Source organism: Vicia villosa, linkage group LG4, assembly GCF_029867415.1.
Source record: "Vicia villosa cultivar HV-30 ecotype Madison, WI linkage group LG4, Vvil1.0, whole genome shotgun sequence".
NCBI classification, from domain to species: Eukaryota; Viridiplantae; Streptophyta; class Magnoliopsida; order Fabales; family Fabaceae; genus Vicia; species Vicia villosa.
This window is the reverse complement of record NC_081183.1, coordinates 121,025,013-121,097,101: the sequence shown is the minus strand read 5'-3', so window position 1 is coordinate 121,097,101 and position 72,089 is coordinate 121,025,013. Positions and strand designations below refer to the sequence as shown.

Here is a 72,089-nt window from a genome sequence, read left to right as displayed (position 1 = left end):
GGTGGATAATGGAGCACGAACATTATAGAGTCGCAAAAATTGGTAGATTATTTGAAGTTTTTCGTAGAACTACATCAGAAGCCATACAACATCAGTTGGGTAAGGAATGATTCCCAAGTTCAAGTAACACTAGACTACACAGTTCCTATCTCCATCCGAAAGCATTACAGAGAAAAAGATACTTTGTGATGTTTTTTATATGGATGTTTGTCATATTTTACATGGTAGGCTTGAAAGTTTTATAATGATGTCTCTTATCAAAGATGGGATAATGTGATGATGATTATATCGAGCACACATAAAATAGCACTGTCTCTTTTTTTCCACTATGATAAGAATCTAGGAGAAAAGAAGTCTAGTTTTTTGGGATGACACATAGTGAAAAGGAGTTTGATGAGCCTGTTAAGAAAACATACTTTTTATGTCCAGTGGTGATTAAAGAGTTGATGAGTATTGTAAATGAAGAAACAAAATTTCCAAAATAATTGCTAGGGATCCTTGATGATTTCAACGAGTCGACCATATATGAGCGGCCAAATGATTTGTCTTCTATGTGAGATAAATGTAGAAGAAGTCACACGTCAGAAAGTTTCGGTAGAATATGCGCAAGTTATGTGTCTGATTAAAGAATGACTCTAATTAAGCCATCCATGTTCGTTTTAGAGCCGAAATTAATATTTTAATATTTTCCACATTAGAATGACTCTTGTTAAGCGATCCGAGTTCTTTTCAATATCAAAATACTTTTGGGACATGGATGTCAATTATCTTTTATCATAATAAAATTCGAGAATTTTCTTTTCTAGATAGATTTAAAAGTTTTATCCCACATGTCGCTTGCAAACTTGTATTTCATTCTAGACTAAACGCTTATTAATGATTCCGACTGCCTCACCTCATCACTCTTTTTAAGTTAATATATTTTGAAATAATGTCAAATAACTACTTTACATGTTTTAGCCTGAGTTTCATTTACTTATGACAAATAAACACTAATGTTTGAATTGGTACGGGAAATAAATTCTAATGTTTTAAACAAAAATAATTATGTGTAGTTAAAATTGTCCATAAAATATAAAACAAATTAGTCACATTATGATATATAATTTTTACATATAGTAAGTAACGTTCTTTCATTATCAGATGATTTTTTAAAACCAAACTTTTCAGAGTTACATCTTCGATTCATAATGTGTGTAATTTAGCTTGTATTATTAGTTAACAATTTCAATAAAATTAAATATTATGTATTGTTTATATTATTCCACCTATCATACCAAAGAAACATACTTTCTTTTCCACAATAAATATTAATCTTATTGAACACCATACATTAAGCTCATGGTGCTCACCGGTGGAAACAATATATCTCCGCGGCACTTGTATTCAGTACAAAGCAACAGAGCCACAATAGCACTTGCACATACCATTTTCTCTTATTCTTCTTTATCTAATAAGCCAAAATAATTATTTCCTGTTATCTAATCTTAGCATCCTTTTCATATAGTTTCTTCTACCAAGCTTCTTCAAGTGTGTGCATGCCCTGAGCGCTTCAGCAACAAAACTCCATCTTCAAGTGTGTGCATGCCCTGAACGTTTGACAATTATTATTCTATTTTTGTGAAAAGTATTGTTTTAAAGTTATTTAAAGGGGGTTTAAAACCCCCGCAATATATCTCTTTTTCTTTAGGGTTAACTTTAACTGACGTGGCGTGACACATGGCAGACCACGTAAGCCTCCGTTAGTGGAATCTAACGGGAGGGACCAAAAGTTGAGACGGAAAATTTTGCGAGGACCATTGTTTGAAGAAAAATTTTGTAGGGACTAAAATTGAAAGTTGGCATATTTATAGGGACCCCTAACATATTTAACCCAAAAATTTATTATAAATATCCAGTTGTTCACACCCATTATGTTTTTATAATTATATGTTTCCGAAAAATATATATGACTGATTTTTAATAGAAAGTGTTGCCTCATAATATTTTATCAGAAAGAAAAGAACTGCATTAAAAAAAATTAGTTAATTGACTAGTAATTGTATCATAATTAGTCCTTTTTTTTACTCAATTGAGTATTACACGTTGGGCTAAAATAATGAAACTAGTTGACTAGTATTTGTATTATAACTAGTCCTTTTTTTATTCAATTATAATTAGTCATTGAATATTACACATTGTACTGAAATAAATAAACAAAATGACCAGTAATTGTATTATAATTAGTCATTTTTTAAACTCAATTATAACTAGTCATTGAATATTACGTTATTGACTTTCTTGTATTTATTTTTTATTTTTTTATAAGAACGTTCTTGTATTTTAGAGTAATATATTTGTGTTATGTTAGCACAAAGACTACAAGATTGATTTATTTGCATTAGTTAATTGGATCCGTTGTGTTATAAAAGGGAAACAAGAGTTGGTTATTAATTCAAACCACAACACAAAAGCCAATTAATCTCATATCCTCCTCTTTTCAAATTGTAACAATGACTAAATTTATCTTTCGTGAATACATTGGTGTGAAGCCATCGTCAACAAGTTTACGTGATTTTCCAAATGATATCATCAACTCAAATAGATTTGAATTCCAATTCATTTTGGGCTTTGCAAGTGAGGAGTATGACCAAGATGGAAAAGGCAACGGAAATTTCAAAGAAACTTGGGATGTGGAATACTTCGGTCCAGATAAAGTGAAAGAGTTCAAAAAAAATAATCCAAATATAAAGGTGGTGATAAGCATCGGAGGTCGTGCTGTTGAAACTCCATTCCGTCCTGCTGAGGAAACTGTATGGGCTAGGCAGGCTGTAAATTCACTCAAAGTGCTCGTCGGAAAATACAGCAGTGAAAGCGGCAACATAATTGATGGCATTGACATTAATTATGAAACTATCAAAACTAGTAATGAGCTATTTGTTAACTGCATAGGCGAAGTTATAACAAAACTCAAGAATGATGATGACCTGAATATTGATGTGGTGTCCATTGCTCCATCTGAGAAAAACGAACTTCACTACCGTGATTTGTTCTATGCAAACAGTGCCAATATCAATTGGATTGATTATCAATTCTACAATCAAAAAAATTATGTATCCACAGTTAAGGACTTTCTAGGGATCTTTGACAATCTAATAAAAGGCTACCCTCCTCAAAAAGTTCTTCCCGGAATTAGTACCGACCCGAATGACAATAAGGATAGTAAGATATCTGTGAGATATTGGATCGAACTCTAGTATGGTCGAAGGGTAGCTTCTTGGTTCGACAGAATTAAGCATGAAGTCGAAGGTTGTTCACATGCTTGTGTCGAAGATGCTAGGGTTGTTAGCATGTTAAATTAGGTTTTAGTGTTTAAACCCTAATTTGTTAAGTTAGCTTGTTTATTAAGTTGGCTTGTATAATGGGTCTTGTGGAAAAAAACCCATTAGTTAGTATGTTAGGTTTTATTATAAATAACATACTAGTCTCTCATCATTGCTAAGCTGCAAATCCTAATTTAGGGTGAGAGAGGTTATTTGTTATTCTTGTAAACTTGTAATCTTGTTTTAAGAGAAAGTAAAAGAATAGCAGTTATAACCAATTCTTGTGTTCCTCTTCTTCCTTGTCCTTTATTCTTCCTTGTTTTATACTTTGTTCTTGGCATTGAATTCACAACAAATTGGTGCGGTGAGCGTGGAGAAGATGCCGTCAACAAAGTATGAGATTGAAAAATTCACCGGAGTGAATGATTTCGGTCAGTGGCGCTTGAAGATGAAAGCCCTACTGGTTCAGCAGGGTTGTTTGGAAGCGTTGAAGGGAGAGGCAGCCATGAATGCTGCATTAACGGCAGCGGAGAAGACAACTATGATCGAGAAAGCACACAGCGCAATTTTGTTGAGCCTTGGTGATAAGGTTCTCCGACAGGTATCAAAGGAGACGACGGCATCAGGGTTATGGGTGAAACTTGAAAGTTTGTATATGACCAAATCGCTGGTAAATCGACTCTACCTGAAGCAAGCTTTGTATTCATTCAAGATGATTGAAGACAAAGTATTGGCTGAGCAGTTGGATATGTTCAACAAGCTGATTCTTGATCTTGAAAATATTGATGTGAAGATCGATGATGAAGATCAAGCGCTGTTACTATTGTGTTCTTTGCCTCGATCACATGCTCACTTCAAAGAAACTCTCTTGTATGGAAGGGAGTCCCTGACGTTTGAAGAAGTTCAATCAGCCTTGTACTCTAAGGACTTGAATGAACGAAAGGAGCATAAACCTTCGACTGTTGGCGAAGGTTTGGCCGTTAAAGGAAAACTCTTACGAAAGGATGGTAAGTTTGACAAGAAGAAAGGCAAAAGCCAGTCGAAGTCTTACGGTGGCGAAGCATCTGGCATTCGATGCTACCATTGTAAGAAGGAGGGTCACACAAGAAAGGTGTGCCCTGAACGCCTGAAATATCATGGAAGTAAGGATAATGGCAACGCTGCCATTGTTCAAGATGATTTCGAATCATCTGATGTTCTTGTGGTTTCAAGCAGTGACTCTAAGAAGGAGTGGATTATGGATTCAGGTTGCACCTGGCACATGACTCCAAACAAAGACTTGTTCGAGGAATTATGTCATCAAGATGGTGGATCAGTATTGCTGGGAAACAACAAGGCTTGCAAGATTGCAGGTGTTGGATCTGTGAGATTCAAGCTCCATGATGAGTCAATAAGGTTGTTGACTGAAGTCAGGTATGTTCCTGATTTGAAGAGAAATTTGCTTTCTCTTGGTGAATTCGACAAGAAAGGATATGTTTTCCAAGGAGAGAAAAGTATCCTAAGAGTCATGAAGGGGTCGAAGGAAGTCTTGAGAGGCGTGAAGAAACAAGGCTTATATACCCTTGAGGCTGAAGTTGTAAGTGGTTCGACAAATGTTGTATCCACGAAACCTTTGTCGAAGACAGAAATCTGGCACATGAGATTGGGCCATGTCAGTGAAAGGGGTCTGGTCGAATTAGGGAAACAAAATCTGCTTGGTGGAGACAAAGTCGAAAAGCTGAAGTTTTGTGAACCCTGTGTACTTGGAAAATCTTGCAGAGTGAAGTTCAACAAAGGCAAACAAAGAACACATGGATCCCTTGACTACATCCATGCTGATCTTTGGGGGCCTGCAAGGTGTGCATCACATTCTGGGGCAAGGTATTTCCTATCCATAGTAGATGATTATTCCAGAAAATTATGGGTATTCATCCAGAAGACTAAGGATGAAACTTTTGAGAATTTCAAAAGTTGGAAGACTCTGGTTGAAAATCAGACTGGCAGAAAGGTCAAGAGGTTGAGAACCGACAATGGCCTTGAATTTTGCAATGAGGCATTCGACAGTTTTTGTGCTGCCTCTGGTATTGCAAGGCATAGAACTACTGCAGGTACTCCACAGCAAAATGGTTTGGCTGAAAGGTTTAATCGAACTATTTTGGAGAGAGTCAGATGCATGTTGACTAGTGCGGGGTTAACAAAGGTGTTCTGGGCTGAGGCTGTTTCGACAGCAACATATCTGATAAACAGATGTCCTTCGACAGCGTTAGATATGAAGACACCTGAAGAAGTTTGGTCGGGACATCCACCAGATCTCGACAAACTGAGAGTATTTGGCTGCGTAGCCTATGCTCACATTAGGCAAGACAAGGTCGAACCTAGAGCTCTGAAATGCATGTTCATGGGATACCCTGAAGGAGTCAAAGCTTATAGGCTATGGTACCTAGAGCCAGGTCACAGGAGGTGTATCACCAGTCGAGATGTAGTTTTCAATGAAGCTGAAATGGCTTTTAAGAAAACTAATGATGTTGGTCGAAGTACAGAAACATCTGATGAAGAGCTGGAACAGGTAGAGATTCCTGTTGAGGTGGAGCATGTTGATGCTGAATTGCATATCCCAGATGAAGTCGAAGAAGAAGCAGAAGATGCTGAAGTTGAGGAAACTGACGATGACTACCTATTGTCGAGAGATAGGTCGAGAAGAGTCATCAAGCCACCTCAGAGACTTGGATATGCAGATCTTATAGCTTATGCCTTAATCTCTGCAAGTGAGGTTCTAGACGAAGAACCTAGAGACTATAAGGAAGTTATGAGGAGTCGAAATAAGACTGAATGGCTGAAGGCCATGGATGATGAGATGAAATCTCTTCATGATAATCATACTTGGGAACTGATCAAGAAACCTGTTGGGGCAAGGTTAGTCAGCTGTAAATGGATTTTCAAAGTTAAGGAAGGAATTGAAGGAGTGACGTCGAAAAGATACAAGGCAAGGTTAGTTGCAAGGGGTTTCACTCAGAAAGAAGGTGTCGACTTCAATGATGTGTTTTCTCCTGTTGTGAAGCATAGGTCCATTCGAATGTTGCTTGCCATGGTGGCACAGTTCGATCTTGAACTGGAACAGATGGATGTGAAGACTGCGTTCTTGTATGGTGATCTAGATGAAACGATCCTGATGAGGCAACCTGAAGGGTATGTCGAAAAGGGAAAGGAAGATTATGTGTGCAAGCTAAAAAGATCTTTGTATGGGCTGAAACAATCTCCTCGACAGTGGAATAGGAGATTCGACAAGTTCATGACACACATAAGTTTCATTAGAAGTCAGTTCGACCACTGTGTTTACTTCAGATTTCGACCTGGTAATTCATTTGTTATTTTGTTGCTTTATGTTGATGATATTCTCATAGCAAGCAACAGTGTCGAAGATGTGATGAGGGTGAAGGCTGAACTCAATAAGGAGTTCGATATGAAGGATCTGGGAGCTGCTTCCAGGATTCTTGGAATTGACATTCGAAGAGATAGAAAGAAGTCGAAGTTATGCCTATCTCAAGAGGCATATCTACGGAAGATTCTTGAAAAGTTTGGTATGTCGAATTCGAAGCCAGTTGTGACTCCAACAAACCCTCAATTCAAGCTGAGTATTGATCAGTGTCCCAGTACTGATGTGGAAAGAGCCTATATGAATAGCATCCCATATGCTAATATAGTTGGTTCTTTGATGTATGCTATGGTTTGTACTAGACCCGACATAGCATACGCAGTAAGTCTTGTAAGCAGGTACATGGCAAATCCTGGAAAGGCTCACTGGCAAGCATTGAAGTGGATTTTAAGGTACATAAATGGGTCTCTGAATAGAGTCCTAATTTATGGTGGAGCCTTGGGTGAAGATGGTAAAGCAGTAATCGAAGGATATGTCGACTCTGATTATGCAGGTTGTATGGATTCCAGGAAATCTATTTCTGGATATGTTTTCACTATGTTTGGCACAGCAATTAGTTGGAAAGCAACACTTCAGAAGGTTGTTGCTCTATCAACCACTGAAGCGGAGTACATTGCATTAACTGAAGCTGTGAAAGAAGCATTGTGGCTTGAAGGTTTTGCGAAGGAGCTGAAACTTCAAGGTCGAGGTATCACTGTTAAATGTGATAGTCAAAGTGCAATACACCTGTCGAAGAATTCAGCCTATCATGAGCGAACTAAGCACATTGATGTGAGGCTGCATTTCGTCAGAGGAGTAATCGAGCGTGGAGAAGTCCAAGTGCTGAAGGTTTCGACTGAAGACAATGCTGCTGATATGATCACCAAGACATTGTCAAGTTGCAAGTTTTTCCACTGTATGCAGTTGATAAAGCTGCATGAAGATAGCTAGTTTGTTCCCTTGATATTGTAGAGTTAGGTCCAAGGTGGAGATTTGTGAGATATTGGATCGAACTCTAGTATGGTCGAAGGGTAGCTTCTTGGTTCGACAGAATTAAGCATGAAGTCGAAGGTTGTTCACATGCTTGTGTCGAAGATGCTAGGGTTGTTAGCATGTTAAATTAGGTTTTAGTGTTTAAACCCTAATTTGTTAAGTTAGCTTGTTTATTAAGTTGGCTTGTATAATGGGTCTTGTGGAAAAAAACCCATTAGTTAGTATGTTAGGTTTTATTATAAATAGCATACTAGTCTCTCATCATTGCTAAGCTGCAAATCCTAATTTAGGGTGAGAGAGGTTATTTGTTATTCTTGTAAACTTGTAATCTTGTTTTAAGAGAAAGTAAAAGAATAGCAGTTATAACCAATTATTGTGTTCCTCTTCTTCCTTGTCCTTTATTCTTCCTTGTTTTATACTTTGTTCTTGGCATTGAATTCACAACAATATCACGAGAGACTTTTATTGCTGGCTGCATACAACTCAAAAAACACTCAAAACTCAATGGTGTTTTTCTTTGGAACGCTAATGACTCCGCACATCCCCCTCCTGGTCAGCACGAACCTTATGTAGTAGAGCATAGCTTGCAAGACATTCTCACTACACCAATTGAGAAGTTACTCGATCGCTAGCTATATCTAAGCCAGCAATTAATCTTTCATATTATAGGTCAAGCATTACAGACTATAATATAGAGCTAGATCCTACGTACTATGCTCTATATGTTTTAGTCTTTTAGATATGTTAAATAAGACCTATGTGTGCTACTTATTTCATGTGTGTTTATGTATTATGTTGCGAGTGTGGAGAATTTTACTTCTCTTATATTAATTTATGTGCCTGTAATACAACTTAATAGCTACAACTATGAACTTCTCAACATGCTTATTACTTTCCACCTTCTCAATTACTCCATATTAATCCACTCACAAATGTTGTTCCATACAGAGATAGAAAAAGGCAAGAAAACATAAGATGTTGCAAATTTTCCTTTTATTCAAAATAGAAAACAAACACAAGATCATGATTGGAATTAATCACTCCCCTATTTGCGAATTCATTTCTAGTTTATAGCTTTCCAACAAAAAAAATGCACCTTTGAAGGCATTTTATAGCTTTCCATATTCTATGCAACAATTTATGATCCTCTGAGTCTAAGTTTCCCGAGTCTTCATTATGAACTAACCATCTGTAGCAGCACTTCACAGAAAAAATTATGGTTTCTTCTTCTAACCAAAAAAAACATGATTTTCATATCAACAATTTCTTCTCTCATCTATTCTAAATGAGCAGCCACATAGTCGTCGTTACTAGTCCACACTTCATTAATCTAGCACACCATGTCTACAACTATGGTCATTTGCTCCACCAAAAAATCATCTCATTCCCTTTCCCAACTTTCACTACAAAATAATAAATGATTTGTAAGTCTTTTGAGGCTTAATCCCTTATATAACAAGTTTATGCATAGAACATGGACTTCAAACACTGGTATTAACCGCAACAAATATAGGGTATGTTTGTTTCTGATTTTAAAAAATAGATTTTTTCTTTGTATTTTCAAAATAGATTTTTCAAAATCGTTTTTTAAAATATTACAAGTTTTTTTATATTCTTATTTTTTAAAATGAAACACTAATTTTGACATCTTATAATATAAACATACATTATTGAAGACTAAAACTTAGTCAAAATCGCTATTTTTTCAAAATGATTTTTATAAAAATCTATTTGAAATAGCTTCAAAAATAAGTGATTTTATGAAATTTTGATATCCAAATTTTTTTCTCATAAATTGATGAAATACCTAAAATCACATTTTAAGAATAACTTTTCAAATAAATTTTTAATTTGAAGCTTTTTAAAAAAGTTTCTTTGTAATTTTTTTTTTTACAAAATTATGTAACACTATAAAAAGCATTTTAAAAAAAAGGCAAAACAAACATACCCATAACAGCATGTCATGGCTCATACATAAAAGAAAAGAGACCTTAAAACCTTTGAATTCTTCTATAGAATGCACCAATGTTCCAATATGGAATTCGCACTTGACCTTTGGGTGTGGTCCTCTTTAAAGACTAAGCTTTTGTTGTCGACCAGGTTTGAACTTTGGCCTTGAATACCCTACAATATTTGAAAAAATGTCCCACTGATCTAGCATGATATCCCCATTTAACATTTGGGTCACACATATACGAGGATGATGGTGGCAAAGTCTTGAGAGGTTTGGGAATCACTAGTGAATTTTGAATCAAATATGCCAGAAGCATTCATCCTTTCCAAATTATTCTAGGGTCTAAACTTGCTATGAGCCTGGGTCTGCTAAATCTGATTATGAACTCGAAGAAAAATAGATAGAAGCTGTCGATGTGGAAACCAAGAAGGTGTTAATTGACGATAGTGAACTAGCGATATGGGTGACTGCCCCCTACTAGGCTTGAAATCTCTTTTCCACTTGGGGGTGGGGTGGGGGGTCCCAATTCTTCCTTGAGTTTTCTTGAAGTAGCCACTTAATAATTATGAGTCAAGCCATTGATCCCTAAGACATCACTAACGATGGTCCCTAGAATTTCGACACCTTTTTGGTAGGCAGGGATTTCAAGGGGTTTTAGGGATCCTTTAATTTTGTCATTGTCTGATCTTGTGACCAAAATGTCTATGTTTGGGCTGTTTTCCTCAAAAGTTAACAACTTGTTGTCAACCAGCTCTTGGACTTTGAACTTAAAAGCTTTGCAGTCTTCAATCAAGTGCCCCACTGATTCAACATGATATCCACATTTAGCATTACTGTCATATCCTTTTGAATATGTTAGAGGTCTAAGGGGTTTGTTGTCCAACATTGACTTCTGGTTTAAATTATATAGCAATTGGCCATCACGGTGGGTATTTCGTTTCAACGATGAACCCGTAGTTGGATAGCTTTTCCACCTCTTCATCAATGGTGGCCCTCTTTTCCTTGCTTACCTTTTGTTTTCTTTTGGCCACGTGTTTGGTGGAGGGATGGATAGCAAGAAGATGGCATACAACATTGTTGTCTATATCTGGCATGTCTCAAGGGGATCAGTCGAATAGTTAACCATTATTTTCATGCCGGTCGATTAACTCCCGCTTCTCCCATGCAGACAAGGAAGTACTTATCTTCGTAACTTGATGGGCATGAGGGCCTATTTGAACTTACATTAAGTATTCCATAGGCATTAATTGTTCCGCCTCTGCGCCCAATCTAGGGTCTCATCCCTCTAAATAAGTATTTGGAACTTCAAAATGATGGGCATCAACAAAGGCAATTTATTCTGTGACTATCTCCAAACTACTCAAATACCATTCACGACCCACTTGTTGATCTCCTTGGATGGTTCCAACTCTGCCATCTAGAAGCAGATATTTTAGGGTTAAATATTGGTTCGATACGGCCGTCCTTAGGACGTTTATGGTCGGGTTCACCAGGATGATGATGAAAGGTGACATGGATCCCACAATGATGTAGCTGACATCAATGGTCTTCATGTTTGATCGCTCGTAACAGGTGGTTTCTAAGGTCATAAAGCCCTCTATTTGTACTCGTTCGAATGATAATCCGGCTAGAGGGCCATTGAACCTCTGTATGTTGTCCAATTTACTTGTAACCTTTGGAAGACATCCTAAAATAGGACATCAACAGAGTGCCTGGATCTATCAGGAGGCGTCTGATATCCCAACTGCCATGCTGAGTAGTGATGACCAAGGGATCATTATCGTGAAGGTCAATGCTCAATCACCCTCTTTAGAAAGTTAGGGGATATGACTTTCTTCGTAAACACTTACTATGATTGTCTTGGGTTCCCTCGGAAAAGGCCACCACCCACTTAGTCAAATAGTTGACAGTTGATTGCCTATTTCCAAGGGAGAAGTGAGTGAGTTATGATGTTCAATTTATCTTCATCCTAGACACTTATTATCCCACATTTTTTCTTCATGGGAGAGAAAGACTTAAGGGTGAGGCGATACCTCCCACTAGTCGACCTTATGTCATCGCCTCCTCCTAGGATGGTCATGGAGAATCGCCTTAGGCAATGCCTTGTACAAATATAACACTACATGTAGAAATAAAAATCATGTAACATTTTCCACAAGATATGTATAAAAACATCATCTAAACATTATGTAACACTACATAAACATATAAACATCATCTATCGCATCTAATCGCACCTCTATTTGAGTTTCTAAACTCAAGTTATGTATTTTAGAATATTCCCTAACAAGCAATAGATTACACTGCGATTCTGTTTGAGTTTTCACAACTTCTAAAAGGGTGTCTATTAATTTCACTTTTAGTGTAATCGATTGTGCAACTGTTCTACCATACTATTTATCATTGTTATAAAGGTTCCAATTGATTGTTCTTTTGGTGCAATCAATTACACTGTACAAATTTTTTTCTCGCATCTGTAATCACAACTAACTCAATCTAAACTCAAGAATCATCTTAGGCACAAAATAAGCGAACATCATGCATTATAGCTTCATCCAAACTTCAATTTGAACATAAAATCAATCCATTTTAACACATCTCCATCAAAGAAAACTTGAATTCAACAATTATACAAATAATAATGAACAAACATGCAAATTCATACAAACACCCTAAAGATCGATCTTTCAAGAGGCAAACCTCAATCTAGTGTTAAAAATAAATCATGTCTTATGGGAATTTTCACAACGATTTAGGCCGAAGGCGGGGTTCATGGGAAACCTGACTACCCTGAACACTAAAATGTACATTATAGAACAATCTCATCCCCAACCTTGCCTTCTTATTATAGAATTTTCTCCGTGAAACTCTCAACATTGCATCAACCTTCCTCATACAAATGGTATTGCGGCCATTTTGGTGAATTGAATTTTTCTCTCTTAGATTTTGGGAGAAAGAGTTTTTCTTTCCAATAGGAGGGTGGCTAGGTTTTTCTCTCTTTTTCTCTGATAATATGTGTTTTTATCCTCTTCATTTCTTTCTCTATTTCCCTTTTTTTTAATTTAAAAAACGGATCTTTATTCTCTATTTTTCTCTATTTTGTGTATATTTTTTACTTTTAATTTACTAATAATAATGATAATAATGAAAAAAATTTATTTTTATTCACACAATCCCTAGATTTTTTGTCTTATCAACTCGTTTCCCCGTTATTTTCCATTAACAAATTATATATTTCTCTTTTTAAATAATAATAATACATGGAATAATACTAACTTCAATATAATTATACAAATACTATAAAACTGAAACAAAAATTCAAGAAATAGAAATAACAACAATAATTATTATTATTATTATTATAATAATAATAATAATAATAATTATTATTATTATTATAATAATAATTATTATTATCTAATTATTTTGTGTGTGTTATAACTCTCACATTTATTAAATTTTCATCCTCGAAAGTTACATAAAATTAACAAGTATGGAAAAGACTCCTTCATTTGGCTTTCTATCTCCCAAGTCATGTTACCGTCAACAGTTCCGCCCCATACTACTGAACTAACTGAGTTTCTTTTCCTCTCAAATATTTTACTTTCGATATTCAATTTGAAAGCGTGGTGTTTCATAAATTAAGTTATCTCTTATTTGCACATCATTCGATTGAATCAAATGCGACATATTTGAAATATACTTACGAATTTGAGAGACATGAAAGACATTGTGGAGATTTGAAAAATTTAGTGTCGCAGCAGAAAAATCGGAGAACAAGCTATCGAATTAACTTGACTCGCAAAAAGAAGCATGGGTCTCTGCCTAATTTTATTGTTCCCCAAAAAGAAGGAAAGGAAAAATATTGATAAAACTATACAAAAAGAAAGATCTAGGTACGGAGGTTGGTTATGCAGGGGGGATTTTAGCACCCCTCACATCTGTGGTACTCCATAGGAACCTTTTAAAATATCTATGTTTTTTAGGCTAAAGGGTTTGTTTCAAAAGAATGAGGAGATGGGAAAGGAAGTTATTTTTATATTTGTATGCTCGGCAAGACATCGCATCTTGTGCCTACACACCTCTTTTGTGCAACAGGGAAGTCATAGCATTTGTAGTTCTTCCTATAAAGAAAACACAGAAGTTTATTTTGTTTGTTTTTATTGAGAAAGGTTTAAAAGGAAAAAGAGTGAAAGTGCACAAAAGAGTTTGATGAGTTTGATTCTTTTAGGTTTTATGAAAAGGTTTGAATATTCTTTAGATATCTTAGCATTTATTTGAGATCACTTGACAAAGGTTAAGGTTTATTATGAAAATAGTTTGAAGTTTTGAAAAAGCAAGGTTCATGGCGATGCACAAGGCGATCGACTTACAAAGAGTGGGTTAGGGTTTGGTATATGGGCCAAGAATGCGGGAGTTTACAATTTATTTATGCAAACAGGGAAGCAAATAAAGCTAAAGGAAAGAAAGTAAAAATGATTAAACTACACGTGTACTAGCAAAGTAGGATAGCATTCTAGACGACTAATTGGATGCCATTAATTGAATAGGCCTCACTGAAAGAAAGTCCAAGATCAAGTTGTGAATATGTACAAGTGTGGTTAATGGAGATGCTTAATAAGCGATCAAATTATGGTAGAAAATAACTTGATATGAGATCAATCATTAGTTTTAAAGATGTTTTTGGTGTGTAAGTGAATGATTGACAAGTAAAGGAAATAATCAATACAAACAACAGAAAAACGATAAAGTTATTACATCGCGATGGGGGATGGGGTACAAATTGATGAAATAGGGATTGAAATGAAGTAAATCAAATAACAAGTGAATTAACAACAAGGATTCAACGTAAGAAAACCCAAAAGAAAAGTCACGGGACCAGAAAAGCAACCGAGATTGGGACTCGAATTTAGTGCTATGTTAAGCAATCGTAAGGCGATTTATGTAGGAATCAACCCTATCTGAGGCCGGACAAAAAATATATGCATCCATGCTTATTCAAGAGATAAATCAAAATTAACTCTTAAAACCGCAATGCAATAAAAAAAACAACAACATAGTTGAAGTTATTTACAAAAATAGAAACTAAAATTCAACCATACAATTATTGACATATATTAAATAAATAAAGACAAATAAATAATTAAAAAACTATAGAAATAAATGATTCTAAATTATTGACATATAACTAATGTACTATATAGTAAAAAGAAACAAATACCAAAGCTATATAAAATACTACAATAAATTCAACCAAATTCTTCAAAAGAAACAAATACCAAGATTTAAAATGAATCTAAGAATTAAAGAGAAAAAAAAAATACGAAGGAATAAATGGTGAGAGATGTTTTTTTAGTTCCTTGAAGGTTTGGGAATGAAGAATGATGATGGAAGTTTATGAAGTATGCTATGGAAGGAGAGTGAAAGTTGATGGAAATTGGTGGAAAAGTTTGAATCTTTAATTTGGGAGCATATCATTCCCTTTTTCTTCCTCTCTCTTTGATTTGAAATGTTGTATTTTATTTATTGTGAGAATGATGTAAAAATTTGAATGAAAAGTGTGATAGAAAATGAAATCTTGGAAGTAAATTTTTTTAAGTGAAAAGAAAAATTGGAGTTGAGAGGGAATTATGTATCAATCTATGTGAATGTGTTTTAGTACAATGTGGATCATAAATTAAATCAAATCAAATGACTGGTGAGGATGGAAAGTTGTGATGAGATTTGGTTTGTGAAGTTTGGTGATTCGTCACATGTGATGTTGTAAGAACAAATGTGGACCTTTGATTAATTCAAATGAATGGTGTAGATTAGAAGTTAGTTTGAATCATGTAGCCTTTTCATGTGATCCCAAGAATGTCATTTTTCTTTTCTATTTCGAACAAATAACAAATAATAATACTAATAATAATAAAATGAAATGAAAAAGGTTACTATAATGATAAAAATAATAAAACTAAAAGAAAAAAATAGAATAAAAATAATTTAAAATTTTCAGAATAAAAAAACGAGATCGGAAATAACAAAAAATCATAAAAAATAGACACTTAATTAATCGAGAAAAAGAAAATGAACACATTGAAATATACTACACGCAACAAAGATTAATAAAAAAATTGCAAATGATCAAAACCGAAAAATCAAAATACCCGCTTAAACAGGCATTCACGGTAAAAAATGCGACTATAAACAGCACTGAAAATATAAAGCGAGCACACCAACATGATCTACGCGAAACGTAGATTCATAAATTGTTAGTAAATGTTCAAAACTAGATATATTTTCTCTTAAATTTTTTTTCACAGTAACGAATTGCTTTTTTCGGTTTGCCTGTAGAATCAAAAGTTTAATTTTATTGGATTTTCATTAACTTTGCGCAATAAAAATGCATGAAATGAGATTTCTGGTACTTTTTTACTTTAAAAATTATGCTAATACATTAAATGAATAACCCTGGGGCCAAATTGGGGTATGACATATAGGGGTAAAGCAATTTGGTAGACGACTTTGCCGAATCTTTTAATAGTTTGATAAGGACCAATAAAATGAGGAGTACGCTTTCATGACTTCAATGCACGACCAACCCCGGACACTGGAGTGAATCCCTTTCATGACTTTAATGCATGATCGTTTCCTAAAATTCGAGGGCTTTTCTCCGTTTATCATGATAACTTTTATGACTACTTTGTGATGCCCTCATCTTTTATTTTGAATCATTTTAACATTCTCAATAGTCTACTGAACTACTTAGGTCGTAATATGAAGCTTTCACCGGATTCATACCAATACAAGGGTATGAATAACCTTGGGGCCAAATTGGGGTATGACATATAGGGGTAAAGCAATTTGGTAGACGACTTTGCCGAATCTTTTAATAGTTTAATAAGGATCAATAAAATGAGGAGTACGCTTTCATGACTTCAATGCACGACCAACCCCAAAAACTGGAGTGAATCCCTTTCATGACTCTAATGCATGATCGTTTTCCTAAAATTCGAGGGCTTTTCTCCATTTATCATGATAACTTTTATGACTACTTTGTGATGTCCTCGTCTTTTTTTTGAATCATTTTAACATTCTCAACAGTCTACTGAACTACTTTAGGTCATAATATGAAGCTTTCACCGGATTCATACCAATACAAAGGTGTTTTACACCTTCTACCAAATAACACTTTAAAAGGTTTCATTCCAATTATAGAATGAAAATTGATGTTATAGGTAAATTCAATCTATGTTAAATAGCTATCCCAACTACCTCCTTGTTCTAAAACACACACTCTTAAAAGATCTTTTAATGATTGTATAGCTCTTTGCGTTTGACAGTCTATCTATGGTTGATAGGTAGAACTCAATATTAACTTGTTTCTCATTGCTTTTTGCAGACTTTCCCAAAATATCGACGTTAATATAGGATTTCTATTTGATACAATGCTAGATGGAATCCCATGTGATCTCACTATTTAACTTTCATAAATCTCATATAACTTCTTCAATGGGTAAGCAATATTGATTGGAATAAATTTAGCTAATTCTGTAAACATATCCACTATAACCCAGATCAAATCATACCCTTTAGAGGTTCTAGGAAAACCCACCAAGAAATCAATAGAGATATCATACTACTTCCACTCGGCGACATCAAAGATAGATCAGAGGATGTCGTCTATCTAATCACTTGTTCAAAAATTGAGAATGAAAGAATCAAAATGGATATATTTGATATGAAGGATTGAAAACTGTGTAGAAATCAAACCATTGGGGTGAACAAACACGATGTCAAAATGAATGTCTTAACATCATTCTATAAACATCAGATTACAAAGGAGCAAGAGTCAAAACATCCAAACGAACTTTTAAAAGAAGATCGTTGTGAGGAAATATGTTTCAACCAATCAAAGAGGCACACCGTTTTAGGAACATCACTGCATTTCTTATATAATCCTTTCAAAATAACTTCATATCATTACTTACCGCATTCTCATAAAAAAGAAAAAACATCCTATCCAGACTTGTGTTCCCTCATTCTCATCAATCAACAGCCAAGATGTCAAGCGACTTTTCCTCCCGCGTTGACTCCTTTGAAGAAATCCAAAATACTGCTCCTTTAAACTATATTCCTCCTGATGTTCCAATCAAGATTAGGACCAAAACTACTACAGTCAGATTGGGGGAAACCTCTAGTATAAGCAAATTCCCTTCATCTGTATTCACTCATAAAGAAACTGCTGAAGTTAAATCTCATTATATCGTTAACATAGGACCTAATGATGATTCCAATATTGATACCCCCTTAATGGAGAGATCTATTGAAAAACCTAAGAGTAACCCTAATATAACTGATCCTGTTTCGGTTGATCAATCCATACAAAGAATAGTTTCAGATATCATGGGAACTAATTCAAATGATGTGTCAGATGTTGCAACATCCCTAACACAAATTGGTAGCCCATTAAGAAGGAAAACATGACCGATCTCTCTGAAACCTCATAGCAACCCCTAGAATATAAAACTGTAGAAGACACTGAAGATAACATGGATGTGGAAAGAGATAAGACTTTGGATAATCATAAGAGTCCTAGTGAAAACAAAGGTCAAAATACTGAGGTTGTCCTTATGAATGACTCAGAGACTGATGATGAACCTATTGTTCATACTCTGATCCATAGAATAGCAAAAAGATTGCAAGATAGAAAAAGCAAAGCTGTTGAACTCACAAGCAAATCTCATCAAACTCCAAAAAAAAAAGAGACTTGGTGCTGCTCCAGGAAAGAAGTGGAGCAAGGTAGAAATTTCTACTACTCAGAAAAATTCTGTGAAAAGGAAAATGGCATCTCTCATTGACTCTGAGTATGATGAGGATGATGAACCACATGTTCAAGACATCATACCATCATCCAGAAAGATAATTTCTGGAAAGCAGATTCCCGATAATATTCCAGAAGTTACATCTAACAACATTTATTTTCACTCTTCTTATAATGTCATAAAATGGAAGTTTGTATGCCATAGAAGGGTATCCCTAAAAAGAGACTTGGGGTAAATAAGCTCTTAATTGCAAAGAAGTCATCAACCTCATTAAGTAAGCAGGTTTGATGAAGATTGTCTGTGGATTGGGAGAATGCTATGTAACTCTTGTAAAAGAGTTCATAGTTAATATTCCAACTGAATGTGATGACAGAAAAAGTCAAGACTATAGGAAGGATTTTGTTATAGGAAAATGTGTGAAGTTTTCTCCCAAAACAATTAACAAGTATCTAGGAAGATGTGAAGCTGAGCAAAGTGAAGGAGAGGTCACTGACAATGATATCTGTTAGGAAATTAGAAGGTCAAGTGACTCAACAGCCAATTGGATAGGAGCTGTGAGTTGGATGACTATAAAGTATGTTCTAATAAATAGGATAAGAGCTGCCAATAAGGTTCCCACAAATCACGCCTCCTCCATAGCTATAGGGCTAGGAAAGTTCATTTATACTGTTGGGACTAATATCTAGTTTGATTATGGTATCGACTTTTTTGAACAAACTATCAAGCATGCTCATTCCTTTGCTGTGATAATTCCAATTTCTTTTCCCTCTCTCATCTATGGAATTATCCTTAACCAATATCCTAGGATTCTGAACAACTCAGATACTATTAGCAAGAGAGAATCTCCCTTATCCTTGCACTACAAACTGTTCATAGAGACACATGTCCCAGACATTATTACAACATCTGGGAGAAAGATAGCCAGTAAATCTTCAAAAGAAAGTATCATTGACGAGCTTCAATAAACCTGTGATGAATTGGATGCAACCATCAAGAGAAGCACTGAAAGAAAGATGAAGTTGGAATCCCTGATTAAGTTCGTGAAAGTTGACAAATGAGTGACACGTAGAGATGAAGACATTGAATAAGATGAGGAAGAACATCTTGAAAGTAAAGAGACCCATGGAAAAGGAGAATCAACTAGAAACTCTAAGTCTTGATCAAATGCGCTTTGTATTTTTTCTATTTCGTGGTTATATGTTTTGAAAAACATTTTGTACGGGCTTCTGTCCCATGGTTCTTTGTATGCACTTATGTGCATTTTAGTTTTAATGTTTTTTACTCTTAAACAATTTGCTTCCATGAATATTATTTGTGTGGTTCCATCTGTGCTAGTGTATATATTTCCAATTATTTGTGTGCTTCCAACTGTATATATGTGTTGCATGTGTGCAATATTTTTGTGTTTTCGTTTGTTTACATTTACTCCATTGTTGTCATTTTTTGGTCAAAAGGGGGGAGTAAAGTGTTAGTGTGTTTAATTGTTCAGATGTTACAACAATGGTTAAAACATGCTGGTTGGTACACATCTTGATTATGCTACTGCTAAAGAGGGTAGTTTTTGTTGTTTCCTACTGCAACGATTTAGGGGGAGCGTGAAAAATATGTCATGTTGCTTGATTGTGCTGCTCTGACCTGAAGACTAGAGATTGAAGAATGTGTGCAAGATGTTCTGACATCCAATTGAATGTGAGGATGTTTAAATAATATTCTGCTACATACGCCTCTAATGTGTGAACTTGAGTATTTCATGTTTGTTTTGGTATCCCTTTGAGGAGGAGTACTAGTTATGGGTGATAGGGGGAGTAATGGACCTGTCTGTTTGTACAAGCTCCAAAAAGCTTTCGTGTAACTGTTGTTCATCTTTGATATTTTTGTGTAGTTTGTGTTTAAATTTACATTCTATCATGTAAATGAGTTTTATCTCCAAGACTTAATTGTGCATTGGTGGTTTTAGCCAAAATTTTCCAAAGGGGGAGATTGTTAGTTCCATGGTTTTTGTATTGGCATAATTTTGCTAAAACATGGTTCTTAACTGATGTTGAACAAGAAGTTGTAACATCCTGTTCTGCTGTCATAATAGGTTTTGTTGTTATGACTTTTGACAGATGTTGTGACATTCTACACCAGAACATCGTGACAGTTCAGATTGGTTTTTAAACCTTGAAAGTTGTTATTAAAAAATATGAGAATCTGGAATATTTAGATAATCATTACAGCCACAGGCAATCAAGGATTATTGGGACAAATGCAGATTAGTCTATGTTTTTAGAAAAAGAATCTTTGTGAATTCTTTTGGAAAACTAAGATTTGATTAGATTTTAATTATATCTAATTTGTGAAAAGATCTGGGAGGTGTTTTCAGAAAATAAGAGATTTGACTCAGATTGAAGTCCAAGCCCATTCAACAAGTATCTATAAAAAGGAACTTGGGGAACCTAGTTCGAAAAGAATTCACACAAGGGAAACCTTGGGTGCAATAAGGATTGTTATTTTAGGAGTTTCTTAAGTTTTTCGTGTTTTTTGTTTTCTTGTGTCACTCATGTATCTTATGATACATTGAGGTGGACGTATGTTCTCACTCTTAAAGCTCTTAAGAAGATCAAGTATTTTTCTTAGTTAGGGTGATTAACTAAGTATTTTGTTTATTGGAAAGTGTGATCTTTCTACTTTAGTTCCTTTGGTCGCAACGTGTGTGTGACTATATTTTACCACCATGGTGATTGGAAGTGGGATAACGATTTCTCAGGTTTAGACGTGAGCTTCTAGGTAGCAGTAGCGCTGGGTAGTGATTAGACGATAAATTGTAAATGGGGGTGTTTAACTTTGAACTAATACTACTAATAATGGACTTCCTTCCTGGCATGGTAGCCTGGGATTAGGTGTTTTTTACACTGAACTAATTTAACAATTTATTGTGTTATTTATCATTATGTCATTTACTTTCAGTTTTGATACGTGTGTTGTAAGTTTGCAGATGTTATAACATCTGTCTTGACATTGTGTGTTGTTAGAACATCTGTCTTGACATCTGTTGTAAGTGCTGGAATTTCATTTCTCATGAAATAAGACACCCGAAAATTATCTTGTTCTCCTCCCTTCTTTGTTCCTAAGCAATATCTATTTGAGATTCTCGCTAGTTCTTGAGTTCCTAGTTACTACAACCAGAAGGTGATGTTTAATCCTGTGGAATGTTTAGGATAATACCTGAATAAAACTCTCAAGGATAGTGATTCTAATTCACGACTCAGCTCGATTATTTTCCTTAATTTAATTTGTGATTTCGTTGTTGTCAAACTTGTCGTTGTTTTTGCTCTCTAAATCCAACATCCATGTCTTATAGTGTTGGAAATCTTATCATGAATTACGACAAAATTCAATATCAATTTGTGAGGCAAAGAATAGTAGCAACCAAAATAAATGGTCTACAGCTATAATAATTCGTACACATATAATATAACAGAATAAGACGAGAAAAAGACGAAAGTTTGTTTATGCAATTTGATTAAACGATTTACTTTGGGGGAGATAGCACCTCAACAAATCACTATACTCAGAAAGTTGTTACAAGAGATTACAAATGAGTTACAAGAAAATAGCCTTCTCCTTCACGTTCCCAAGAACAACCCTGAAGGCGCCCAAGAACAACCCTATTTTCTAACCAAGTGTTTGCTCTCTATTTCAACTCTCAATATATGAATAACTCAAACCCAAGGTGTAAACAAGTGTTTCTCAATTCCCTTGGATAACTCCAAAGATTTCCTAAAACCCTTGCCTTTCTAAGGTTTCCCTTGAGAATAGCCAAAACCATATGCTATATCTTTTAACCCTTACTCTCCCGTATTGTTGTAAACTCTAAGATTATCACACCTGCAAGCATATGAGAAATACATATTTATAAGAACAAATACGCAACAACTAGAGCCTAAAATCATGATCTAATCAGACTTGGATCGATGAACCAAACCGAAAGAGCCCAAAACACTCAAATCGAGAATTTTCCAAAAAAGCCCAAAAAAACTCAAAATCATTATTCATCCTCTGTACGGTTCACTATTCATCATCTGTAAGGCCGCTATACATCGTTCGTGCAGGTCATTATCTGTACGGTCACTATTCAACTTCCATACAATATACTATTCACTGTCTGTAGGACCGTACATTTTTCCGTAATTTCTATTTTTTTCGACTGACTTTCTGAAACTTCTGATTTTTGTGGTGTATGAAATCTACAAAATATGTTTTGTTTCTCTTCATCAAGAAAGGTTTTAAGGCACATTATAACATATAGCATATGTGAATAAAACTTATATATGCTTAATTACTAAAGTTGATCATCCAAAGTTTGTTAGCCAATTCTGTTTTACTTCCTTGTGCAATATAGTTTACAAGGTGGTTAGTAAAGTTATTGTAGAAAGCACTACGCCAAAAGTGATATTTTGTATCCCCTAATTTAATAGCACTTTTAAAGAAAGTGCTATTGAAAATGAAAAAAATACACCTATAATAGCACTTTATGATCTCGCGCTATTATAAAAGACATACAATATGCTCATAACTATCAGCATCTGATGCCTACCAATTACGTACACTTTGGATGTTTATTTGAAGAAGGTGGTTACCAATGATGCGCTTTTGAGTAATCTTCCAATAACCCTAAACCAGAGAAGAAGAGGCTCGGAGGAAACACCATCAATTCACAACCGTCGGCCATCGATTATCCCTCGTCAGCCATCGATTCTCCACTGTTTCAACGAAAAGAAAGAATGAAACCAACAACACACTCTTCTCCATTCGTCGGCCCAAAACTCACGTACTCTTTGCCATGATTCATTGATTCACCACCGGAAAGAGGAAACTACCTGAGACCGTACTGGAGTTGAAGTCTTCGTCGGAATCTTTGAAGGTAGGTATACAGATTCTTCCTTATTTTTAGTTTTTTTCACTTACTTATTTATTCTGTTTGAATTGAAAGTTTAGAAACATAGGGATTTTTTTCTTAGATTTCTTCGATCCGTGCGATTGAGGTGGTTTTGATTAAATCTGATTAAATCTGATATATTTGTGTGGATGGAAGAATTGTTATCCAATACCAATATGTATGGATTGCAAGAGGTTTAGAGTTGAGTGATTTAAATTTGAATATCCATGAGCACATGTAGGAAATCAAGGTAGCTTAAGTCGTGGATGAATTGGGGGGTTGACATTGGAATTTGCTAGCAAATTGGTTATAGTATGGAAGGTGAGCATGCAATATTTTCTATCTCTAATATTATAATTTTTAATAAATAAAATCAAATATTAGGGGGGTGTGAGTAGCTTAGATGGGTGAGAGAAGAAATCGAAACTTTTAGGGTTAAATAAACAGTTAACTTGAGGGGCTCTTGGGAGATACATGCAAAAGTTTAGAATTGGAAAAAGAGTGAGATCGTGAATTTGGGAGATAAAGCAAAGCTTGCCAATATAAATGGATAGAGTTTATATTTGTGCAGCTGATATAGCCATATTGCAGCCAATTGCTTCCCAATATTTCTACACCAGAGATTGCTTCCCAATAAACATCCAAAAAAAATATAATCTATATATATTTGAATCAAGCAAAATGAGCTCCAAGTGTTAGTTGTTGGAGGAACTTGTCACAGTCCACGTAAGTATACAACGAACAACAATCTTCCAAAAATTCTTTGAGTCGTTGATGTCCTTCACAGCTTCAATCAGTCGCGCCATAGATGTTAATCTTTAGCCCTGTTACAAAAACTTTATTAAACTGGACACAGAGAATGAAAATGTGGTGATGAAGAATATGGGAAGCTAAATACCTAACCTGATAAAAACTCTCTGGAGAATGAAGATTGAGGGAGTGAAAGAGTAAGGGTTTAGAATGGTTTTATATATTGTGGAGAATGGATATTGGAAGTTGTGATACGTGAATATCAAAAAGTCTATTCCAATTCTTATGAGATGCATTTAATAGTGTAGGAGAATGGAAATGGGAAATTGTGATATGTGAATATTAAAAGAGTCTATTGTAAGAGAATGGATATGGGAAGTTGTGATATGTGAATATCAAAAGAGTCTATTCATATTGAAATTCTTATGAGATGCATTTAATCGTGTAGTGTAGTGGAGCAGTGTGGGTATTTTAAAATTCTGCGTTGAATAATATACCAAATTAGTTTGGCCATAAAAGAGTCTATTTCAATTCTTTCTCCATGCATGAATCGTGAATAATCAATAAATATAAAAAAAATCAAATAATCAAATCAAATAAATCAAATATAAACCAAATATCAAATAAATCAAATAAAAAAATAATGTATCAAATTGTGATGGATTGACAAGTCAGCAAAATTAAATGCCAAATGAATATGGTAACATCATAACATTGATTAGTCTCTTTTACCCTTGGAATGAGAAAAGTTATATCATTTAATCAGAAGGTTAGACTTAGAATTTTCAAGTACATTAATTTTAATAGATTGATAATAGATAATAGATGAGTTGGACTGGCAAGTGTGGGTTCGTTGTATTTTATTTTTTTCACTAAGCAATTTGGATTTATTAATGCTTATTGGGAAGTAAAATTTGGAGCCCAAATACTTTAACCAATAACTAGTAGGAAACCCGTGCTATCGCACGGGTCTGGTCGGGATCATATTACATGAATCAGTCTATCACTTGTAATGTTCCCTTATATAAATTAACGACATATATTTAGCCAAAGTGTTTTCCAAGTTTTAGTAAATATTCATAAATGTTAAACACATGATACACAACGGTAAAACAATGAAAAAGCTATTAATACATTCAATTTTTTATGTCTTCAAATAAAAACAATAAACATATTTGCAGGTATAAATATCAGATGCTATCTTCTTGTATGATTGCAACCAGCCAACAACATGCATCGTATACCTACATTATAAAATGTATAAAACAATATATGATTAAGAATAAAATTTAAGGCATATAAATATTGTGTGTTTCATATACAGTTACAAAGATGGAAAAGAAGAATAAGCTTACCATCTAACAAAGTGATTGGAAAACCTCCTTGTATACAACATTTGTGGTAGTGGAGCACGGAACATTCTCTTTGTCGTGTATTAAGATTTTAAGACCACTTTTTGTAGTAACTCTTGAGATTGCAACATAAAGTTGTCCATGACTAAACACGGGAGAAGGCAAATACAAACCAACACTATCAAGAGACTGGCCTTGAGACTTATTAATTGTCATTGCGTAAGAGACAATAATTGGAAATTGTCTCCTAATTAACTTAAATGGCCACGGTGACTCTGAAGGTGGCATAGACATTCGAGGAATGTAAAAAAGGTTACCTATGTTCTTGCCAGAAATAATTTTTGCCTCAATGACATGATTAGCCAATCTTGTGACAATCAATCTTGTTCCATTACACAATCCATCTGATTGGTCCAAATTTCTCATAAGCATAATGGGAGTACCAACTTTCAATTTGATTCTATGATTTGGTAAACCTGATGTTCTTAATTTGCTAAGAAATTCTGGAGTTAGCACTTCATAAGCTTCGGTATAACTCGTATCAGTTCTATCAATTGAATCGTAACTAAGATACTCTTTCTCTTCACCTAAAAAAAATCAACAGAAAGATACGAACATTAGTAAATTCAAAATCATAGGCTGCATATTCTTTTTCCCATGCACCAAAAAAAGAATAAATAATTATTACCTGGTATAAGGTCCAATACATAATGATTGATCTTATCCACAACTTCAATGGTTGAGGCAAGAATTGCTTTTCCTTGTAGATATGCAACATCTTGGAATACATTAACCAAATTGGGATATGTATTTTCAACAATAGCTTTGATAGGATCTTCATAATTTGTAATCAATAAATCTTGAGGAATCTCTATGTCCACCAATCCATCATTTGGTTCAGATATCTTACCATCACCGACATTTAAAATCCATTTTGAGAACTCCGCTAATTCCTTAGAACTTGTATTATCACTTCCCTGCTGAAGTCTCATGTTTTTTGTCAGTGTTAGAACCTGGCAATAGTCCCAGATATAAGAGGAGCATATGGATGCATGAACAATATCAGAATGCCCTGCTCTCGGAACAACTGGAAGAATCTATCTGAAGTCTCCTCCAAAAACAACAACTTTGCCGCCGAAGATTTTATTCCCAAGCTATCACACGGGGCCGTTTGGGTTTAATATTATGTGGATAAGATATGTCTTATGAATGTATTCCGTATATATTTAAACAATACACATATTAATTGGATGAATATCTGTAATAAATTTAAACATGTAGTATGTTAAATAAGATACAACAATAAAATATATATACAAATATATTGTTTAAAATTATAAGTTTAACGTGTATGATCAATTTGGTCATTAAAAACAATGCATATAAGAATAATAGTAATTGTTAAATAAATAAAAAAGACCTTTTAATTATTGAAAAAAAAGTTATGGGATATAAGCAATAGATTACAAAGTTATTTTATAACACCTATGTATTTTCTATAGATTACAAAGTTATCATATATGGATTTGGTATTTCAAAACAATGCATATAACAATAATAATATAAAGGGGTGGTAATATAAGTTCAATATATGGCTTTGTTATGATAAACTATTAACAATTATAAGATATTTATAATCATAAGATGTTTGTAATAAATAAATTGATAGATAGGGGTGGTAGTTATTTTTTAAATAAAATAGGAAACATATAAGAAATCCTTGTTACTAAAAATTTAGTTAAAGATAACATTTATTTTTAAAAAAACATAATTTAGAAATAAAATTTTGATACAATCAATTAACTATTGTTGATATACTTTGAATAACATATCAATAAAATAATAAAAAGATTATATTACATTATTTAATTAATAGTCATAAGTCAATATTTTATATAGTTAGTCAATTAATAAATTCAATTAAACATTAACAAAAAATGGTGGGAGATTATATTAATATATTAATACAAACTAAGTTTGAAGTGTTATTTAAATACTGTTTGTATATTTTTTAAACATGGTTGAATATATTTAGGAGATCTCAACAGTTGCACGTTTACCTGATATGTCACTGGTTTTGGAAAAGTGGTGTCAATTAATAACCAATGCAATTATGAAGACGAAGCTGAACGGGTTCCAAGGAACAAATACATCATGTTTGCAGAAGTTGTATCACTGGGATAAGTGTTGTAGCTCACAGATATATACTCCACAGTGCTTTTCGATAGACAGTAGCGACAACATCCAAACTTGGCCATCTGAAAATGTCACGCTTATCCCAAATAGCCAAAGCATGCAGGTGAAAATTTTGTCTTCCATCAGCAATCTTATTTTTTCTGTTTTTTCTTCAATAATTTTATTTTGATTTAGACCTCTTTCTATCTATGTAGGAGTCTAAAATTCATTGTGGTTGATGATCGGTGGGAGAGATTTGCCGTCAAAAGGAAGATGAGACGATTGTCTCAGGATCTCCGTAGGTCCTTGAGATGGAAGAAAGGTCAGGTGACCAAGTTGTGCGTGAGTTTGGTTTAAGGGTATCGTACAGCGATGCATGCATATGGGAAAGGGAGAAGAAGCTAAGGAATATCGCAGGTGTGTGGCAACGAAAGATGACTGAAATCGAGTGAAGGGGAAAACATGAGGCAAAGAAGCTTGGTCTAGGGTTTGCTGTAGTTGAAGATGTTCAATCTTTGGCAGATGTAATGATCAGCGCGGGGCTTGATGTGAATCACAGAGTCGTGGATGTGTGCGAGGGACTGTCTATCGTGTATATCGATTTAGAAGATGAAAGGTATGCCATTATTTTAATTAGATATACTAATATTTACATTTGTTCTTAGATTTCGTTCTTCTATATTCATGTTGTAATCAACTTTGTATGTTGTATGATAGTGAATGGAAGGTCTGGTCAGAATTGGTTGCCAACATGTAAAATTGGTATGTGATATAATGCATGACAAAACATCATATTTGAATTGGTTTTGCTTTTAATTGTGAGCTTAGAAAGCATAACAATAAATTGTTTGTATCAAATTAAGTTTTTTATATTGTTTCATTGCATCAGAATAATTATTCTCTTGATGATCATCTCTTTGTCATTATATTTCATCATATTACTTCAAAATTGTGGATATCACAATTGTGCACTACTTGATTTTCTCAATGTCATTGTTTTTCCTCATAAATCTTACAAATTGTAGGCAATAGGGACAACCTTGATAACTCTGCTCCCTTTATATGTATCCATCAAGGTGATTAATTTCTCATTATCTTTATGCTCTTTGTAAGGATTTTCAGTCCCATATCATAGCTAATTAATAAGATGCATGATATTGAAAGCCTGTGTATGCAGTGATACCATGCTTGGTGGCCTGCACAAACACATTGCATGGGAAAAAAGAAATAACTAAAACAGGAAAAAAAAGGCATTCAAGTTATGGTATATTTAAGAAATTAGTTCATGTGCTACAAAGAAAAAATACTTCTATCTTTTTTTATCCATCTTGAAAAGTTTATTATAGAATGAGTCTTCACACAATAAGCATAATGAAACTAATATATATATATATATATATATATATATATATATATATATATATATATATATATATATATATATATATATATATATATGTCAACATTAAACCAATTTATAAATAGACAATAATTTTCAAACAGCTCAAAAAATAGAATTTTATAAAGAAAATACCACATAAACATAGTTCGCGCCGAAATTAGAAGGAAATACAATAGCTTAAAATTAAACACTTAATTTGTCCCATAATATAAGAATCACAGAAAATAAAGCAAAATAAAATCTTCAACCAAAAGAAAATATCCTACAAAGCTGGGTACAACACAATTTAAAAAATAAGCCTTCAGCTATTCCTCCTTCTTGATATCTTTGATTAACTTTGTCGACGAAAGCTGGACACCTTCAATTTCCTCAACAGCATCACTTAAAATTACCTTAGCAGGTGTCAGATTAGTATTTGAGACAGAAGGGTCATAATCGGCTGAGACAGATAGAGGTTCCTGAAGTTATGCGCATGGAAAAAACATTCAAATCAAGATAAACTTTTACGGACAATAACAATTAGCTATAATCAGAGTGTGCATTATGCAAAACTTACCGAAACACTTGGGAAATCGTCCGGCGATGAAGGTTCCATTATGCGAAGCCTAGATGTAGGCTACATGAGAAATAACAATGATTTAGTATTTAACACTTTAATTAAATGTCCAGATATAAAATACAAAAAACGACATTTACCTCTTCTGCTCTAATGTACCATTTTTAGTCCAATTTATCATCTCAGCAGCGGATTTGCCAACAAATTAAACACAATCGACGTCCCAAAAAATAAACTTTGCCTTGCATTTACCGTCAACTGCCAATATTTCGAGTTTAAACCGACAGCAGTTATAATCTCATAAGCCATGATAAAATATACAAAACAAATAACAACTACAGCAAAATGTTTAACAATACCTGGGCACGGGACGTGGACTTATGTGTTTTGCATAGCACTCAAGCTTTCCATCCCTCGGAGTCACACATTTTGTGCATTCAACACATACATCGTAATACCATCCAGCTTGGCCAACATCAAATTTATACAGAGTCGCAACAGTTACACATGTAGTTTCCTAACAAATAAAACCAATATAGATTTACTGATGAGCGGTACAATATTAATAATATACGATTAAAGTATGTGATCTCTTGCCTGTTGCAAAATCCCTATTTCTGCAAGACTTGATATATCAGCTATCCATACAAATTTATCAAAGTCTGAGTAGTATGACTTTTGGGATGCAGTAACTTGCACACTTGAATTTGACAACTTTGGAAAATCACCTTTAAAACTGCATCAATAATGTGATAATGCAATTTAGAATTATATCTTCTATCAAGCGGTTAATAAGATAAAGGATAATGCACGAAAATCATTCTTTCAAAGTGCATAATGCAAAATGGTTTAAGTTACACTGGCTTGTCAAGAATGAACTCACAATTTTTGATTTAGAAACCTAATCTGTAACACACAATCCCAAGGGTCAGCCAATATATATTTAATGATGACACTTATAGTTTTCCAAAAACTGTTACAATCTTGTTGTAAGGTTTCACCTAAACCTCTACAGAGTTTTTCATAACTGTTATCCCCATATATGTTAGTAACATTGATTTACATTGTTACACATCATATGGGCATTTTCAATTTAACAATGTCAGGATTTCTAAATGACAAAGTTTATGTTTTTTTAATATGGGGATAGTTAGGCTTGTTTAGATAGTGTGTTTTTTAATTAGAGTGTTTGTTTTTTACTTGGAATATAAACCATGCCATCAACTATCAGTTGAAAACCATATACAAACGCATACTGTAGAAACCTGCCCTAAAAATTAACCTTTTAGAGTCGCCACCTATTCTACCAGGGTGAATAGGAAACCCTACCAAGTTGAGAGGTTCGGGGTAAGATTGTTATAATCAGGTCAAGGGAAGGTGTTAGGCACCCTTAACCCTTTCCTAAGGTTTGCATTTAAAGGTGAAGGTTTATGGAAAAATTATAAAGAAAGGTGACAGAAAGTAATAAGGTTAAAGGCAAATTATTTGAACATGATTAGAGTTTTGAGGAGGGGGACTCGCCTTGTTACCAAGTGCCTACGTATCTCCTTATGGAGAATGAGAGTCAACGTAGTTCGGGCACAGGGTTGTACGCCTTTGAGTTTGATTTGATATGGTTTGAAGGTATTTTGAGTTACCTTGTCGTAGTTTCTGAAATGCGAAGTTCGAAGGTATTTTGAATTACCTTATCGTAGATTTGAAAATCGCAGTATTGAAAAGATGAAAATCTGTAGTTTCGTGGTTTAGTGTGTTTTAAGATTTGGGTGTACAACCCTGATTTGATATGTCACCGTTAGATGCGATGATCAATAGATTTGATCATTATAGTTAACGAAATAAATAATGTATTGCTGGTTACTCTGACCGATAGATTCGATCGTCACGAGCAGCAAATAAAATGTATTTTAAATTTTGTAATTAAATTATGGGTTTTATCATTGCCTCTCATAACCAATAGAGTTGGTTATTACATGACAACGAATTCAATTATTTACGTTTTATTATTTTATCTCTCGTCATTGTGACTAATAGATTTAGTCGGGTCGAGGAGAGAATTAATGTTAATGTTTTCGCCAAATGGGCAGTAGGATTGGGCAAACCCTAATGTATTGGTAACTCTTATAGGGTTTTTGTTATTATTTTTTATGGTTTAAATCGATTAAATAAATTAAATCGGAGTAGCCGAACAATCGAGGAAATAATTCTAAGCCTAATCCTAATTTAATTATATTTATCCTAATTAAATAAATTAATTAATTCACAATATAATTGATTAAACCTAAATATAAATAATTAAATAAATAATAAAAAAAGAATATAAGGAACCTGGCTTCAATCCTGTGTGGTTGCCTTGTGGAGGTGCATGGTGAACCTTAGCTTTGTGTACGTTAGATATGGATCAGAGGAGATCTGATGGTGGTTAACTGAGGGCGCTTTGTGCTCCTAATGGACCTGCGTGCATGGGACCTGCGTGTAGAATTTAATTGAAAAAAATTGCTGCAGGGACCGGGGATCGATCTCTGTACCCCTAGGTTACCAATAACACACCACTGAACCAAATGTCGTTAGTTGTACATAAGATTCCTCGAAAAAAACAAATACAAAACAATGACACCAATGAGAAAAGTCAAAGCAAATACAACGTGGGCCCCAGTTGCATATCCTGACCAATTGTATGGAGAGAGAGAGAGAGAGGCAAGTTTGTTGACCCCCCAATCCACTTCTCGCGCGCGTAAACAGAGTTTGACTGGACAAATCCCTGTGCGACATGCTGCGGCCACCTGAAACAAAAACCAGAGACGCTGGAACAGTGCACTCAGTCACCTTCTCTGACGGCTTCCAAAAAGCTGCGATCTGCAAAACAAACAGAAAAAGGAAAAAAAAACCACCCAGATCCACTAAAAATCACCCCCTGAGTTCAAATATGGCTTTAGCTTCGCTTGAAAACGCCTAAAACACCCGATACTAAGCCAAGCTTCCTTCAAGCCCTAGCTATGGCGTTATGCCGTTCTCGTGTTAAAGCTCGTCAACGACAGGTCTAAAACGTTCCACACACCATTACAAGCAATTATATACACTGGGAATTGATTAACCATGCATGAATTATAAGTTTTAGTTCCAAGAAGGATAAGCAAACCGGTGGAGATCAGAGCTCGTGTTCTGACGCGTTACAGGCTCCAAAACCGATTGGTACAAGCTCCTTAGACCTTCAGCAACTCCATGGAACGATTCAAAGTGGCTGCAACTCCCTGTGGGAGAATTTTTACCATGCCCTAGATTCTTGAATTTTTGAAAGTTTTATAATCCTATTTTTTCTCCTCCTTCCGTCCCCCCTTTCCCCTTATTGTTAAGCATTTATATGACCTGGATTAGGGTTAGGTTTTGGGCTTAGATGTTTGAGTCATGAGTTGGAAATTTGAAAAAAAATATATATTATTTCCTTCTAAATTTGGAAAGTCTTCCTCATAGACCATGCAAACGAATTTTTACTATTTTATGAAGTTATATGGGCCTTTAAAGGACTAGTAACCAAGCCATGAAAATTGATCCATTTATTTTAGCATTTTACTTAATTTATTTAGCTTTTATTTGAATAAAACCTAAATAAATACGAATAAAAAACACAAAAATGTGAGGATGTCCTTAAAGGTCCTTGTTAGGCTTAGGATCATGTTTGAGATCAAAATCTTAGGCCCATTAGTCCAAAAATCCAATATTGGCCACTTTGTGTTTTATGCATTTCCTCAAAATCGTCCAACTTCAACCATGCGCATCTCTCTCAATTTTAACCCTATGGAGGTTTTCTTGATCAATTTAGAAAGCTTAGAGTGTCCTCTAAATGATCCTTTTGGTTTCATCTCAATTGAAGCTTCCATGTTCATGTATGCTTCATTGGAAAAAGATGACTTCTAATTGACTTTCAAAAGGACCTGTAATATTTTTGTCCATATCTCCTAAATGGTACATTTCTTGATTTTGGGCCCAACATTTCTTGATTTTGGACAATTTCTGACAAACCATTTGAGAGTTATGACCAGTCAAAGTTAAGCTGACTTTTTTAGTTAAAAAAACCCTGATTTGAACCTTTGATTAGGAGAGAGTGACTTGATTTTAACCATTGAGCCTTGAACCCTTGAAGATGAAATAAGACAGGCAAATTTTGGGGTATGACACATACCAATACAACATGACAGTGGTAAAGATAAAACTTTCTAACTTTTTTCAGAATTCGATCAATTGAAATCTTAAATAATATATGACAGCAAGGGTATATCATTTAAGCAATTCAATTTTAAATTCATTAGTAACAATGCACATCATGATAAACTCAAATCCAGGAAACCCCTGTCTATATCATAACTAAATGGAGCAATTCAAATTGCGAATAACTCTGTCTTTATAAAACCTCAATTTCAGCAATAGAAATAAACTCAGTTTCATAACAAAACAAAACAACATTCAACAACTTAAATAAAGTAATTGTCTTGATCATAAGGCAATGTAAATTTAAAACTTAGCAAATTTGAAGCTAACTATTTCTCCTGTTTAATATCTCTGGCCATCTTGGTTGATGATTGTTGTACACTATCATTATCTTCTATTGCATCATTTATAAGTCTCTTACATGGAGTGAGTCCTGAATTTTCAATGGTCAGGTCATTTTTTGCAGATGCAGATAAAGGTTCCTATCATGAATTAAGAAAGGCAACCATAAGATTTATAATTATGTCACAGTTGTTATGGTGCTCAGCAAAAAAAGTATATCACATGTAAAAAATACATACAGAAATGCTATTCATATCATCCTGGGACAGAGGTTCTGGTGCTCGAAGTTTTGAGGTCTGGCAACCCATAACAAACAGTTAGTGTACAACCTAAGAAAACTAAGCATGCATTAAACGAAGATTACAAAGGTTACCCTTCAAATTTGAAACTGTCCTTAATTTTATTACGCACATCTTCATCAGTTTTGAAGCCAATGACTGAAAGTCGTCCATTTTTAGACTGATAAACAACTCTAATTGCCTATTCAATTTTTAGTATTGAGTCAAGTTCGTAAGGGAATTCAAGTGGATCGTAATCACCAGACTATGAGAATAAAAAGTATTAGACACCTTAAAAAAATTGATTCAAATATTGTTGTATGCAACATTTTCATACCTGAGTTAAATCCATCTTCATTTGAAGAGCAGACTTCCCAATCAACTTCACGTAGTCTGTGTCCCAAAAGACGAACTTTGCCTTCGAACTGCTGTCAACAGATGTTATATCAAGCTTATACCTAAATGATTCATGGCACATAGGAGAACACATCAATCTTCACTGTTTGCAAGAAAATATAAACATTACCAGTTGGAAATGGAAGATGAATATAAAGTATACCGTGGCACAGGTTATGGGCTAATATGCTCCTTAAAACACTTCAGCTTTCCATCCTTGGCGGTCACACTCCTTGTGCATTCCACACATCCATCATAGTACCATCCCATCTGCCCAACATCAAACTTATCGAGGGTAGCAACGGTAACACAGGTTGTTTCCTACAAAGTTGGCCAATATAAATTACCGTTCTATGAGGCTTTAAGAACGATAACAGTATAAGGAAACAGTCAATCTTTCTTACATGTTGCAGATTTGTTATTTCAGAGAGACTCATTATTTCAGCCTTCCAAACAAATTTGTCATAGTCAGAATAAAATGAGTTTTGTGTTGCCTCAACTTGTACACTTGAAGATGATAACAAAGGCAAATCAACACCAAGTCTGAAAAATGTAAACACAATATTTAATTCAATTCAGATCAACATCAAGTTAAATAAATCATTGTGCAAGACAGTTAAGAAGAAGATCAATAAGCATTCCAAACCATATAATAAAGAAACAAACACATGCTTTAGTACCTTTCTTTTAGACTCCTGACTTCCTCAATAGCAAGGTCATTAATCAACAATTTCGTTCCATTCCATGTGTTGAAAACACTAACTGGAAATCCTCCTGAATCACAAGAAATTGAAGAAACACTTACAACTGTTGGATATAAAAGAAAATAGGCAGTTACATTTAAACTATTGTATCATGCATGAGTACCTTGAGCCTCTTTAACCCTTGCATTGATTAGCACAATAACAATATCAGAGGATTGCTTATTATTCTTATAATACTCATATAGTTGAACTGCAAGTTACCCCCAAAGAGTACATTGTACAACTGTTTTGCTGGCATCTACAATTGAAAAAACTATTATGTTCTTGTTGTTGTCACCGTTAACTTGTGTTTGAGTGATATTAGTGATTCCTCCAATCAAATCTAAGAAAAAAAATGGATTGGTTAAAGTTTTTCAACAAAAATAAATTATAACACATGAAATTAGGGTTTAGGGAACTTACCAACCAAAACATTTGATTGAAACCTTCCTTCAACTATGGAATTCAAACCAATTATGTTAAGGTAGTTATGAGAGATGTCAGGAAATTCTGCTTTCTTAACAGAAGTTAACCCACAAAAAACTAATTTGTATGTATGATTTGTCGACTTAAAAGCAAAATCATTCTTCCCAAATTTAAAATTTTGCATGATATAAGAGTTTCCTGTTTCAATTTCAGATTTGAATTTCGAAAGCAAATAAGCAGGGGCAACAGCCTGAATCATACCACGCTGCAAGAAATAAACATTTCATCATCAGTGGTTAATCAACACAAAACATATTATAAGTAATCAGTGGGGAACCATATCTTGCTACACTACCTTAGAATCAACCAAAACCATCTCCATGTGTTCTTTGTTTGAAGAACTTGTGACAGTCCATAGATGTTTGCATCTAACAGCGGTCTTCCACAAATCTCTTGAATCATTGATCTCTTTAAATGGCTCAATTGGGCGAGACATGATTCACATACAAACACTGCAAGAAGAGTAGAGATATCAGTTAATTATCAAAGATGAATCAAATGGAGATGAATGCAAACAGTGTTTAACAGAAGTTAGAGACGGAGGTGATGGAGACGAAGGTAGTGTCTTGAGATGAAGGAGGAGTGAAAATCGCGGCGGAGGTGATGGAGACGAAGGATTTGTCTTGAGATGGAAGAGGAGCGAAAATTGCAGGGTATTGAGGTGCAGCAGAATTGACATGGTTATGCATTTGTTCATGTTTTATGCAGCCTATGGAACACAAAAGGTTTATTGAACAATGAAAGGTTGCAGTAATTGAAGTAATGGAGTTCTGTGTTTTCCAAGCCAGATATTGTGGCTTTTTTTTCTTTCATTCACGTGGCCAGGGATTTAATGTGTAGGGGAGTAATTATGGGTTGGCTTAGATATTTAAACCCAATTATATTCTCAATGTAGCTTTTGACATTATTTCACCTATAATATAAAATAATATAACATAAAATAGATTAAAAAAAGGAAAAACCAAATAAATAAAAATGAAATCAACCAATCAAAAAGTAACACAATAGATAGCATTTAATGTCAAATGAATATGGTGGCTTTATTTTTCAGAAGGACAAATTTACCCATGGAATTTGAACGGTTATAGTTATTTAATCAGAGGGCTTAAAGTGTAATTATCAGGTACTTTACTTTTTATATATTATAATAGATATTAGGCGTAACATAAATAATGGATGTGTTTATTTTAATATTAGGGCTTAGGCCTTCTATTTCATAAATAAAAAATATTCCACTATGACATTTTTTTCAAACAAAATAAACTAATTGACTAGTAATTGTATTATAATTAGTCCTTTTTTTACTCTATTATAATTAGTGATTAAATATTACACCATTGATTCTCTACTAAAATAAATGAACTAGTTGACTATTAATTGTATTATAATGAGTCCTATTTTTTACTCAATTATAATTAGTCATTGAATATTAATTCCACTATTGACTAATAATTGTATTATAATTGATCCTTTTTTAATTGGGTTATACAAGTGTTGGTGATTAATTCAGAACCGTAGTCTTATAAAAGGTATACAAGAGTTGGTGATTAATTCAAACCACAACACAACCAATCAAACCCACAAAAGCCAATTAATCTCAAATTGTGGAAATGTCTAAGCTTATCTTTCGAGAATACATTGGTGTGAACCAATCTTCAACAAGTTTAAGTGATTTTCCAACCGAAATAATCGACACTGAAAACTTTGAATTCCACTTCATTTTGGGTTTTGCCAGTGAGCAGTATGACAAAAATGGAAAAGGCATAGGAGTTTTCACAGAAACTTGGGATGTGGATTACTTTGGTCCAGATAAAGTGGAAGATTTCAAGAAAAACAATCCAAATGTAAAGGTGGTAATAAGTATTGGAGGTCGTGATGTTGAAACTCCATTTGATCCTGTTGAGGAATATTCATGGATTAAAAAGGCTGTAAAATCACTCAAAGAGCTCATCGGAAAATACAAGAATACTAGCGGTATCATAATTGATGGCATTGACATTAATTATCAAACTATCAAAACTAGTAACGACCTATTTGTTAAGTGCATAGGTCGAGTTATAACACAACTCAAGAACGATCTTGACCTAAATATTAAGCTTGTATCCATTGCTCCATCTGAGAAAAATGAACCCTACTACCGCGATTTGTTTAAGGCAAACAAAGATGATATCAATTGGGTTGACTACCAATTCTACAATCAAGAAAAAATCATATCCACAACTGAGGCCTTTGTAGAGATATATAACAATTTAATAAAAGACTACGGTTCTGATAAAGTCCTTCCTGGAATTAGCACCGACCCAATTGACACTAAGAATGTTAAGATTACACAACATAATTTCATTGATGGCTGCGTAAAACTCCTACAAACCTCAAAACTCCCTGGTGTTTTTCTCTGGAACGCTAATAACTCTGCAAATCCCTCTGAAGGTGAGAACGAACCTTATGCCCTAGAGCATACCTTGCAAGACGCCCTCACCATATCAGCCAGTAAGTATTAAGTAATCATTCATATTATGGTTCAAGTATCATAGACTATAATATAGAGCTAGTTCCTACGTTCCAAGCTCTATATGCTTTAGTCTTTTATATATATGTTAAATAAGAACCTTATTTCATGTGTGTTTTTGGTATTATGTTGTAAGTGTGGAGAATTATTTCTCATATATTAATATATGTGCTTGTAATATGGTTAAATAATAAGAGGTCCTTGTTTTTCTTTTCTTACATAATTTATATATATCATATCAATAATTACATATTTTTTATTTTTATGTTTTAAATTTATAAAAATTGAACTATTAGGTGAGTGAAAGAATTGAAAAATACAAGTTTAGAGCTTTGGATTAAAATATCTACGTTTTATTGTTTGTGGAGGAAAAATAAAATTTTCTTTGTTCTCTTAGAAAAAAATATCATGCTTTTGTTGGCGTTTTAATTTTTGTCATGAATTTAAGTGGAGTCTTCTATAGAACCTTTTTTGGCCGCATGTCCTTCCCTCCACTTATGGTATTTCTTAGGATGTGTTCTGATTCATTAGAGTCGCTTTCTTATCAAATTGCGACTTGTAAGCTTGTAGACATGCTTAGGTATTTGAATTTTAGGTGGCTTGGATGCTATGGCATCTTGCTTTGTGTTTTTTAGATTTTTACTTCGTTGGGGGCATGTCTAAGATTATAGGTTGTCTAATTATGATTTGGCATTTGGTGCTTTATCTATTTAGAAATCTATTTTTGATGCATTTTTTATTGAAATTCTATACACATGCATTATTTAAATTATAAGAGTATTTTCACTTCTAGGAAATTATATCTTAGTAGATTTGTGGGCTTCATCATTAGTTTCTAAGGTATGAGCCACATGTGATTCTCCATAATAAAAGAGTGAGTGTTTGATAGAGTGTTAAAAAAATGTTGTTTTAGACAGATTGCACGCCCAATAATGCGTAGATAAAATTTTCACCCATTAAATATAACTCACCGCGTGAACGCTCAATGACTTGTCTTTAGAGTGCTAATTTTGTAGGTTCATTCATACAACCACATCAAAGCAGCTTGTACCACCATATTAAGAATTATCATTATCAATTTTGGTTCCTAAACGGAACAATGACACTGCCTATTGGAATCAACTTTTGATTCTTGCGAATTTCGACCACCAAATCTCTTCTATTTCAATCAGATATTTGTTGATTCAATCATATCTCCTTCAATTCAAGCCTCGACCACTTTGATATGTTAAGAAGGTAGCAACTTCGAATTTCATTTTCAAAGATTTTTCAAAATCCCTCGAATCAAGATAATCTTCATTCTTCTATAGAGACACAATCGGTGGGGATCTATTCCAACAAGAAGAATCTCAACCACAAGGTTCTCTTAAATCAACTTCCTCTTTTACAAGTTCTTGTGCTCAAGAGACTGTGTATTGATATATTTGGAGAGGACCCACAACTGCTCGTTTGTTAACTTAGTATTTAGGTGGACTTGTTAGATTGTTTCAAGACCTTCGTATGATTAGACACGGCTAAAGACTACTTGTTAGCATTTGAAATTTTGATGTTATGGTTTCATATGTTTAGATATACAATTTATGTTTTTATTTGTAAATGTTTAAAATATTTTATCTTAGAATTGAATAATTTTAGATGTAAGAATTTTGTATTTTTAAATAGATAATGTCTTAATGATAATAGATTTATTCAATTATTTATGTTAATGTTATTTATGATTATCCAAGAATAAATATAAAATGTTATTAAAAAATGGTAAAACAACATTACTAGAAGCACAAAATAAAAAATTTAGAATAATAATAACTAAATACCTAGTATAAAAAGAGTAATTTACGTTTGTTATTTATACAATTTACATCCGATATTTTAGGATGCAAATTCAACGAGTGGGAAATATTTAATGAATTTACATTTGTTTTAAAACGAGTCTAAATACATGGTATATATGTTATACCATTTTTAATAGAAAACGAATGTAAATTTTTACATATATACATTTAAATCAAACAAATTTATACCCCATTTGATAAAAATCGGATGTAAAATATATAATGCTTAATATGAATATCAACAAATTTACACCCTATTTTCCTTAAATAAGGTGTAAAAATATGGTATAATACACCCTATTTTAGTCATCCCGGATGTAAAACATGATTATTATATTTTATTTAATTTCAATTACACCTTATTTTATTCAACCAAATATTTGTGTAAACCGCTGAATCTAGACATTCAATAAACAAATACCTTATAACGTGTGTAAAAGAACTCTATTTATTTTTTAATAATATTTAAAAAAATCATTAAACTAAATAATTTTATATAAAAATCATTCATAAACCAAATGTACAACCAAATCAAATACATTCTACCATCATCATATATAAGTCTTACATCAAAATCATATTATCTAATACCAAAAAAGTCATACATCAAAATCATATTATCTTGTACTAAGAAGTCATAATATTTCTTCATGCAACAAAAACAAAATATTCAACCACAAGTCATAATATTTCATGTATAATTTTTCTTCCTTCACTTTTATTTTGACAACATTTATTTGTTTTCTTGGTGCTTATGCTCTTCAACCATTCTCATTTGGTGTTGTTGTAGATTTTGCTTTTCAACCATTTGCAAAAAAAAAAAAAAAAACTTAAAGCCCAACGTTGTTGAATATGGTCAATTGTCTCTTTTTCATATGATGAGGTGTCTTTTTTTTAAGCAAGGAATATATTAATCAGAGAACCAGAGTTCTCGAAACAAGATACAAAAAAAGACCCGACTAAAAAGCACAAGAAGGAAAATTAAACGCCAATTGCCTCTTACGACAAATAGTAAAACAGTAACCTACTAAACTCGTAAAAATTACAATTGGGCTGTATAATTTTCCCCACAAAAGCCCATCGCTAAACTAACGCTTTTATCCCCCAAACTATATCAGATATGTTCCAGGTATCTCCCCTAAAGATGATTCTGTTCCTAACCGTCCAAAGAGACCAAACAACCGCCAATTATACCACTCCCTCCTTACCCTTTCCAACTTTATCCTTTTTTCCATAAAAGTACCAATTCAAGAAACTCTCCTTCATATCTGTTGCCTTGTACTTATCAAAACTAATCCATTATGCAATACTCCTCCATACTAATTCCTAATTATGACACGTTAAAAACAAATGAGCCAAAGACTCCTCCCTTATGCAACAAAAAACACAAGAAGAGTTGGATTGAGATATAATACCTCTTTTTGATAAAGCTCCTCTCGGGGGAAGTCTATATATGAAACTCCTCCAACTAAAAGCTCTAATCTTCATATGAACATCCGTCTTCCAAACAAAAGAAAAAGCCTTATCAAATTCGCCCATAGGACCATACAGAATATGGTTACATTGATCAGATTATAACAAGATTTAACCGAAAAGATTCCCTCTGGTTCAGCCTGCCAGAACACCATATCATCCTTATTAATGTCCAATTTAATCGAAGAAACCAACTGCTGCAGCCGCAGTAGGTCTTCAAGCAAACTGTTGCTGCAAAAAGGCTCGGCACCAGGCGCTAAGGGCGAATCCATTGCTGCTACGGAGGAAACTCGTGATGTGACGGTAGCAAGACCAGAAATGTTCCATTGATTTTGAGAATATGTTGCAACAGAAGGCACAACGGCTGGGCCTGCAGCAAGAACGGTGATGTTCCAGAGAATTGGAGGGAAAATTCTTTCTATATGAGATCAAGTATCTATGGAATTTGGTGGCAAAGTGGTGAACCAAGTGAATGCATTTTTTGTTAGTGAACTAGGAAAATATTTGATTCTTAAATTTTTGCTATTTGCTAAATCTCCTGCCTCAGTTAAGTATCGGGCTATGTGTTCTACAGTAGATTCACTAGTATCCCCTGAAAATTTCGTAAACTTAGGCACTTTAGAGCCTCTTGGTAGTTCTTTTTGCAGGATAAAATCTACTACAGGGGAGGTATAATTGGGACGTCGAAGTCCAGTGTTGAGGTTGTTATTAGCCATAATCCTCTCTATTAGGGTTGTTAAGTTATTTTTCATCGTCTTGTTATTTTTCCTAACCCTGTTAATCACTTCGTCTGCAATTTGCTCCCTATTAACCACAACTACCCTAGGCTGTTCTTCAAGAATTTCTTGTCGAATAGCGTCAGTTCTCTGGGTTTGTCGTTCTTTCCCTGCCCCCGGGATCCTTTCACCAGGCCTTTGTCTAGGTGGTCGAACTTGTTCTATAATTGGTTTCTTCCTCCTGGATTACAACCTGGTTGGTCCTGCGTCGAGTAGAAGTTTGAGGGGCTCCTAGGAAATATGCTATATGCCCCAGTTTTGCAGACAATCGTTGGTATGTTTGGACATTATCTTGGTTAGTCCTATTAAGATTTGTTATTAAGGGAGAAAAAATTGAGCCCATCTCTCGAGTAAGTACACCAACCATATCGTGGTTGCTTGCATCCATTTCTTGCCTAAATGCCGCTTGATTGTTGGTTGTCAGTGTAGGCATTTGGCTCGACGGAACCTGATTTTGTACACTTCGTCCAACCGAACCTGCATTTGGCGAAAAAGTCGCCGTAACGGGTTGTGTGTACGTAGGTGCGCCACCTTGAAAACCTATCATATAAGATGATGACATTCCATAAGGATGCTCCCTCCAAGGTCGATAACCTTCAAATCCTGTTGGTCAGGGGGTGAATGGTGGCACCTTACCTGTAAAATTTGTCGAAAACGACGGGATTTCTGTTGTACTCGTAAAGGGAGGTGTCGTGGTCGAACTAAATATTGGTATTTTTCCTGTGGATATTGTCATCGACGCAGATTCGGGCATGGCCATAGAACTATTTACGGCCGCAGACCCTATCATGTAGGTATCGCCTGTGATTCTGGCGCAGAAGTCAAGACATTCGTTGCACTTGCAGCAACTGTGCCTGACCCTTGTGGGGGATCTTGTGCTCCCCGTTCGCTGGTTGAATTAACCTGAATTAACCGTTTTATTTTTGTATTTACGTTTAGGAATTGGTTGTGAATTATTTTTAGATTTACCACTCCTAAGGTTCATACAAGGTTTTAATATACTCTAAACCTATAAGACAAACCAAAAAACACTTAAATGACAACTTTTGACACAGTCCCACCGGGTGTGCCAATTTGTTTACCGTGATTTTCGGTAAACAACCGCTAGTCCTCCAAACTATGAATATACTTTGGTTACTCGCAGGATCGACTAGATTGATCCTAGGACATGTGTCTAAAAGTTATCCTTTATGATGATATGATTCATATTTTCATAGTTTTTAGACTTTTAACGAAATAATCCTAATCTATGACTGGTTATAAAGTAAAACTAAATACAATGCAACGAAAGAAATTGCAAAGAGTAAATCGAAATGACTAAACGATAAACATAAATGACTCGACAAGAAATATAAAGAAATTAGACGGTAAATGTAAATGGTTCGACAAGAAAATAAAGGAATTTAAATGACTTTGTTCTTATAAAAGAAAGACAAATATTGAACAGGTAATGGTGTTACACGTACATTTCTCAGCGAAAACTCTTTCTCTAACACTTGGTACTTGAGTGATTTGTGAGTAATTTGTACAAAATGAACACCCCTGGATCCTACCACTAAGACCCTTATTTATATTAATTCAACCCTAACGGTCCTACTCTAACGAAATGCCACGTTGCTAGCTTGCATGCACTTCGAATTCCTAGGGCTCCACATGTCCTCTTTGATTCAAACGAAACCCTTTGAATTTCAAATCTTCGCGCTCGAACACTCTTCGACGCGCATCAACGTGTCTTTTGTAAAAACATATCAAAATATCCTAAGTCTTTTCAACACTCAGGTTTCGAAGATAACCCATTCACATTTTAGCTTCGATTTAGGAAACCTTCATGATATGTAACTGTCATGCACTCGTTTTTTTCTATCTCGTGAGAGATACGAACTGACTCTTCTTTTGTTTTTGAGTTTTGAAAATCAGAGAGTCGCCACCGACTTTTATTTTATCCAATTAAGGAAAGGTTTATAAAAGAAACAGAAAAAGACCTTTAAGAGATTTTGGGTAAGGGGGTAGGTTATACAAAGGGAAGGTATTAGCACCCCTTTGTATCCATGGTTATCCATGGGCTCTTAAATGCTTAGCTCACTTGTTTTGAATCATTTGTCTTGCCTTGAAATGCTTGTATGTGGTTTTAAAATACCTTTGTAAATTGGCTTTGTAATGATCCTTGTGCGGATGTATACAAAGTGTTTTATCTTTCGAAAGATGTTTTGAAAAAAGAGCTTTAACTTCGTAATGATCCTTGTTTGGATATATACCAAGTATTGTCTTTTTTGAAAGTTTTATTTTGAAAAACAATGATATATGAGACATTTGTTTGTTTTGATTTGAGCAAGCAATTAGGAGATCTACCCTAAGTTTACAAGGTCCTTTCCTATTTCTTTTAGAAAATTCTCCTTTTACCGGATGTAAACAAAAGTTTAGATTTGTATTTGAAACAGTAGAATTTGGATTTTGAAAAGAGTAACAGAGGGATTACCCTAAGAGGTGCAAGTGTGATTGTGTTCTGGTTCAGATATTTTTATCTTTGAAGTTAGTGATCTAACGCTTCGGTTTTTATCTTTGACATACATGCAGTTTTATATGTACTGGAATTAAAATGCGGGAATGTAAAATGCGGAAAGTAAATCTACGCTATTACATCGATTGTGCGAGAAATGTAAACTACGCTATTTACATGAATTTGACAACCTATACACTTATCTAGGAATTTAAATTGCAATAAGATAAAAGAAATATTTTTGGATTTTTTGTATGATTGATTTTAATTAGAATTAATGCAAAATTAATTTAATTAAAATGCTATGCATTAGAAATAAAATTTAAACCTAAAAAATTAAGTCTAAAATATGTTCATATTGCTTGTTAATTAATTTTAAAATAAAAACTATTTTTTTTTTTTGATTTTTTGAAGTTGTTTTGAAAATCATTAAGTTAAATTAACATATAATTATGCAAATAATTATACAAATAATTAAAACTTAAAGAGAAAAATATTCTAAATATGTACAAAATTAGTCTATAATATATAAACCTAATTTAATAAAAAGAACAATTTTTTTTTGAATTTTTTGATTGGTTGAAATAATTAAAAAGCAAATATATAAATATATACTAATTAATTAGACAAAATATTTTAATTATTAAGAAAAATAAAATATTTTTATGTCAAAAATTAATAGATTATTTTATAAACCTAAAAGTGAAATTAAAATTATTTTTGGATTTTTGAAGGTATTTTTAATCAATTATGCAAGAAAAAAACAACTTAATTAAGAAAATACTAATTTATATGATTCAGTGTGACAAACCCTTAGGGTCTATGGTGAACCTGCAAGACAAGGAGCGTTAGATGAGAGAATCAGAATGATCTGATGGTCATAGATGCGTGGCACATGGAAATAGCCTAGTCAGCGAAGCACCAGATCTGGGGATAAAACAAAACGCGCATTTTTCAAACTGGCCAATCAAATGGCGCCATGCAGTCACCTTCAACCTCCAGCCCGTCGCCTTAGGTCTGTAACTTTAGGTAAAGGTTTTACCTACAGTTTTTGTCCGTCGCTACAAACCTGCAACCTATCAAAGCTCCATACAAGCATAAAAAATTCATTATGAAACCATGGTTGAGTTCGTATGGACCTCACGAACTCATTAGAACCCTTATTTTTCTGGAATTTTGCTTAAAACGAAGACCCCTCTTTTAAAACTTGAAAACCCTAAAATGGTATCTACTTCGTTTTGCACTTAAACTTTAATTAAACCACCCAGAAAGCATCCATACTTCATCATTAGTACAAATACAAGGTTAAATTCAATTAAAATAACATGTAAGTATGTGTTAGAACTTGATTTAGTTCTTGACAAACCGTGGCTTATATAGCTCGATTTGTGAGGCTCTGAGGCTTGCAATTGATATGAATATGTTCAATGATGTTCAGGGATGATGTTTGAATGTTTAGTTTAGATTGAAACTTGCTTGAACTCAAAATTCGAATTTTAATTTTCTTGGAAAATTTCAAGTTCATACAAGCATGATACAAGTATATGATAGGCTCTGAATTCGTGTCTCTTTTGCTACTGAAATGTTCTACTCCATTTATAAGACATGAAGGGACTTAAATCTTAAGCTAACAAGCATTAAGTGCCTTTGAATTTTTGACTTTTTTAATAATATATAGCTTTGAATTCAAGCAACCATGGCTTGATTTTTCTTCACTCTCTTGCCCTAGGCCTGCTGTACCTTCATGCTGCAGAGCTTTGAATGATTCTTGGTGACTCATGCTTAAGAACAAAGCTACATAACATTATCCTTCACCATTTCTTTTTCAATTTAATTTTAAATGAAATAAAATTAAACCAAAAAAAGAAATAAAATTTTATGGGCCTTAGGTTGGTCGTGGGAGGCCCTTAGCAACATTAGAATCATGTTTGGATCATGAAAACTTGGCCCCTTTTGGAAAAAAAAACATTTTTGATCAATGTTGGTTTCATGCATTTTCCCAAAAAATAGCCAACTTCAACAAGGCATAAATCCCTCAATTTTTATCATATGAAGGAGTTCTTGTACTTTTTAGAAACCTCAAGATGTCCTCTACAAGCCACTTTGGAAACTTTTTTTCATTTGGAGAAGTTATCTTGATGTTATGGCCTTTGACAAAAAACCACTTTTTGTTGACTTTGAAAATGACCTGTAATGTCTGAGCTCATATTTTTCAAATGGTGAATCTAATGACCATGGGACCAATTGCATTTGAAAGATAATTGAATTTCCTTCAAAACAAGCTTTGGTTGGAATTTTTTGAATGAATGAGGAGAGAGTTATGGTCAGTCAAAGTTCAGTTGATTTTTAGGAGAAAACCCTAATTTTGAAACTTAGGGTTTTGTTGATTTTTTATTTTTCCTTGATGAATTATGATCAACCAATGATCAAATGATGAATCTTTTGACAAAATATGGATGTTGACAAAAAGTTTCATTTTTGACTGTCTGTTGACTTTTCGGTCAAACTGGTCGTCTGTTGACTGTTTGAGCTGCTGACTGTGCGTCTGAGCGAATTGAAGTTTGAAAATTTGTATGGCGGTACTTTGAGATATATGGAGGTCCGTGAAATCAATTTTAAGTCTCAAAAAACTTGTTCTCCTGAAAAAACAAAAACCCTAGTTAGGGACTGTTCGTGTAGGAGACAGTTGAGCGTACCTGATTTTTGTGCAGTGCTGAGTCTCTGCTGATCATGTGATTATCAGAAGACTTGTAGAACAAAAATCTTGGAATTTTGAAATGTAAAAGATTGATTTGATTGATGGTACAAAACACGGAGAATTGCACTGTCAGCGGGTTTGACTGTCAACTGTCTGTTCAGGCATTAACGTAACAGTTAAAGTGAAAATTCAACAGTTAAAGTTAATTTTTTTTCTTTTTGTTTTTTGTTGTGTTAATGGTGAAAATTTATTTACATGAGTTGTTAGAAAAACACAGACATAATTAATAAATAAAATATACTGTACGTGAACAAAATTACCGATAATAACCTTGAAAAATATTGAAGGCACAGAAAAATAAATATTTAACTGGCAGAAAACACACAAGATATTATCTGAATAATTAAACTACAATACGACAAATAGTACGACATTTAATACTGACAGTACAAATATTACATAATATAATGATCAGTACGACAAATAAACGGTACATTATTTGAGAACAAAAGATACGACAAACTTTAAAAATGACGATTAAAAACCCATGCTATAAATAACAGCATATAGATGATCGGGAGCGTAAAAAACCCAGGTCCGCATTTTTCAGGACTGTGCAGACAAAAAAAGGACATGATCATCACCACGACGGTGATGACCATAAGAAAACACGTATCCATCCACTTCGCCATTTTTGTCGGGGAAGAAGAGAAAATAAATATGAGGTAGAAATTTGAGATATGAATTGAAATTTGATGTGAGAATTTATGGAAAAAATGAGAGGTATTTATAGAGTGAAAAGAAGGATAAAGACGTTGGGGAATGAAGTGATTCCCTACAAAAAAGGAAAATTTGAGTGGTAGTAGGATTTGAAAGAAAGTTAATGGTAGGGTTTGAAAAGAGAGGTGTATAGAATAAAGTTAAGATTTGATTAAGTGATTTGAAAAGAAAGGAAAAGATTTTGAAAATAATAGAATATAGTACAAAAATTAGTGGGAAACAAAAATTAATAATAATTTACTCGTTACCAGTACAGTCTGAATCTCCGGACTTTGCGCCTGCAAATATTTAATTCTGTATCAATTTCGTCAGTACTATTTATCTGCAAATAAATCTCAAATAAACAGCGTGTGTGAAATGATAAACAGTACTTGGCGTTTGTGTAAGAATAAATTTAACAGCGAACCAAAATACCGTATAAGAAATATTCTAAAAACCGAGTGTTCATAAAAATCAGGATATTTGTAAAATAAAATCCAAGATTATATGAAACTCCCAATTTTTAGACAGAAGTCTGTTGCCTTCTTTCTGAAAAAGATGCGGGCAAATTTTGGGGTATAACAGTTGCCCCTATTCAATCTTCTTAAACCTGAAGAGACTGATTGGAATCTGAAGGTAGAAGATGATTGAATATTTAGATGCCCTGAAAATTTGCACTTACCTCCACCGAAAGTGATGTTGGAAATTGCATTTGAGTGTTGTATGAGAAATGTTGTTGGCAGATCGAAACATTACCTGAGATGGGCTTTTAGATGCCATCTGGCAAATGTGTTGATGGTTTGTTCATCAGAATGAATCCATTGATTATATCTTGATGAAGGATTTGAAAACCTCTGCGTTGACCGTTTCGGAACCGTCCAAGGTTACCGCTTTAAGTCTGGGAGGCTGATCGTTACGGAACTGTACAATGTTTTTCCGTTTTAGATTTTGAAAGTTGATCTATGAGGAACCGTCTGAGGTATCAGCTTTAGATCTTTGAAGGTTGATCGTTGTGGAACCTTCTGAGGTATCCGCTTTGGATCTTGAAGATTGATTTTTGTGGAACCGTCTGAGGTATCCGCTTTAGATCTTTGAAGGTAGATCATGAAGGAACCGTCCAAGGTATCGACTTAGATCTGAAGGTAGATCATGAAGGAACCGTCCAAGGTATCGACTTAGATTTGTGTTGCTTGTTTTGAGTTGATAGGTGATTTGGAAAGAAAGATCTCTTCAGAATGAATCTTTGGCTTGATTATATCTGAGAGGAATGTTCGTTTGAATAGAATTCAAGGGAACACTGCATGTGATTGAGAACAACTTTTCTGAGGATATTCGTCCACCTGAAAAAAATCAAGTTAGTGACATGCAATGTTATGATGCATGTAATGTATATGTTGAGATTCTCAAACTAAATGAGAAACGTGCATGTTATGTATGCGTTTGTCATGAAACATTATATGCTATGTATGAATATGCGTATGATGTATGACTTATGCAGTTTTTAGCGTATCAAACTTCTGGTTGGGAAAATAAATCCCTGCTTGCTATTTTGGAAACGAAGGCATTGATGATTGTTGATGATATTTGCTATCTTGTTCGAGTATACTCAGCTGGGGAAATTCCTCACGGACCAGAGTACTCTGTTGAGGGATCTTTGACTACCGCTTGGGGATGAAGGTAATTTGAAAGTTCTGATTTTGATGCCCTTTGAATGGGAATGAGAAAGATGCATAATCCTCTGATGCACTATTTGACCAAGCCTTGGTGTGGAGACCACACCTTCTGGGGACAGTGATCTTGAACAGCCCTGCTAGGGAATAAGATTTCTCGAATAATTTTGTTGGAGAGAAAAATCTCATTGAGGAATTTGCTGAGAAATGCATCTCTGTAGGGGAACTTTCTTCTGAAGCTGGTTTCGGGATGATGTCCAGATGATTGGGACACTACCTGAATGCTATTCCTGTTTTTCTTATAAACATCAGTCATATTCAAATGCATATGTTCATTCAAAATTATCATTGGGACGTTTACGTATTCAAAACAGAAAAAAGTGAAAACATTGATTTTGAGCATGAGCTGCATTGATTTTGAAAAAGAGCCATAATAGGCTAATTAGTACAAGGAGACAAAAATCCTAGTAGTAGGAAACTGTCATAAAGCTTTGAAAAGTACTTATAAAGAGAAATAGCTATGTGAAAACAATCCAGTCAAGTTTCAACTCTGCTATTACCAATCTGTCTTCGAGTATCTCATCCCTCACTTGTTGGAAGAAAATGATTGAACTGATTGGTGCCTTTGATGTGTTGAACTTTGAAGGTGAGTAGGTAGCTAAACGGGACATAGTCTTACGCTTTATTCCCTAACTTTTGCCTAGGCTGCCTTTTCAGGTTTTCAGCCTACCGGGATAATTATTTTTTAGTCTCTAATTTTTGCCTGGATCGCCCTTTCAGGTTTTCAATCCACTGAGACGCTCATTTTTGCTTAAGTCGCCCTTTTAAGTTTTCAACTTAGCGAGCTTTTCTTTAAGCGAAATACTTTTTGACTATGTCCGCATTTACAGGGTGTGGGAAATCCTCGCCGTCCATAGTGGTAAGCAACATGGCTCCGCCGGAGAATACCTTCTTGATTACAAACGGTCCCTCATAAGTGGGAGTCCACTTGCCCCTGGGGTCACCTTGTGGTAGGATGATACGTTTGACAACCAAGTCACTAGTTTGGTATGCCTGAATTTTGACTTTCTTGTTGAAGGCTTTGATCATACGCTTCTGGTACAATTGATCATGACAAATAGCTGCGAGCCTCTTCTCATCAATCAAGTTTATCTGGTCCAACCGAGTCTGAATCCAATCGTCTTCATCTAGATCGGCCTCTTTCATAATCCTTAGGGAAGGAATCTGAACTTCAATTGGAAAAACTGCCTCCATACCATAGACTAAGGAAAATGGAGTTGCCCCTGTTGAAGTACGCGCTGATGTGCGATAACCATGAAGAGCAAAAGGTAACATCTCATGCCAGTCTTTGTAGGTTACTGTCATCTTTTGTATGATCTTTTTAATATTCTTGTTGGCAGCTTCTACCGCGCCATTCATCTTTGGTCGATATGGAGAGGAATTATGATGTTTGATCTTGAACTGTGTGCAGAGTTCAGTAATCATTCTGTTGTTTAAATTTGTGCCATTGTTTGTGATGATCCTTTCAGGGATGCCATACCGACAAATGAGATTCTGCTTGATAAACCGGGCCACAACATTCTTGGTGACTGAAGCAAACGAGGCTGCTTCTACCCACTTAATGAAGTAATCAATAGCGACCAGGATAAAACGATGTCCGTTGGAAGCAGTAGGCTTGATTTCTCCAATCATATCAATACCCCACATTGCCAAAGGCCAAGGAGCCGTCAGGACGTTTAACGGGACTGGAGGTACATGTATTTTGTCGGCATATATCTGGCATTTGTGACAAGTTCTGGAGTGACAATGGCAGTCTGTCTCCATGGTAGACCAGTAATAACCTGCTCTTAAGATCTTTTTAGCCATTGTATGTCCACTTGAATGAGTACCAAAAGCACCATCGTGTATGTCTTCCATAATCTGTTCTGCTTCCTTCTTGTTTACACAACAAAGCAAAGTCGAGTCATGGTTGCGTTTGTACATGATTCCATTACTTAGAAAGAATTTAGCAGCAAATCTTCTTAGAAACTTTCTATCGTTAATGGATGCCCCTTCAGGGTACTCCTGAGCTTCGAGATATCTTTTTACTTCATGGAACCATGGTTTTTCTTCCACTACTTCAGTATCAATCTCATTACAATAGGCTGGTTCATCTTGTCTGTAAATGGTGATCATTGGCGCCTCATTGTCCCACCTGACTTTGAACATAGATGACATGGTAGCTAGAGCATCAGCTAGTTGGTTTTCTTCACGCGGGGTATGTTCAAAAGTGATTTCTTCAAAGTAGGGAATCAAACTCAGCACATATTCTTTGTATGGAATTAGATTCGGGTGCTTCGTGTCCCATTCCTCTTTGACTTGATAAATTACAAGCGCCGAGTCTCCGTAGACCTCCAGGAACTTGATTCTTAGATCGATTGCAGCTTTGAGACCCAGAATACATGCTTCATATTCGGCTATATTGTTAGTGCAGTTGAAGCATAATCTGGCAGTGAATGGTGTATGTCCTCTTGTAGGAGAAATGATCACAGCTCCGATGCCATTGCCAAGCGCATTAGAAGCTCCATCAAAAACCATAGTCCACCGGGATCCTGGCTCGGGTCCTTCCTCTAGTCCTGGTTGTTCGTAGTCAGCAACTAGCATAATGTCTTCATCCGGGAAGTCAAAGTTCAACGCTTGATAATCATCCACTGCTTGATGAGCCAGATGATCAGCTACCACACTTCCTTTGATCGCCTTTTGTGAAGTGTACTGGATGTCATACTCTGTTAAGATCATTTCCATCTTGCTATTCTTCCAGAGAGAGCAGGTTTTTCGAACACATATTTGATAGGATCCATTTTAGAAATCAGGAAAGTGGTATGGTTTAGCATATACTGCCTTAGTCGGCGAGCCGCCCATGCTAAGGCACAACAAGTTTTCTCGAGTAGTGAGTATCTTGTTTCACAATCGGTAAACTTTTTGCTAAGATAGTAGATTGCATGCTCCTTTCGGCCAGACTCGTCATGTTGCCCCAGTACACACCCCATTGAATCTTCTAACAATGTCAGATACATTATCAGAGGTCTTCCTTCCACTGGAGGTAACAAGATTGGTGGTTTTTGAAGATATTGTTTGATATTATCAAAGGCTAATTGGCATTCCATCTTGTCACCTGATCTTTCCACCAATTGTCATTCCATCTTTCCACCTGATCTTTCTTCAACAGTTTGAAGATCGGCACACAAGTAGTAGTCATATGGGCAATAAATCTGGCTATGTAATTCAGACGTCCCAAGAATCCTCTGACTTGTTTCTCGGTACGGGGTATAGGCATTTCTTGAATGGCTTTGACCTTGGCAGGATCAACTTCAATACCTTTGCTGCTGACGATAAAACCTAAGAGTTTACCGGATCTTACTCCAAAGGTACACTTGTTCGAATTCAGTCGTAACCTGTACTTCTTGAGTCTGTCAAACAACTTGTGCAGATGACCCAGATGTTCTTCTTCGGTGTTGGACTTTGCAATCATATCATCGACATAAACCTCTATTTCTTGATGAATCATATCATGGAACAGAGCTACCATTGCACGCTGATATGTTGCTCCTGCATTCTTTAAACCAAAGGGCATCACTTTGTAACAAAAGGTTCCCCAGGGTGTTGTGAAGGTTGTTTTTTCCATGTCTTCGGGCGCCATCTTGATTTGATTGTACCCTGAGAATCCATCCATAAAGGAGAAAACCTTGCATTGTGCAGTATTGTCAACCAGTACATCGCTGTGAGGTAAAGGGAAATCATCTTTGGGGCTTGCCCGATTCAGATCTCTGTAGTCTACACTCATTCTGACCTTCCCGTCTTTTTTAGGTACAAGCACGATGTTAGCTATCCATGGAGGATAACTTACAACTTTCAGAAAGCCAGCATTGAATTGCTTTTCAACCTCGTCTTTGATCTTCTTGGACATATCGGGCCTACTTCTTCGCAGCTTCTGCTTAACTGCAGTGCTACCTTCTTTGATCGGCAGGCGATGAACCACAATATTCGTGTCAAGGTCGGGCATATCTTCATAGGACCAGGCGAATATCTTAACGTAGTCTTGTAACATTTGAATCAGTCTTTGCTTGACACCGTCTTCTAGATCAGCCCCTATCTTGACTTCTTTCTTTTCTTCGCCACTGCCCAAGTTGATAACCTCAATTGGTTCTTCATGCGGCTGTATAGTCTTTTCATCTTGTTCTAGTAGCCTTGCAAGTTCCCTTGGTACTTCACAATCTTCCTCACTTTCGTCCTCAGTTTGGTAGATCGGATTTTCAAAGTCATGACTGGCCATAGCAAAATCGTTATCAACAGGATCCAGAGTGAATGTGAATCTGCATTTATTATGTGGGTGTGTGTAAGAACACATAGCTATTTGAAAATGAACAAAGCAAAGAAAGAAAAAGGATCACAAAATTTTGAATATGCAAACGTCCCATGATTTTATTGAATGAACATGATCATGATATGACAAACCCTAATAAAAAGGACCAGTGTGCTTCGGGCAAGGCACCTGGCTTTTATGTTCATGGTTCGATAGTACAAGAACCATTTTTATCTTTGAACATATAAACAATGAAAACAGGAAATTGCATTTACTCCTGATCAAAGGAGATCACATCCTCAGCTTCCCAGTTGTTCAATCCATTGTTGTGAGCAGGGAGTATCCAGCTGCTCCAGTTGCAGTTGTCTTCTTCGTCCTCCACAGCATTGATTTCTTTGGTGGGGAAATGAGCTGTTGATCCTTCAGGATAAGCAAGATACTCTGCTGGATATGAGAGCCCAGGCTGAGATACCTCTGTTGGCTGAGCGAGGTACCCGATAAGATCGTCCCATCCAGTTGGAATGATGTCTTTGAGGGAGACTTGTGCATTCTGGGGAGCAGCGTACTGCATCAGAAAATCATTCTTATTATTTGGTGTTTCCCAGACTTCTTCAGGAGCGACAGGGCTTGTGAATGTCATATTGTCTTCAAAATGATTGTCCCATCCAGTTGGGGTGATGTCTTCAATAGCGATCTGCGAGCTCAGGGGAGCAGAATACTTCACCATAAAGTCATACTTGCCACTTGGTTCTCCTAGTGTATCCCAAACTTCTTTTGGACTAGGTGGACTTTGGTATTGCTCAGTGATGGAACTTGTGAAACTTTTGCAATCTTCAAACTGATCACCCCATCCAGTTGGGGTAATGTCTTCCATGGCAATAAAAGAACTTTGAGGTGCAGTGTACTTTACTAGAAAATCTTACCCGCCGCTTGGTTCTCCCAAAGTATCCCAAACTTCCATGGAAACAGGTGGAATTTCATTTGGATATTTCTGAATAATATGATTCAAAAACACTCCATCATCTTCAATAGCATTCACTCCTTGGCTGATGAAATGTGACATTAATCCTTCAGAACGAGGACTTTGATCGTTTTTCTGATTTCCATTAGCATAGCCCAGACCTAGCTTATCGAACTTGTAAGGTACATCGAGGAGCTGTCCCCATACTGTGCAACCACCTTCTTCGATCACAACTTTGGCATCTTAGAGGGAAGCCATTGTCGGAGTTATTTTTGTAGCAGGAGTAGCAGAAATATGTTTGGTAGTGGAGACATCTGGAGGGACCATCTCAAAAGATTGGCAAGGAGTTTCGATGAATTCTCCATCCATCTCAACATACTTGGAGTTGCTCAGGTGGCTAACCACATACTCTTCTTCGCCATAAACTGTGACGACCTTGACTTTTACCGGATACTTTAACTTCTGATGCAGGGTAGAAGTTACAGCGCTTGCCTCATGTATCCAAGGGCTTCCTAGTAAACAGGAGTATGCTGGGTGAATTTCCATTACGTAAAAGGTAGAATCAAAGATCTGGGAGCCCACTCTGATTGGGAGCTTCACTTTTCCCTACACTGTTCTTGTTGACCCGTCGAAGGCTCTTACCACAACATCGCTTGGTTGTAACACAACTCCTTCGAAGTCAAGTTTTTCTAGTACTGATTTTGGTAACACGTTCAACGAGGAACCGTTATCTACCAGCACATGAGACAAAGTGGTGCCGTTACATTCAATGGAGATGTGCAGGGCTTTATTGTGATTTTTTCCAGCAGGGGTTAAATTAATATCAGAGAAACCGAGACCATTATTCACTGTTAGATTGGCAACACAATTTTCAAATTGATCGACTGAAATCTCCTGTGGTACATGTGCAGCTTTCAGGAACTTCATCAGGGCCTTGGCATGAGCCTCTGAATATTTTAGCAAAGAAAGCATTGAAATTTTTGAAGCAGTGTGCCCCAGTTGTTCGACAATATTGTATTCACTTTTGCAGATGATTTTCAATATTTCTTCCATTTCTTGCTTCGACGGATCTTCAACAGTGACTTCCACCGGTACTTGAACGGGTTCAACTAGTGGCTCTTTGCCTCGAGCATTGATATCACTGGGACTTGGACTGGATTAGTAGCAACATTTGGAGAAATTTCTGGTGAAAAGATCCTTCCGCTTCTCGTAATCTTACTAGTACCCACAATATTATCAACAGTTGGAGTAGTAAAATTCATGGCCTTTTCAGTCAAGGTATCTTGCTTAACTCCATGGACATAAACATTAGTGTCATAACTCCACGGGACAGCTTTGTCTGAGGAGTATGGAAATGGAGTCGGACTGGTAATGATTACCGATGCCACTTTGGGTGCAGCAGAAATTTTGAAAGGAGTTTTGGTAGGGATTTTCAACGGTATGTTAGAAACCACTGAGACATCCTCTGTTCTCATCCCATTTGAAAAGACTTCGCATAAAACGTCCATAGAAGGGAGCCTTTCAAACATAATGATACGACGATCCATCCACTTTTAAATTCCTATTTTCATATTCTCACAACCATTGGGTAGGTGTGCCCAATAAAAGCAATCAGGGTCACAACCTGGAAAGAAACCAGCTCGGATTAGCTTTCTTTTGACTTCACGGAGCGGAGTTGACAATTCTCTCACATCATAGATGTAAACAGTGTCTATGATAGCATTAACGGTCTTGTCGTGCTTCGGCATAGGTGCAGTGATGACATTTGGAGTCTCTAGAGGATCGAATTCAATTTCCCTAGCATCTATCATGTCTTGTATTTTATTTTTCAGGGTCCAACAGTGATCTGCGTCATGTCCTGGACAGTTGGAATGGTATGCACATGTTGCATCGGGGCGATAACTCGGAGAGGAAGTGTTGACATTCTTTGGAGGATCTTTCAATGTAATCAGATTTGCTTTTAACAAGTGTTGCAATGCTTGAGAGATTGGCATATTAATTCTGGTGAAATTTCTTCTTGGTGCATCTGGTCGACGCGTATACTTCGGCGGCTGATCTTTTTGAGGTGCAGATGCGGAGATCAGAACAGCCCCTATAGATTGGTGATGCTCACTTTTGCGACCTTTCTGACTATGCATTGTATTGACTTCATTTCTCCCACTGATGGGCCTCTTTGTAGTACCAGAGGAGGAGCCCATTTGAATTTTTCCACTTTGAATACCGCTTTTGACACGCTCTCCAGTTAATATCAGGTCAGTGAAACCTGATGATGAGCTTCCCAGCAAATGACTGTAGAAAGGGCCAGTTAAAGTGCCCATGAACATGTCGACCAACTCGCGATCAGATAAGGGTGGTTGAACCCTTCCAGCCAGATCTCTCCACTTTTGTGCATACCCTTTGAAACTTTCTTTGGGTGCCATAAACATGCCCCGTAGTTGAGTACGGGTTGGTGCAAGGTCAGCGTTGTATTGATACTATTTGTAGAAAGCAGCGGCCAAATCTTCCCAGGTGTGAACTTTTGTACTTTCCAGTTGGTAGTACCACTCGAGTTGTGTACCCGACAGACTTTCCTGGAAGAAATGAATCCATAATTTGTTATCTGCTGTATGAGGTAGTATCTTCCTCACATAGGATCTCAGATGTAGTTTTGGGCAGGAAACTCCATCATACTTTGCAAAGACAGGAACTTTGAATGGAGGAATAAAAATATCTGAGACGAGTCCAAGATCTTTGAAGTCTAAGCCAGGTATTTTTTGTATCTCCATAGCTTTCATGCATTCTTCCAATTGCTGGTATTTGTCATCACCATGTTCGTCTTCGGAATGATAATATTCTCCGTTAGAAGAGAGGGAGGGTTTGGCAGAACCCTGGTTACTATGATTGTCTTCTTGATCACCTTCACCGACTATTTCAGGGATCGGCGCCTTTTTGGACCTCTTGACTGGGATTTTGACCTTCCTTGCAAGGTGACTTAAGCCTGCAGATCCTTTGGGCTTCTTTTTCTTCTTGATTATCAGGGCTTTCAGTTCTTGTTGCCCCTTTGCTAGCTCCAGAATTGCTACCTGAACTTGGGCGTTTTGTGCTTCGAGATTCTTGACACGTGTTTCGGAATCCATCTCTTCTAACTGAAATAAACAGCGAGGAGATGAGAAACCTGTCATGTGAACCTGTTATGCAATGTTTATGAATGAAATGCATATGCAATGTTTTCAAGGATCTTGGAATTTAGATTTGTTTAAAACAAAAGAGAAACAAACATTTATTAGTCAATCAATTTATTTCTTTTTCTTTTTTCTTTTTTTTTTCTTTTTTTTATTTGCCTCCTTCGGGCTTACAAGATAAAATAAAGAAAATAAAGGATTCCTCAAGCCTCCCATGGACGCTTTCTATTTGCACCCAGGAATGTGTTGATCTGTTGTTCTTCCTGAAGTTGTCTGGTGAGCTCCAACACTTTCCTCTCATAATCTTGGCAATGTGCTTTGAAGGTGTCTCTTTCTTCTCTTAATTGAACCCAAGATTTCTGCAGCTCTTCCAGGTCAGTTGGCATGTCCGGATGTAGAACAACTCGAGGTTTGTCCCCTTCGACTTCTGGCTCAATAGTCACAAGTAGAATAGCGGGATATGGCATGATGAACTTCTGAGTACGAGCACGCACCCATTTGAGGTAAGGCTCCATAGGAATAGAGTTCCATTGTCCTAAAGTCTTGCTTTCTACTTTGTAGACACTGCCCCAAGCATGTATAAACCTTCAGCGATGTATTTGGGAATCATCTTCGTAGTCGAACACAATGCCACGGATAATCATGTCGTGAGGACTGTTTCTTCGTGCATATCCAAATTGGCGCAAAGCTAAAGAGGGGTTGTAAGTGATGCCTCCCCTGATGCCAAGGAGTGGCACATTAGGGTACTCTCCACAATGGAAAATGATAGTGATGTCTCTTTGAAAGAAGTTGTTCCACCGGATATCTGAATGAGACAAAGACATAATCCTGCGAGACCATTGCATTCTTTGTTCATTTCTTAACACTGATCGGGGAAGGTGTAATGTAAACCATCTAGCTAGTAGTGGTACACAGCACATAAGAGTTCCTCGTTTCTTCATGGTACGAGTGTGTAGGGAATGTAGAATATCTCCCAGCAAGGTAGGTACCGGGTTGCAGGTTAAGAAAATGTTGATAATGTGTACACTTATGAACTGGTCGGGATTAGGGAATTAAACCAACCCATAGATCAAAAGAGCCACAAATTCCTCAAAAGCTAGGTAACTTCTGTTTTTTAGTAGTAATCGAGCCTTTTCCATTAAGAACTTAGCAAGAAAACCCTTGACTCCACTCTTTGTTTCCCAATTGGACTCGATTTCCGACTTTCGCAAATGTAAGGCAGCAGCAATGATTTCAGGTTTTGGAATCTTTTCTAAACCAGTGAAAGGTAATTGATCTCGAACAGGTAACCCAATCAGTTCAGAGAACTCTTCCAAAGTGGGTACCAACTGGTAATCAGGAAATGTAAAACAATGATGTTCGGGATCAAAGAACTGGAAAAGGACCCGTATCATGTCTTCTTCAAATTTTGAGGCAACCAAATGGAGTAGGTGACCGTGCTTTTCAGTGAATTGAGCATTTCTGGGAAATTCTGATAGTAAGTCCTTAAATTCAGATGGTACTGTCAAGATGTTGATTCGGATATAATCTCTGGTAGCGGGAGCCATTACCCGCAACAACAGAACAAAGGTAAACTCTTCGATCCTTGAAATGATTAGTGAAAAAATGATATGTTTATGATGCTTATGATGTCATGATGTCAAACATGTGGCACACAAAAAAAAAATCAAACAATAGCCTTAGGTTTAAAGGCTTGCATGAAGTTGATAGGTGATACCCTCCCCACTGAAGTTGAGTTGGTTAAAACCTGTCCTAAAATAGTATTCGGGTTCTATGATCCTTGGAGACAACATCTTAATACGGAGCTCGGACGACCGATCAAAACATTCCTCGAGGATAACTAACTTTGATCAATTTCAAAGCTAGTCACTTAATAGGCCACAAGTCAAGTTCAACTAAAGGTTCTAAGACAAATTAGTGTTTAATGACATTTCGGAAGCCTAACATACTCCTTGATCATTTTCAAGGGATATCAGTACAGACCAAAGTGTTGCACTAATGGTGACCACCAGATTAACCGTATCGGTACATGCCGTACAGTTTCCTTGGTCTATTGTGACATACTTAAGGTATCTCGAGATTCGGGTTAGAATCTTTCACACAAGCAAATACCCAAACAAACCTTTGAAAAATAGAACAATCAAGACAAGCAATTGAAAACATCGAAGTGATCTATACTCTAAGGTAACCCCTTTTGAAAACATTTTGCTTTTTGAATATCCCCAGCAGAGTCGCCAGTTCTGTCATGCACTCGGTTTTTTCTATCTCGTGAGAGATACGAACTGACTCTTCTTTTGTTTTTGAGTTTTGAAAATCAGAGAGTCGCCACCGACTTTTATTTTATCCAATTAAGGAAATGTTTATAAAAGAAATAGAAAAAGACCTTTAAGAGATTTTGGGTAAGGGGGTAGGTTATACAAAGGGAAGGTATTAGCACCCCTTTGTATCCATGGTTATCCATGGGCTCTTAATTGCTTAGCTCACTTGTTTTGAATCATTTGTCTTACCTTGAAATGCTTGTATGTGGTTTTAAAATACCTTTGTAAATTGGCTTTGTAATGATCCTTGTGCGGATGTATACAAAGTGTTTTATCTTTCGAAAGATGTTTTGAAAAAAGAGCTTTAACTTCGTAATGATCCTTGTTTGGATATATACCAAGTATTGTCTTTTTTGAAAGTTTTATTTTGAAAAACGATGATATATGAGACATTTGTTTGTTTTGATTTGAGCAAGCAATTAGGAGATCTACCCTAAGTTTATAAGGTCCTTTCCTATTTCTTTTAGAAAATTCTCCTTTTACCGGATGTAAACAAAAGTTTAGATTTGTATTTGAAACAGTAGAATTTGGATTTTGAAAAGAGTAACAGAGGGATTACCCTAAGAGGTGCAAGTGTGATTGTGTTCTGGTTCAGATATTTTTATCTTTGAAGTTAGTGATCTAACTCTTCGGTTTTTATCGTTGACATACACGCAGTTTTATATGGAATTAAAATGCGGGAATGTAAAATGCGGAAAGTAAATCTACGCTATTACATCGATTGTGCGAGAAATGTAAACTACGCTATTTACATGAATTTGACAACCTATACACTTATCTAGGAATTTAAATTGCAATAAGATAAAAGAAATATTTTTGGATTTTTTGTATGATTGATTTTAATTAGAATTAATGCAAAATTAATTTAATTAAAATGCTATGCATTAGAAATAAAATTTAAACCTAAAAAATTAAGTTTAAATATGTTAATATTGCTTGTTAATTAATTTTGAAATAAAACCTAATTTTTTTTTGATTTTTTGAAGTTGTTTTGAAAATCATTAAGGTAAATTAACATATAATTATGCAAATAATTATACAAATAATTAAAACTTAAAGAGAAAAATATTCTAAATATGTACAAAATTAGTCTATAATATATAATCCTAATTTAATAAAAAGAACAAATTTTTTGTGAATTTTTTGATTGGTTGAAATAATTAAAAAGCAAATATATAAATATATACTAATTAATTAGACAAAATATTTTAATTATTAAGAAAAATAAAATATTTTTATGTCAAAAATTAATAGATTATTTTATAAACCTAAAAGTGAAATTAAAATTATTTTTGGATTTTTGAAGGTATTTTTACTCAATTATGCAAGAAAAAAACAAATTAATTAAGAAAATACTAATTTATATGATTCAGTGTGACAAACCCTTAGGGTCTATGGTGAACCTGCAAGACAAGGAGCGTTAGATGAGAGAATCAAAATGATCTGATGGTCATAGATGCGTGGCACATGGAAATAGCCTAGTCAGCGAAGCACCAGATCCGGGGATAAAACAAAACGCGCGTTTTTCAAACTGGCGAATCAAATGGCGCCACGCAGTCACCTTCAACCTCCAGCCCGTCGCCTTAGGTCTGTAACTGTAGGTAAAGGTTTTACCTACAGTTTTTGTCCGTCGGTACAAACCTGCAACCTATCAAAGCTCCATACAAGCATAAAAAATTCATTATGAAACCATGGTTGAGTTCGTATGGACCTCACAAACTCATTAGAACCCTTATTTTTCTGGAATTTTGCTTAAAACGAAGACCCCTCTTTTAAAACTTGAAAACCCTAAAATGGTATCTACTTCGTTTTGCACTTAAACTTTAAATAAACCACCCAGAAAGCATCCATACTTCATCATTAGTACAAATACAAGGTTAAATTCAATTAAAATAACATGTATGTGTTAGAACTTGATTTAGTTCTTGACAAACCGTGGCTTATATAGCTCGATTTGTGAGGCTCTGAGGCTTGCAATTGATCTGAATATGTTCAATGATGTTCAGGGATGATGTTTGAATGTTTAGTTTCGATTGAAACTTGCTTGAACTCAAAATTCGAATTTTAATTTTCTTGGAAAATTTCAAGTTCATACAAGCATGATACAAGTATATGATAGGCTCTGAATTCGTGTCTCTTTTGCTACTGAAATGTTCTACTCCATTTATAAGACATGGAGGGACTTAAATCTTAAGCTAACAAGCATTAAGTGCCTTTGAATTTTTGACTTTTTTAATAATATATAGCTTTGAATTCAAGCAACCATGGCTTGATTTTTCTTCACTCTCTTGCCCTAGGCCTGCTGTACCTTCATGCTGCAGAGCTTTGAATGATTCTTGGTGACTCATGCTTAAGAACAAAGCTACATAACATTATCCTTCACCATTTCTTTTTCAATTTAATTTTAAATGAAATAAAATTAAACCAAAAAAAGAAATAAAATGTTATGGGCCTTAGGTTGGTCGTGGGAGGCCCTTAGCAACATTAGAATCATGTTTGGATCATGAAAACTTGGCCCGTTTTGGAAAAAAAACATTTTTGATCAATGTTGGTTTCATGCATTTTCCCAAAAAATAGCCAACTTCAACAAGGCATAAATCCCTCAATTTTTATCATATGAAGGAGTTCTTGTACTTTTTAGAAACCTCAAGATGTCCTCTACAAGCCACTTTGGAAACTATTTTTCATTTGGAGAAGTTATCTTGATGTTATGGCCTTTGACAAAAAACCACTTTTTGTTGACTTTGAAAATGACCTGTAATGTCTGAGCTCATATTTTTCAAATGGTGAATCCAATGACCATGGGACCAATTGAATTTGAAAGATAATTGAATTTACTTCAAAACAAGCTTTGGTTGGAATTTTTTGGATGAATGAGGAGAGAGTTATGGTCAGTCAAAGTTCAGTTGACTTTTTAGGAGAAAACCCTAATTTTGAAACTTAGGGTTTTGTTGATTTTTGATCTTTCCTTGATGAATTATGATCAACCAATGATCAAATGATGAATCTTTTGACAAAATATGGATGTTGACAAAAAGTTTCATTTTTGACTGTCTGTTGACTTTTCGGTCAAACTGGTCGTCTGTTGACTGTTTGAGCTGCTGACTGTGCGTCTGAGCGAAATGAAGTTTGAAAATTTGTATGGCGGTACTTTGAGATATATGGAGGTCCATGAAATCCATTTGAAGTCTCAAAAAACTTGTTCTCCTGAAAAAACAAAAACCCTAGTTAGGGACTGTTCGTGTAGGAGACAGATGAGCGTACCTGATTTTTGTGCAGTGCTGAGTCTCTGCTGATCATGTGATTATCAGAAGACTTCTAGAACAAAAATCTTGGAATTTTGAAATGCAAAAGATTGATTTGATTGATGGTACAAAACACGGAGAATTGCACTGTCAGTGGGTTTGACTGTCAACTGACTGTTCAGGCATTAACGTAACAGTTAAAGTGAAAATTCAACAGTTAAAGTTAATTTTTTTCTTTTTGTTTTTTGTTGTGTTAATGGTGAAAATTTATTTACAAGAGTTGTTAGAAAAACACAGACATAATAAATAAATAAAATATACTGTACGCGAACAAAATTACCGATAATAACCTTGAAAAATATTTAAGGCACAGAAAAATAAATATTAAACTGGGCAGAAAACACACAAGATATTATCTGGATAATTAAACTACAATACGACAAATAGTACGACATTTAATACTGACAGTACAAATATTACATAATATAATGAACAGTACGACAAATAAACGGTACATTATTTGAGAACAAAAGATACGACAAACTTTAAAAATGATGATTAAAAACCCATGCTATAAATAACAACATATAGATGACCGGGAGCGTAAACAACCCAGGTCCGCATTTTTCAGGACTGTGCAGACAGAAAAAGGACATGATCACCACCACGACGGTGATGACCATAAGAAAACACGTATCCATCCACTTCGCCATTTTTGCCGGGGAAGAAGAGAAAATAAATATGAGGTAGAAATTTGAGATATGAGTTGAAATTTGATGTGAGAATTTATGGAAAAAATGAGAGGTATTTATAGAGTGAAAAGAAGGATAAAGACGTTGGGGAATGAAGTGATTCCGTACAAAAAAGGAAAATTTGAGTGGTAGTAGGATTTTAAAGAAAGTGTATGGTAGGGTTTGAAAAGAGAGGTGTATAGAATAAAGTTAATATTTGATTAAGAGATTTGAAAAGAAAGGAAAAGATTTTGAAAATAATAGAATATAGTACAAAAATTAGCGGGAAACAAAAATTAATAATAATTTACTCGTTACCAGTACAGTCTGAATCCCCGGACTTTGCGCCTGCAAAAATTTAATTCTGTACCAATTGCGTCAGTACTATTTATCTGCAAATAAATCTCAAATAAACAGCGTGTGTGAAATGATAAACAGTACTTGGCGTTTGTGTAAGAATAAATTTAACAGCGAACCAAAATACCGTATAAGAAATATTCTAAAAACCGAGTGTTCATAAAAATCAGGATATTTGTAAAATAAAATCCAAGATTATATGAAACTCCCAATTTTTAGACAGAAGTCTGTTGCCTTCTTTCTGAAAAAGATGCGGGCAAATTATGGGGTATAACAGTAACAATCTTTACAATAGCTATTCAAAGGCTATTCTTTCTTCGAAACTTATATCCTCGAAGAACATAAATGATAATCGAAATTTCCAGCTAACAGTGACATAGATTGCAAGGGCAAATTGATGCATACGAGTTTGGAGCAATTACATATAAGTTAGGATTAGGGTGAAATCTATTTAATGAGTGCTTTTATAGTAAAATCATATTATTTCAGCCCTAGGTTATTACAAAAACCAAAGGGATAGATCATTTAGGTTAGAAATAAAAAATTAAAATAAAAAGAAAGGTTCCAGTACTTATAAAAAAACAAAAACATTAATCGCATAAGTTTATTCGAAGAATGTCCTAAATTGTTTTCGCCTCGGTTTGATTAAAATCGAGGGAGTATATGGTTTTTATTTTTAAAACGAATAAAACATGGCACACCTTGGTATTATACTCCGGCTTTTTGTTAGTTGAGGTGAAAGTTTTATCATGAAATGTATTACATATAGAATTGTACTAGGTGAGAATGATCTAAGTGTTATTATAATTGTCCTATTGTTTACTTTCACTGTTAACATTTTTCAGGATTATTCTGACCCCTTTGATGTTGTTGTGCGACATGTTATGCCTATGTTACAGATACATGCAGCATTTAGTAGGTTTTGTCTAGTATTGTTTTGTTTGCTTTGATGTTGTAACACATGGGATGAGACGATGTTTCTTTTATTTGGATGATTGTTGAGTTGTTTTTCGAAACTGATGTTTTATTTGAGTGATTTTGTTTTACGAGACCATGTAAAGGTGTTATTAAATGTTTTATATTTTTGCTATGAGTGTTTAATTTGATGACAAGTTTTTATTTTGAGAATGTGTGACACTTTTTGGTAAAAAATACTCTGACTTATTGTATAAAATTGAGCATCGGATTTACGGTGTTATTGTTAGGCTCAACTATGTGTGATTTTTGTGGTGTCCAGTGTTTTACATGCAATGATGGACAAACTTATTGTGATGCCATTATGGATAAACATTGTCCATTTTAAATTGACAGGGCAGATTTTCTCCAGAAATATTCAACAGTGGATAGATTACAATCTCAAGTTTGAAGGAGGAGTGAATCAAGAGGCTTAGTGGAGGAGTCTATGGAGTGAATCAAGAGGCTTTGTTAATGAGTTCTCAAAAATTAAAAAAATTAAATAGTAAAATAAAATTAGTTAATGAAATGTAAATGTTGGTTAATATATTTATAATTTAGTGTCAGAACATGGTTAATAGTATACATTTTGTTGGTTAATGAGGTATTAGTAAAATAATTAGTTAATGATTTATATTTTATGGTTAATACAATTGTAAAGTTGGTTAATGACACAACATCATATTTGTATTATAAAATAAATTATAAAAATAAATAATTTTTTTAAAAATAAAATATGTTTTTTAAAAATAATATTATTTTATTAAAAAATACTGTTTACTGTATAAATATACAGATTAGTATATACGGTATAGGTATTGGTGTAAAAAAATGGTGTAAAAATAGAAGAGCGGAAAAGTAATAACATCCAACAACAATGATAGTGTTGGAAAGAGAGCTCTTGTTAAAAAAAATCTACTATTGATGCTTTCCCAAATCAAAATAAACTAATCGACTAGTAATTGTATTATAATTAGTCTTTTTTTAATCTATTATAATTAGTGATTAAATATTACACCATTGACTTTCTAATTGTATTATAATGAGTCCCTTTTTTTACTCAATTATAATTAGTCATTGAATATTAATTCAATTATTGACGTATTTCTAAAACATAATACATAATAAGTAATTGTATCATAATATATTGGATCCATAGTCTTATAAAAGGTATACAAGAGTTGGTGATTAACTTACCAATCAAACACACAAAAGCCAATAATCTCAAATTGTGAAAATGTCTAAACTTATCTTTCGGGAATACATTGGTGTGAACCAATCTTCAACAAGTTTAACTGGTTTTCCAACTGAAATCATCAACACCAAAAACTTTGAATTCCACTTCATTTTGGGCTTTGCTAGTGAGGAGTATGACAAAAATGGAAAAGGCAAAGGAATTTTCAAAGAAACTTGGGATGTGGATTACTTCGGTCCAGAGAAAGTGAAAATTTTGAAGGAAAACAATCCAAATGTTAAGGTGGTAATAAGCATCGGAGGTCGTGATGTTAAAACTCCATTTGATCCTGTTGAGGAATATTCTTGGGATAGGAAGGCTGTAAAATCACTCAAAGAGCTTATCGGAAAATACAAGAATGATAGCGGTAACATGATTGATGGCATTGACATCAATTATGAAACTATCAAAACTAATAATGACCTATTCGTTAAGTGCATAAGCCGAGTTATAACACAACTCAAGAATGATCTTGGCCTAAATATTAACGTGGTATCCATTGCTCTATCTGAGAAAAATGAACCCTACTACCGCACTTTGTATTATGCTAACAAAGACAATATCAATTGGGTTGACTATCAATTCTATGATCAAGAAAAACTTGTATCTTCAGCTGAGGCCTTTATAGAGATATATAACAATTTAATAAAAGACTACGGTCCTGATAAAGTCCTTCCCGGAATTAGCACCGACCCAATTGACACTAAGAATGTTAAGATTACACAACATAATTTCATTGATGGCTGCGTAAAACTATTACACTCGTCAAAACTCCCCGGGGTTTTTCTCTGGAACGCTAATGACTCTGCTAATCCCTCTGAGGGTGAGAACGAACCTTATGCCCTAGAGTATACCTTGCAAGACGCCCTCACCATATGAGGCGATAAGTAATCATTCATATTATGGTTCTAGTATCATAGGCTATATAGAGCTAGTTCCTAGTTTCCAAGCTCTATATGCTTTAGTCGTTTATATATGTGTTAAATAAGACCTATGAGTGCTGCTTCACTATGCACTTATTTCATGTGTGTTTTCTTATTATGTTGTAAGTGTGGAGAATGACTTCTCATGCATTAATATATGTGCTTGTAATATGGTTTAATAATAAGGAGCACTTGTTTTTTGCATATTTTATTTTATGTTTTAAATTTATAAAAGTAGAACTATTAAGTGAGTTTAAGAATTGAAAGATACAAGTTTAGAGCTTTGGATTCAAAAATCTAAGTTTTATTGTTTGTTAAGGAAAAAAAGGTTTTTGTTCTCTGGGAATAAATTATCATGTTTTTGTTGTCGTTTTCATTTTTGTCATGAATTTAAGTGGAGTCTACTACAGAACCTGGTTTAGCCGCATGTCCTTCCCTCCACTTATGGTATTTCTTAAGGTGTGCTCTTGTTCATTAGAGTCGCTTTCTTATCTAATTGTGACTTGTGAACTTGTAGATATGGCATCTTGCTTTTTGATTTTGAGATTTTTACTTAGTTGGGGGCATGTCTAAGATTATAGGTTGTCTAATTATGATTTGGCATTTGCTGCTTTAATCTATTTAGAAATCTATTTTTGATGCATTTTTTTTTATTGAAAGTATATACACATGCATTACTTAAAACATAAGAGTATTTCAACTCCATGGAAATTATATCTTTGTGGGCTTCATCATTAGTTTCTAAGGTAAGAGCCACGTGCGATTTACACCACAAAAGAGCGAGTGCTTGAGAAAATGTTAAAAGAGAGTTGTTTTAGTCTCGCTGTGGGTTCAATATTGCATAGACCAAATATTCTCCCATCGAATATAACTCCCCGTGTGAACAGTAAATAGGTATGATTATCTTTATGATTCACTCTACCCCTTTTTACTGAGTGATTTGAACTTTGAAGTGCTAATTTTATAGGTCCATTTCATACAACCACATCAAAGCAGCATGTACCACCATATTAACAATTATCATTGACAATTTTGGTTCCCAAACTGAATAATGGCGTTGTCTTTGGGAATGAATTCCTGATTCCTGCGAATATCCACCACCAAATCTCTTCTGATTCAATTAGAAATTTCTTGTTTCGATCATATTTCTCCAATTCAAGCCTCGACCACTTTGATACGTTAAGATCGTAGCAGCTTCAAATTTTATTCCTGGAGATTCTTCAAAGTTCCTTGAATCAAGATCATCTTCAGTCTTCTCTAGAGACATGATCGGAGGGGATCCAATCAGATAAGTAGAGTCTCAACCGCAAGGTTCTCTTAAATTAACTTCGTCTTTTACAAGATCTTATGTTTAAGAGATTCTGTATTGGTATATTTAAAAAGGACCGACAACTGCTCGTTTGTTAGCTCGGTATTTGGGTGGACTTGTTATATTGTTTCAAGACCTTCACATATTTGGGTGGACTTGTTATATTGTTTCAAGACCTTTACATACCTATTGGTAACACGGAAATATATCGTATATTTGACTTAATTTACATAGATTATTTCTCTATTTTATTTATGTTGGTATTACGCTGATATTTTTATTTCATTTCAGGTATTTAACATTTCTAGGCTTGCACAAGAAAATGATCAAAAAAGGAGGTAAAATGATGAAGAAAATATAAAAAGTGTAGAAGAATAGAAAAGGGGTGAAAGAATGAAATAAATGGAAGAAATGAAGAAGCATGACCCATAGTGCAAAGAGCCAGACCAAGGCCCAAAAGGAGCGCTTGGCCCAGCAAGGAGAGTGACGCCTGTCATTCCTCCCCTGCCGCTCGCCACCCCTCCTTAAAAGTGTGTGACGTTTGTCACACACTCTGACGCACTCCTGCCTCCTATTTTCTAGCCTCCTAAACTTCCTCTTTAGACTCAATTCTGGAAACGGAAGCAGCAAAATCTCCTCCTATATTCTCTCAACCTAGCTGAATTCAAGCATTATAAATACTAAGCAGTTTTCAGTAAAGGCTCTCCTTCACCGTCCAAAAATTGATAGCATTTTTACTTTTAGTTCCGTTCAAATTTTCCTAACCATTTAGCAATAGTCTTCTACACTGGAAAGCTATTGCACCCTAGTTTTTTCCAGCTTCAGACTTTTTTTTAGTTTTTAGTATTCAATTTGTTTTCTACAATCGATTTGTGTTCCGGATCAAAGCAAAGCCTACCAATCTGTGGAGGAGTGCTTTTAGTACTAGAAGATTCCCAATTTCAATTTCATATTTAATTCCAGGTTTTTATTTTCAGTTATAATTATTGCTTATTTTTGATTTATTAAATATGTCAGGATTGTTGTTTATCTGTTGTTTTTGTTCTGGTTTAATGTTTAATATTATGTCCAGCTAAATTTATTATACCGGTATGTAAGGTCACATAACCTAGGGGGTTTAGTAATACTGTTGGCATATTCATAATGAATGTTTTTTTTTTTTTTGGTTTCGAATTTCTAATATTAATTATTAACTGTTTTGTTACGAGAGTAAAAAACAGATAGAGGTTAAAATCAATAAAAACGAGAGTTTGAGGTTTTAACTAGACAGTAGGAATTGGACATTAACCTTTAATACAGCGAGAGCGCTTTAAGGGTTATTAGACTTCATTTGTTTTCAAAAATTATTTTTAGACTTTAATTGATATAGCGAGAGCTCTCACTTAGGTTTAATAATAAGATCCAAATCAATAAGCACGAGAGTGTGAGAGGAAGGTTTTTAAACAAATGATTTCTACTGAAAGGTGTTTTAAAAATGCGACTAGCGTCAACAGTTTACTAAATTCCCGAAGTCCGACCACTGTAAACAGGTATATTCACCTCTGATAATTTAATTTAATATAATTTTTATTTTCCCTTACTTCTCCCTTCTGATCCTAATAAACCATATCACTAGTTGTCATACCCAAAAATTTGCCCACTATATTTCAAGCCTTGATTTACAAAACAGCTCAAATGGTCAACATTCGACGGATTTGACCTAAAAAGTCACCCGTGGTCAAAATACAGTCAAAATCCTTGAATTTTTGTCAACATCAATATTTTGAAGTAACATTCATCATTTGATCAAGGGTTGATCATGATTCATCATAACTTTCACATGGAACAACAGAAATTTCCCAATCAAAGCCTAACTTGAAGGAAATTAAGTTCCCTACAACTTTGCCGCTCACATGCCAAGTCCAAAAATGCTTCATTTGGGAGATATGAGCCAAAACATTATAGGTCCTTTTTGAAAGTCAACCAAAAGCAGTTTTTTTGTCAAAGTCCATATCATCAAGATAAAATCTCCAAATGGAAAAAAGATTCCAAAGTGGCTTGTAGAAGACATATTGGGCTTTCCAAAAAATCCTAGAACTCCTCCATATCTTAAAAATTGAGGGAGATATAACCTTTTAAAGTTGACAAATATTTCGAGAAAGACATGGAGAAAATGATGGTCAAATTGGATTTTTTTGAAAATGGGCCTTTTCTTTTATGACCCAAACTTGCTTCTAAGGTTGTCAAGAGTGTCCAAGTTTAATCTCATGACTATTTGATTTTTATTTTATTTTTAGTGAATTTTTATTC

At 34.8% G+C, this 72,089-nt stretch overlaps 4 protein-coding genes across 4 annotated transcripts; 3 read left to right on the top strand and 1 right to left on the bottom strand.

Annotated features, from left to right (window-relative positions):
• Positions 1-2,397: 2,397 nt before the first annotated feature.
• LOC131599586 (chitinase 2-like) lies at positions 2,398-8,579 on the top strand. Its single transcript, XM_058871886.1, has 2 exons — positions 2,398-3,193; positions 8,132-8,579. The coding sequence occupies exons 1-2, from the start codon at positions 2,493-2,495 to the stop codon at positions 8,316-8,318; spliced, it is 888 nt and encodes a 295-aa protein (XP_058727869.1). The 5' UTR covers positions 2,398-2,492; the 3' UTR covers positions 8,319-8,579.
• A 16,729-nt stretch (positions 8,580-25,308) lies between these two features.
• On the bottom strand, positions 25,309-26,462 carry LOC131597756 (uncharacterized). Its single transcript, XM_058870432.1, has 3 exons — positions 26,159-26,462; positions 25,498-26,057; positions 25,309-25,362 (listed from the first exon to the last, which is right to left on the bottom strand). Exons 1-3 carry the CDS (start codon positions 26,460-26,462, stop codon positions 25,309-25,311), a joined length of 918 nt encoding a protein of 305 aa, XP_058726415.1.
• Positions 26,463-37,569: 11,107 nt separating this feature from the next.
• On the top strand, positions 37,570-38,776 carry LOC131599585 (chitinase 2-like). Its single transcript, XM_058871885.1, has one exon. The coding sequence runs from the start codon at positions 37,662-37,664 to the stop codon at positions 38,550-38,552; it is 891 nt and encodes a 296-aa protein (XP_058727868.1). The 5' UTR covers positions 37,570-37,661; the 3' UTR covers positions 38,553-38,776.
• A 28,739-nt stretch (positions 38,777-67,515) lies between these two features.
• On the top strand, positions 67,516-68,671 carry LOC131599584 (chitinase 2-like). The gene has a single exon (XM_058871884.1). It carries the CDS (start codon positions 67,572-67,574, stop codon positions 68,445-68,447), a length of 876 nt encoding a protein of 291 aa, XP_058727867.1. The 5' UTR covers positions 67,516-67,571; the 3' UTR covers positions 68,448-68,671.
• The last annotated feature ends 3,418 nt before the right edge of the window (positions 68,672-72,089 follow it).

Coding starts and splice junctions, on each gene's coding strand:
- LOC131599586 (XM_058871886.1), top strand. CDS start 2,493: ATGACTAAATTTATCTTTCGTGAATACATTGGTGTGAAGCCATCGTCA. Junction 3,194..8,131: donor AGTACCGACCCGAATGACAA/TAAGGATAGTAA, acceptor TGAATTCACAAC/AATATCACGAGAGACTTTTA.
- LOC131597756 (XM_058870432.1), bottom strand. CDS start 26,462: ATGAGACTTCAGCAGGGAAGTGATAATACAAGTTCTAAGGAATTAGCG. Junction 26,058..26,158: donor TGTATTGGACCTTATACCAG/GTAATAATTATT, acceptor GATTTTTTTTAG/GTGAAGAGAAAGAGTATCTT. Junction 25,363..25,497: donor CAAATGTTGTATACAAGGAG/GTTTTCCAATCA, acceptor TTTATAATGTAG/GTATACGATGCATGTTGTTG.
- LOC131599585 (XM_058871885.1), top strand. CDS start 37,662: ATGTCTAAGCTTATCTTTCGAGAATACATTGGTGTGAACCAATCTTCA.
- LOC131599584 (XM_058871884.1), top strand. CDS start 67,572: ATGTCTAAACTTATCTTTCGGGAATACATTGGTGTGAACCAATCTTCA.